We start from the raw sequence: 70,434 nt of genomic DNA, 5'->3' as shown, positions 1-70,434 counted from the left end.
AAAAAGATCGTTGCTTGCAGTTGGATTGAGTTGAAAGGGAAAACACATGGATTTCTTGTTGGTGATGCATCTCATCCTCGATCAGATGAAATTTATGTAGAATTGGAGAGATTGGAAGGTCTCATGAGCGATGCTGGATATGTGCCTGACACCATGCCAGTTTTCCACGATGTGGGAGATGATGAAAAGAGGAACATGGTGAGGGGCCATAGCGAGAGACTGGCCATTGCATTTGGGCTTATTAGTACGCCTCCTGGGACAAAGCTTCTTGTGACTAAGAATCTTCGAGTTTGTGAGGACTGTCATGCTGTCATCAAGCTGATTTCGCAGATTGTGCAGCGTGAAATCATCATAAGAGATGTTAACCGCTACCATCATTTTGCAAATGGTGAATGCTCTTGTAAAGATTACTGGTGACCCATGATGACTAAACTAGTTGAATTTGGCAGCATGTGGCCGTAGTGCCAGTCTTGTACTCTTCTAGTTGTATGACAGAAGATAGTCCTGTCCAAAACAGTTTACTGCAATGCTGTTCTACCATACAAACTAAGATTCTGACTAGGCGAGCTGGAAGCTAAAAAATGCAAAGGTGATGAATTTGATATGGAGCCTCTCATGCATGTAAAATCATTCAGAAAAATAAATTACCATGTTGAATGTGGGATATCTGGTTCTCCACTGGTCTTGGTTTACTTGAATCCCTGTCAGGAGTGGTGTAGACAAAAACCATCGAGTATGAGGTGCAAAACGGCTCTCCTCTCTCCATCCCCATCGTACTTCGTCCGTCAATCCTCAATGGTGTTGAATCCTCCTTTAGTTCATGATGGAGGGCCTCCTCTGTTGGGATTTGTCGCCGTGGTTCGCCCTTGCGAGCGAGGTGCGTCGACGTTTTGGTTCCACAGTTCACTTCATGCCCTCTTCTTTATCCAAGGCGTTCTTTCTGGTGGGCTTATCCCGTTCATCATTCTTTCTCTCGGTGGCATAGGTGGATCTAGCACTCAATGCTGTCTTGGTGGTGATTGTTTGGGGGTTTTCAAGTTCTTAAGCTTTGTGACAAGAGATTTCGGTTCTCTGTTGCCTCAGGTAAAGTGAGCCACTTTGTTTATGATCTTTGGGATATAATTTTTCCAGATTTTCTATGTCAGTTTCATCTCTTTCGTGGTGATCCACTGGTACCAATCTTTTCTCATTTTGATGCTCCTGAAGGTGGTTGGTTATCTCCTTCAAAGGTTTCAAAAGTGATGTATCTCCGAAGTCTCATGTCCAAGGTCCTATGGTTATTCGTACTAATATGGAGGTTTTACCTAAAAGTGCTATTCATGATCTCGGGTCTTCTGGTGAATTGGCGAAATGTGGTTTTCATGTTGATAAAACAAACATTCAGATTAGCTGCCTGCATCAAGGTCCAAGGCATAGGCTTCTCCAGCACCTGTGGTCTCATCTTCAACGGCACCCCAGAGTTCTTCACATTCTAGAGATTTTCATGCAACGACAAGCTCTCATTTGAATTTTTGAAGTCTTATCTTTTCTGTCTCAACGGTTGACCCGAGTTCTCAATTGCATGGGCTTTATATTCGGGGAACTAATTTTCTGGTGACCTTTCTTGCATGCATATTAAGTCTCGAGAGTTATTTGTGCATATATATGATTCTGAGACAGGCTAAATATCCGGATTTCGAAGTTCAACTGGTTCCTGCCAGGGCCGATGTACATTGAGTGGGGACCTGACAACCGGCTGGGGAGGAACATGGTGTGGTTGGAGATCCTCCTCCCTCTCATGTCACATTGGTCCTGGTGAATTCTCCAGTCCCCTATCATTTCAGAGCTACTAGTGTACTACTTCGGCTGGCAACAGACATATTACCTGGGCTCTCATATTTTGGATTGGGAGATCTATCCTTTTGTGGCTGGCCTGCTTGGTTTCCCTACTGCTGTTATCAGCAATTATCTTTCTTATATTATCCCACGTGTACTAGGAGAGCATTATTCTATGTTCAGTTTAGTCAGGCACGATGATCGATGAAGGGCCAAATATGAGTGTCGGTTTTTGAGAAGGAACCCTGGGTTTTGTTTCTAGTTTTTCCTCTTGATTAAGAAACTGAACATTATGGCATTAAGGCTGTATCTTGTTTCAGGAAATTGTTAATTTGGCATCGTCCTGGTGTTAAGAAGTCTAGGGCCCTTGTTAGATTTTTTATCAACAAAATTCTGCTGGTCCCACATAGTTTGGTTTTTAAAAGATTTGCTGACATTGGTGGCCCAGGAAGATCCTGGTCTGTCCCTGTGCATATCTTGAACGGTAGGAACCCCACTCCTGGTCTGGCTGGCAATGAAAATCCAATGCGTCCTATGGGGGCATCACCTCACTCTGATCAGCCCCCCCTTTCTGGGCGAGATTATGGTGAACACCTGCTTTTGCACACTAGCTAGCTGCTATTTAATAATATTGGTCATGAGTTGCTACATGGTGTTAATTGTAACGCGGAGTTATCATTTCTCCTTTGTTTTTCTCTTCAGTTTTCCTAGTGCTTTTGCAGCTATGCAGAGCCATTTCCTTTGAAATACAATCGAAATTAAATCAAGTGAGCACAAATTTGAGCAACAGTGCAATGAAAATTGTGTAGTACTCCCTCTGTCCCATAATATAAGATGTCACTACAACGTACTAACTCCTTGGTTGTAATAACATCTTATATTACGGGATGGAGGGATTAGTTCCCATTACCTCCTTTTCGTGTGTTCACAAACCATGGAGCTACCGCACCACATCTCTGGTGCTTAGAATGATGATATATATTACTGTAGTGATAAATGTTGATGTAAATTAGCAGGAAACTGATATGACTAGGTCTAGACTCTAATGTTTAATTACATCAATGCTTTAAGTCAGAACTCACAACCGATATGAGCTTTCACATAGTAATATTGTATATCGAACAGAAAGAAGTTGAACTGAATCATTGTAATAACCTGACTTTCATACATAAGAATACCATACATCGGTGTTCTATAGCGATCAATGTTGATACGAATTAGCAGGAACCGTCAAGAATCTCTTAGTGGTTCAATTAATGGTTTCTTTTAGTCAGGACCCACTGCCGATATTAGCTTTGATTTTCTGCAGTGTGTTTGTCAAATTTATTTTATTAGCATTTTTTTTATCTCTATGTTATAAGTTTCTGTAGTCTAGTACTAGGTACAATTGGTACAATTACTCCGACACTTTATTGAATTTTTTTATGTGAGATATTGTTGATGCGCATCTTAATGTTTTCATTATTGGGGAAGTTTGTGAAGAATTGTCCATCATGGAAGTCCGTAGTTTTATTAGCTTAACCTTTTAAATTCATGGTTAATAGAAAGACCAATATACAAAGAATGTGATGCTTTCACATAGTATTTCAAATAGAAAGAAGTAGAACATAATCATTTGTAATAACCTGACATTCATACAGAAGGAGGATCATACATCTGTGTTGCAAATAACAGTACAGCATATTCACATCACTCTTATTCATATCGCATATAAGAAGACCATAGTAACATGACTTGGGGATATCCAGGGCCCCTCCAAGCAGCACCTCTTACTTAATACCATGACTAAGAAACGCTGGTGCTCTTAAGACGTGGGATACATGGTTGTGCTCTTCTGGAGTCCCCAAGACATGTGCTTACGCTTGATAAAGTCAGAAGCCACCGTATCCACATCCTTATCCATGTCATCTTTCTTGATAACATTGGCATGGTTATCCTGAAACTTTTGGTTGGCTTGGCGAGGTATTGTTCCTGTTGCTGCTTCTTTCTTCATCGCACTAGCATCGTTGTCCTGAAATTTGGCATGGTTTTGGTGGGCTTGGAAATAGAACAGACGAGTGTGAGACATTGCTCTGTAGCTTCTTGCTTGAAGGTATGAGGAAATGATGAAAGGGTAAGAATTGTGTTGCAGCTCTGATGTTTTCTTCTCCTCTTTTATAGGCCAATAAAGATACTTATCTGAACGGCAAGTGGGCATCATATTCTCCACTTTTTACAATTTTGGGTTTTGGACTAATCTTTCGTGTTTTCTTTCTTGTCCGCTTTTTCAGTCAAATTTGTAAGGCGTTGAGTGACTACGTCGTTATCTTTTAAGTAATTTGGCTAGCTAGGGTTCTATCCTAACATGGACATAAGGTTAGTTCCTTCGTCACATTTTCTCTTCCTATTAGTAGCAAGCATTGAGTAGTATTTTCTCTTCCGTTGATAAAGATAAGCAATATGATCTAGTTTTTGTTACTGCGCTAATTTCACTGTAACTTGAGTTGATTTCATCCTAATCTACAGGAACTCTGATAGAGTGATAGTTGTGCTGCACCATTATGTAATATATTCAGTCCACGGTTCTACCATGTTCTTGTGCCTGCTTCAAATCCTTTTTTTCTAGATGTGCACATGACACCAGAATCATGTTCTAGTGTATAGATGCTGCAATTATTACATTTATAAACATGTACGATGTTTCCTTTTGGAAAAAAGCTACCATCATTGTTTTCATGTGATTCTCAATGTATATCTTTCAGTTTCTCGAAAAGAACTGGATGCCTTTCCTGTTGCTCAGTCAACTTTTCAAGAGCCTGAATAATATCCTGCAACCACAAAGGGGCCTAACCGCTGCTTCCTGTTTAGTGAAGTGGATTTTCTGCACAATCAAATGAAAAAGCATGTGAAAGCTTCTGCCTGGTGGAGTGGTGGTGTTCTGCGGGTCAAGCCGGGCGCTTATTTTTTGACGAAGTTCGGCACGATATAGATTGGTACCAGAAAGCAATCATATGTAGATATGCTCCTTGGAAGATGCTTCATTCATCCTATGGGCAGCATTATCTGCGGAACGTTTATCACATGGACATCTTGATACTTTTATATATCGTTTATACGACGGAAAACGTAGCAGCTTAGATTCTAGAAAGCGTGAGTGCTTGGTTGTCATAGTTGTATGATGCCTGGCTGAATCGCCAAACTTCACACATATCTTGTGCTGGTGGTATTATCATCTTACAGAATTCCAGGGCTAGATTATATAGCGCACAGCAGTTTGTTTTCTTTTTGGTTGTATGTATGTTTTCCTGACACGCATGATATGTTTTATGAGTTTTGTTACATGCAAGTTGCCAGATTTCTTTTTCTTGGGTGAAGGCATTATTCTGTGATGACTATGATCTGTATGGAGCAACTGTGATGTGTGTGCCCTATTATTGGATATACTGACATAAAATGTTCATCCTCTCGAGGCTGACTGGGAGCGCCTATTGTTCGCTTTAAGCGGAGCGTATCTCGCCTCCGCATACGGTTGTTCGAACGATCGGCTTAGATGGGCTCGGCCCGTTTAAGCGATTTGCTTTCGCGTGTACTGAACCGGTCGTGAGTTCCAGTGTATCTGCCCCTCGTGAGTTCAACTTTTCTTTTTATTCCGTTCAGTTTAGATTTTAAAATATGTACAAAGCTGAAAACTGAACAAATTAAAAACCGAAAAAATTTAAAAGCAAAAAAATTAAATCGAACAAAATTCAAATTTGAACAAATTTTTTATTTGAACAAATTTCATATTTGAACGAATTAGGATTTGAACAAAATTTCGAAATCTCAACAAAATTCAAAAACCAAACAATTTGAAATAAAAAAAATTAAAATCGAACAAAATTCAAATTTCAACAGATTTTAAATTTGAACAAATTCCAAATTTGAACAAATTCCAAATTTAAACAAATTCCAGATTAGAACAATTTTATAATATGAACATTTTTTAGATCAGAACAAAAAAATTGAACAAATTTTGAAATCAGCAAAACCAACAAAAACCAGCAAAAACCGACAAAAGAAACCAACAAATGCTGAAAAAAAAACCTGGAGAAACCCACAAAAACCGGACAGACTAGATGCTAATGGGCCAGCCCACCCTGTCCGCCGCTTCAGGCGGGAGCGAATCGCTCCCGCACTGAGCGGGGAATAGGAATTGCCAGGCTGGGGAGACTGGCCAGGAGAACTGGAGAGCGTAGATTGCAGACAAGATGGACCGAGCATCACAAAATGCTAAACGGCCCATGGTCATCATTCGCTCGGCCCAAAATGAACTATCTGATAGAGTACAGTGATGGGGGGCCCAAAATGGCCTCGGCGGCCGGCGCCTCCGTCCGCCGTCTCCCTGCCCTCACCGCCGCGCCCGTCTAGCCACCTCCATCGCCGTCCAGCCCTGGCAGACCTAGCATTCATTCGCCGCCCACCTCCACGGCGCGAGAGACAGGATCGAGCGAGAGCGCCATGACACCGCTAGGTGCGCAGCAGCTCGCCGCATCCTTCAGCTCACCGCACGGTGTACAGGTGCTCGTTTCCTGCTATTGTTCTACAGTACTTGGTTCTGTATCTGTAGTTTATCATAGAATTTCTACGTTCTGCACTTAGTTGCAGGCTTGCAGCAGCTTAACCAAACAACAGATAAAATTGGGGGTGGAGTTCAATTGCTGTCAGCTAACTGAACTATTACTCTTACTCCGTACTTGATTTTTATCTGTATGTTTGCTATTAATTCTTACTAGATGTTGGTAATTCCTTTCCGGTGCAGATCGAACGTTTGGAAACTCACAAAATCCACATCGAAATATGTTCTGTGATTTATCTAGGTGTCGATTGACTTGCAACGTCTCCGTGGATCATGACAACATGACCGTTCTATGCAAAATGTCCTACAAACTAAAGAGGCATTTAGTAAACTTTTTTTTTCCTTTTTGCAGCACACACCATTGGAAGCCCAAAAAACCACAAAATGCAATATTACAGAGCTCAGCCAGCTTGCATCTGGTTCTCAGTGCTCCCTTTGATGGGTTGAAATCACCTGGACCAGAATGTGTTGACTGACTTGTGAGGTCTCCTAAGTCATCATGACCAACAAGAAAAGTAGCATTGCATTTTAATGTGGAAGTTGCGATCTCACTTCCACACCGCGTCAAGTGTAATCATGAATATGCAGCAGCAAGGCAATCTGAGATTCAGAGGTGTCGAAGCAATCTCTCTCAGGCATCTACAGGTGATGAATCTACTTTTCCCCAAGAAACCTTAACAACCATCTGTACCATCATTAATTATGGTGCCTTATCAGCACTTTTGCTTATGATACCGCGCTAAGAAACTACTATTGGAGAAGGCCTTAGAAATTCATTATCTGTTAGTCTTTTACATTACATGATTCTGTATCTGTAGCTTCTCTCCAGCTGTCAGAATTATTATCTTTTACTTTGTGATGCCCTCCGCTGCGGCACGACGACGGTCATGGTCATCTCCTTTCACATTGCATCAAATGCACCGTGGTCAACACTCATGGTCTTCTCGAGTACACCATGGTCAAGGTCATCTCCTTGACATCGCACCAAATGCAGCACTGCCACATCCACAGGACCATGTCCTTTCACATGGAATCAAATACGCGTCATAGCCACTCAGGTCCCATTCCAGTTTTTTTCGGGTCAACTGTAAGTCTCTCTAGCCATAAATATATGCATTAGGGAGGCAGCCATGAAATTAAGTGTTACCTAGAATAGAAGGCATGCACTGCTGCCTGGCCTCAACTTCTATAGTGCAAGGTTGTAGTGTAGAACCGTCGATCGATCATGGGCATCTTGGTATTGGTTATCTCTGTGTTGGTACTCGGGTCACTAGGAAAGCTAACAGCTCTGTCATTCCTAGTTGTCACAAGCCAGCAGACTCCCAAGGGAAACTGGGCGCAACCATCACGTCTTGGTTTCACGCTTGATGGCTGCCCAACGAGCTGCGGCACTGTGATCTTCACCTATCCCTTTGGCATCGGGTCCAGATGCTCCCGCGGGCCTGACTTCAACCTCACCTGCAACGACGCCACTCAGCCCCCCAGGCTCTTCTTGCGCGACGGCATCACCGAGGTGACTGACTTTGGCGATCCTGTTTGGAACTCAAACTTTATATGGACCTCCTTCTCTCATACGATCCCCATGAAACCTGGTGTCAATGTCTACAACTTGTCTCTGAAACCGCCTGGGAGGTCCTTCCATCTTTATTCTGTTGATCTAAACATCACCGGCTGTGACCTGGAGGTGTACTCTGTTGAAGAGAACGCCATCCGGTCGATCTGCGCAACTGTGTGCCCAGATCCAGAAATCACAGAGATGGTAGCTATGCACAACTGTGATGGCTTTGGATGTTGTCGTGTACAAGTGGAAAACTATGCCAGCACTCATAAGTTCAAACTTGTCCACAACACAAAAAACACGAGCACAGGCTCCAACCAGACCTCTCAGTTGTGGGATAAAATCAGCATAACTACTGATGGCTTAAAGCTCTCATGGGATATAGGGAATCAATCTGCCTGTGTTGCCTGTATCAGTGACCATGCTGAGTGTGGCTACAACTACGCTGCAGATGACCCCTACATGACATCAAGAAGTGGCTACAACTGTTTCTGCAACGATGGATATACAGGCAACCCCTACATTCCACATGGCTGCTCCAACAATGACAAAGGTAACATTTTTTTTCCTAATTGAGTGGCGAAGCATTTTGGGCATTGGTAGTTTGGTACATGCTAACCTTTTACTGATCAATTTAGGGTATAATCCGATTCTGAGCAGGGCTGATTGCAACCGTTGGTGTGGTAACATTAGTGTGCAATTCCCATTTGGCTTCGAAGAGGGCTGCTTTGCCAGGGAAGAGTTTCACTTCAACTGCACAAATAGAACATCATCCGCTTTCTTGTTGCATGAGGATTTGGAGATAATCGGCATGGATGTTAATGAAGGGACCTTTAATGTCACCGTTGCGGACCAACGATTGGGGGATCCCATGTCTGATGGACCAGAACGAAGCGGTCTTTTTTCTGCATCGGGGTTATTTCTCTCTGTCAAATGGGTTGCTGCTCATCTAAGTTGCGCAGAGGCCCAACGGAATAGGTCGGGATATGCTTGTGTGAGTATCAACAGCAAGTGTGTGGAAGTAAGCGCTGATGAGAGGTTCTATGCTGGTTACCGTTGCAAATGCTCAGATGGCTTCCAAGGAAATCCATACATCCAAAGTGGTTGTCAAGGTACTCCCTACCTCTAGGATCACAAATGATACACCCCGTTCCACTGGAGAAAATTGTACTGCTAGCTATTTCTTATAACTCTCTAAAACAAAGTTTTGCCTATGCATTTAAAGGCATGTATTATTACAGTAACTGCATGTTACTATTAGCCAGTGATTACTTCTATGTTTATCAATGTTTTAAATAGCCGGCTATAGGCTATAGCCGCGGCCTCCCAAAACAGCTATAGCCCGGCTATAGCCGGCTATTGAAGGACTTTGGCACGTTTAGCCGGGCTATAGCAGTTAGACGCATCATGCGGGAAAGGCTATAGCCGGCTATTTTAAACAGAGATGTTTATCATTCATTTATGTTTCGCGTAATTGGCTGATGTGCTGTTTTACGTTAACTGGATGGTTTACTTTGGTCCATGTTAGTCCTATGACTCATGATATAAGAAGTTCTAAAAAATGTGCAATCCAAAAAAAACTCAGGTTTCATGATCAATGCACAGTAGATTTTTTTACCAACATGCACAATATCAGTTGCTCTTATAGGTAGTCGTGACATATATTTTCATAACATACAATTATTTCTATTCGAAACAAAATATTTATCAACTTGGACAATATCTAACTGATATTATAGATTGTCATGAAATATATTTTCATTGTGTATAATTATTTCTATTTGAACAATATATTTTTCTAAAATGTATATCAAAGTGTTAATATGAAGACCATGGCGGCGGCCTAAAAAATCCGAATCAGTGGAAGTTCATATTTTTCAACGCACCTTATCAAGACTTTGTTATTCTCAGATATTAATGAATGCCTTCAACCGAACAAATGTAAAGGGTTCTGCCATAATACCAAAGGAAGCTTCAGGTGTACTAGTTGTCCTAGCAAGACTAAGTATGATCCATTGAAAATGCAGTGTACTAAGCTAAATCAGCCTCTACTCTTAGGTAATACTAAATCGTTGTTACATTTATGATAGACACGATAGAACATAGAACTTAAAGATCTTAACGTCTGCAGGTATTATTATTGGGTTGTCCTCTGGTTTTGGTGTTCTACTTCTGAGCTTCAGTGCAGTACTTCTCACGCGTAGGTGGAAAAAGAATGTTCAGAAGCAACTACGGAAGAATTATTTCCGGAAGAACAAAGGTCTTCTCCTACAAAAGTTGGTGTCCTCTGATGAGACCGCAAATGACAAAACAACGATTTTCTCATTAGAAGAGCTTGAGAAGGCAACAAACAGCTTTGATCCTACACGTGTCATTGGCCGTGGGGGCCATGGCTTGGTTTACAAAGGCATGTTATCAGATCAACGTGTGGCTGCAATAAAAAAGTCTAAGGTCATAGAGGAGTGTGAGATCAGTCAATTCATCAATGAGGTCGCGGTCCTCACTCAGATAAATCACAGAAACATTGTGAAGCTCTTTGGATGTTGTCTCGAAACGGAGGTTCCATTGCTGGTGTATGATTATGTATCCAGTGGCTCACTTTCTGAAGTTCTCCATGCAGATCCAAATAATGGTGTTTCTTTGTCTTGGGGTGATTATTTAAGGATTGCCTTGGAAACAGCTGGTGCTCTGTCTTATCTCCACTCTTCAGCTTCAATATCTATCTTCCATCGGGATGTGAAGTCCTCAAATATACTCTTGGATGTGAACTACACAGCTAAAGTTTCAGATTTTGGCGCATCAAGATTGGTTCCTATTCATCAAACACACATTGTCACGAATGTGCAGGGTACATTTGGATACTTAGATCCAGAGTATTTCCACACTAGACAGCTAAACGAGAAGAGCGATGTGTACAGTTTTGGTGTGGTACTAGTGGAGTTGCTTCTTAGGCTGAAGCCCGTTTTTACAAGTGAATCAGGCACAATCCAGAACTTGTCAAATTATTTTCTCCAGGAGCTCAAGGAGGGGAGAATCACAAGTATTGTTGATTCTCAGGTCCTTGAGGAGGCAACTGAGGAAGAGATCAACGGTGTTTCCTCTCTTGCAGAGCTTTGTTTAAGACTGCATGGTGAAGAAAGACCCACCATGAAACAGGTGGAGATGGAATTGCAAAATCTGCTAACAAAACGGGTGAACTCATGTCAAGCTGATCCAAGTAATGAAGAGAAGATGCAACAAATTCCACTAACTCGAAGAAGAGCTAGAACTACTCGCCAATCTTCTGCAGCGGAATTGGGAGAGAGAGTTGACATGCGTTCAGGAGACAGCCAACGATGTTATAGCTTGGAGGGAGAGTTCATGTCATCTGCTAGCTTACCACGTTAGACGAGTCTGTTGAGATCACGTAATAGGTCAATTTATGGCTAGATAATTTAGGGCATAATGATTGTGTAACTTTCCAAGGTTGGAATTATGCCCGTTTATGTATGTAACCTGAATTTTATTACTTTGAGATGTGGAGTGAATCACTGGCATGTGTATGGTGTTAATGAGACTAGGGTCTTTGGATGAGAAGTTCCTACAGCTAAGTACAAAAATGCTAATTTATAATATTCATAGTCATACCTCCAGCATCGTGATTATTCATTCCTTATGTTCTTTAAATTGTCGTTGAACTACAACTGTTGTTTCTTGATCCTCCCATAATATGTTGCTCTTCTGTTTGATCAGTAATTTTTTTTAACTTTCTCCGCTTTCAGGTAAAGAACTTTATAGATATGTGGAACAAAGATGATGACTTCCGCAGTTGAAGCAGACAAGTTTAGCACTCTGAAAATCATTCAGAGAAAAATAAATTACCATGTTCATTGTGCGGCATCTGGTTCTCCACTGGTCTTGCTTTACTTTAATCCCTGTCAGGAGAGGTGTAGACAAACTCAACCTGGGGCTTCATGGCTTCATGCTTTGAGCAAAGATTTCATGCGGATCAGGTACAGTTCTAGTTCCTGTGTTGGCAAGATTTTATCGGGAGGGCTAAGTTTTGTGCCCTGATACCAATTGAAATTATGCTACTGGCATTGGCATTGCTTTCACTGAAACTACTGGTCTACACTACTATAGAAAAAATGGAAATAATGATGAAAATAACAATGAAAAGTTGATACAATTGCGCTCCTACAAAGTAAAGTAGCCGTTCACTTTAACTGTTTGTCTTATTTGATCTATTGTTTTCCATGTCTTCTCTCAATAGTGGAAAACTACCCGTCCTACTGGCTATAGAATCACACGAAATGTCCTTTATCAAGTCTGAAATTCCTTGGCCTTTTTTGTTCATGTTGTCATGGGCTGCGAATGGAAATCCTTTCACAATAGCACAATGAACGAGGCTAGTTACGTACAATGAGAATGGAACTTCAATTAGCATCCGTTTGTCCTGGCTTGTCAGCAGTGGTTTATCTCCATATGAAAAATCAAATCTAGCTTTGGTATGTGTTGCTCCTTCTGCATTCGTCCTTGAGGAGATCTTAGTCCTGCTGGTATTTCTGGGAATACGTAGATTTAGGTGTGATTTGCACATGTAAATGGCTTAACAATGCTTTTGCCAGATCAATGGTGTTATATAAAAGGGTGGAATCAGAAGTAGTCATTGAGTGCTATAATCTTATCTTTGATTTGTTTACCTTCTGTTGAATAGTAAGTTGGTTTTCTCATTTTTATTTCTTCTATGCATCTTGCCACATTTATTTGATCATGGAAGAGCTCAAAACTGAGAGTATGTTTCATCAAGGTATAGTTGCAGAACCTGTTTGCTGAACTTAAACGAATGGAACCGAAAATCTCCTAGGATTTAAGCTTTCATTCTTACTTGGTATCTGCAGAACAAGGGCTGGAACCACCATATATACAGCTCTTTTTTTTTCTCTTGACAACTTTATACATATAGTATTAGTGGATCAAGATGGACACTAATAAAATGCCGTGTAGATTGGGATTGGTAGTGGAATAGTACTAGCAGATATGACTTCCGCTAGCTAGTCAGCCGTCTCTTCTGACCATGCTGCTGTAGAGACAGGCTGGATTTGTGTGGCGTCACAATCAGCACACTGTGCAGCTTGCTCCACATTTCCACAATGCAACATGCATTTCTTCTTCCCGGTGCCTGTCCTAGTCTTCGTGTAATGGGAAGACTTCGTCTTGGCTCCATGCTACTACAGTTAACGTCAATATATTTTCTTTGAAAAACCCTTGAATTGATAATCTGTACTGCATTACAGTCTTGAAGCAAGATTCATCAGCTCTGACATGGATGTCATCCTCTACAGTTGCAGTCCCATGGCTTTGCCTCGCCGGCGCCTCCTCCTCCTCGCTGTCATCGTTGTCGCAATCGTCTTCCTCCCACAGGTGTTCTCCCAGCTTCCCAACATATGTGGGACAAAGGCCAATGGCAGGTATGCCTGCCCCGATTGCTCTACCTCTGCTGCAGCCACCTCAAATCGCAGCGCCGGCTTCGAAGCCAACCTCCTCGAGCTCCAGGCCTCTCTCCAAAACATGGCCCCTGCCGACGCCAGCTTCCTGAACGCCACATTCGCCACCACTGACGGCGACATGGCGGACACGGTTTATGGCCTTGCCATGTGCTTCGCCGATGCCGAGCAGTCCGACTGCTCCGCCTGCCTTGCTGGCGCGGCAGCTGAGCTGGCCGGGACCCGGTGTGCAGGCCACAAGGACATGGTCCTCTGGTACTCGCACTGCCTCGTGCGCTACAACGACACCGCCTTTGGCACTGCAGACACGTCGCCGGCGCAGCGGTTTGACGTGCCCAACCCCAACAACTTCTCCAACCCGGTGAGCCTGGGTGTGGCACGGCAGAGGTTGGCCTCTCGGATGCTCCCCGCGGCGGCGGCCTCGGGGGTTCGGTTTACCTTCGACAGCGAGGAGGTCACCGCAAACACGACGCTGTATGGGCTGGCGCAATGCTCGAGGGACCTCCTGGCCGAGGAGTGCAGCCGGTGCTTGGCGTCGCACACGGCCTGGTTGGCTGGATGCTGCGCCGATATGGATGGTGTCCGTCTCAATGGACCCAGCTGCTACCTGCGCTATGAATTCATGGGCTTCATCCCGAGCATGCCACCGTCCATGACGCCACTACTACCTCTAGCTCCAGCTTCTGTGCCAGGTACTCCCTCTGGAAGGAAGAACGCCAGGATATACATACTAGTTGGTACCCTGAGCGCATTAGCGCTGCTGTCCTTCTTTCTTGGAGCACTCCTGTGCTACAAGAAGAAACGGTATTTCTCACTTCCTCCCATGCCCTGGAAGAGGGACACGCCAAAGATTGAATCTTTCCTGCAGCGGCAACATCCGAGGAGATACAGCTACTCGCAAGTGAAACAGATGACGAAATCTTTCGCGCACAGGCTCGGCCAAGGCGGAAATGGCGTGGTCTACAAAGGCAGCCTCCCGGATGGCCATGAGATTGCTGTGAAGATGCTCAAGGACAACAAAGACGTCGATGGTGAGGATTTCATGACCGAGGTCGCCAGCATCAGCCAAACCTCCCATGTCAACGTCGTCACGCTGCTGGGATTCTGCTTGCAAGGGAGATCGAAAAGGGGCCTCATCTACGAGTTCATGCCTAACGGCTCCCTCGAAAGGTACAGTTTTGGGCAAGCCACTGAGCACTCGCTCGGCTGGGAGACCCTTTTTGACATTGCTGTTGGCATCGCGAGAGGCTTCGAGTATCTGCACCGAGGTTGCAACGCGCACATTGTGCATTTCGACATCAAGCCTCACAATATCCTCCTGGACCGGGACTTCCGGCCTAAGATCTCCGATTTTGGACTTGCCAAGTTGTGCTCCCAGAAAGAGAGCACTATCGCAGTGTCCATCGTTGGAGCCCGGGGAACGATCGGGTACATCGCGCCCGAGGTGTTTTCGAGGGGAGTAGGGGCAGTCACTAGCAAGTCCGATGTCTACAGCTATGGCATGATGGTCCTTGAGATGTCTGGGGCTAGGAGAAGCATGGACGCTGACGAGGTTCCTGGTTCAGAGACCAGCAACAGCAGCAAGTATTTCCCCCAGTGTTTGTATGAAGGTCTAGATCAGTTCTGCACAAGGGCCTGTGAGATCGATAGCGAGGCTACCGAGCTGGTGAGGAAGATGGTGGTGGTTGGGCTGTGGTGTGTGCAAATCTCCCCCTCGGGTCGGCCTTCCATGAGCAGAGTGGTCGAGATGCTGGAGAAGAGCACTGAAGAGCTTCAGCTACCACCACATGGACCTTGAACACGCAGACGCTTTGTGTATCATTGTGAAGGAATAATGCAGTTAATTGTACAACTCATTGATCGATGGATGCTTCGTTCAGGTTACTGAACTCTTTGAAACTAAAGTGAATGGTTTCATTCGGTGATGTATGCACTAGCATTTCTTGTTGTGCCCTTACTCTGAATTCACATCTCAAGTCTTGAAATTATTGTGTACAGGACAAGCCCAACGGCCATTTACATTTTTCTATCCGCAAATAACCACAACAAAAATATATGCGCTCAAATAATATTAAATTCGAGGGAAATAAGCTTTTGCATAGTTCAATTTTCCTTTAACCATTCTTTGACATTAAAGATGCAAGTCCACCTACTATTAGAACGATGTCTTTGATAATGAGTAGTTCCAAGTCTTTTGGCTCTCTCATTCCTCCTTATCTCTCTAGCAGGCTTTCTCAATTGCTTAGCCAGTCCTCGCCTGAGCTGTGCGTCTTCAGGTACTAGTTCATATACTCATTGTCATCATCATCTGGCAGTTGGACAGGTGGTGCATATTCAAAGTGTTCAATTGTCTGCTGCTCTGCAACTTTAGAGTTTACAAGTGCTAGCTGCAGTGCAGCTTCTCTTTCAGCAACATGCTGCTGCACTGCATCTTCAGAATCAACATTCGGCACTGCATCTTCAGAATCAACATTCGGCACTGCATCTTCAGAATCAACAACATGCTGCTGCATTGCTTCGTCAGGGTCAACAACACTCTTCCTCCTCACTTCAAGCTTACTAGGTGCTGCAAATGCAGGGACTTTTTTTAAAACGGGGACAAAAGCTTTGCCCCATTCGATTAATTAAGTATAGTGTTTTACAAAACCGTCAAGTTTTATTACACGAATTACTCTTCCAGCATCATTTCGCCCAAATGTTTCGCATCCGCTAGCATGCAAAGATGCGCCTCTTTCTTAATCTTATCGAACACTATATGTGTGGGAGCTTGCTTGTCGTGGAAGACCCTAGCATTGCGTTTGGAGTAGAGCCTCCCGACATCATGCTCCACCAATCTGAGATGCCAAAACCCACCCAAAGCCTTGTGTTGATGGCCGGAATACCCAACCAATCCTTGATGAGGTTCCAAAGACGAGTGGTGAAACCAAGGAATGAAGAGATGATCCACGGATTCCGCACGAGTGGTGAAACCGGTCCGCCATCTAAATCATATTTTGGTTTGCAATCCAAGCGAAGAACTTGACTTTCGAAGACGCCCATGGTTTCAAACCGATTTATTCATGGATGAGTGAATTGATCCCAAGAATTGCACCTCGTAAGTCATTTTGGTTTAATATTGGCCATTCGTTGTGAGTCTCCACGTGATGTCATCCTCAATATCTTGGCGTAGTTGAACATTGGCAATTAGGGACCAAAGCTCAACAAATTGGGAGAGGTGGTCTAAGGTAAAAAGGACGTGCAAGTAAATTTTCCCCACCCATGGGCCTTCGTACATCACTCGTGAGACCTTCCAATTGTTCCTTTTGGATGTGGCATAGATGAGCGGGGCTATGTTATTGGGCTTGCTTCCCTCAAGCTACGGGGCTTGCCAAAATGGGGTCTTCCTCCCATTGCCAAGGCTGATTACCTCTATGGCTGGAATAAGTTTTTGGAACTTATACTTGAACGAATCCAGCATGCTTTTCATTATCTGCCCCCAGATGGTTTTTTTAATGAAAATTCTCTTATTGGATTATCTCCTCACCATTTCATACTTCCCGGTTGATGTGGGCATTACCCTTCGGGTAACTAATATTGCGCTACCTCCTACAGGCCAACCAGGGGCCCATGAAGATCATCCACCAACCAAGGTGGGCCGCTATGTCGGTTCGCATGAAGGATTCTTGAAGGGCAAGGCAAGGAGACGAAGAATCAATGAAAGTTAGATATAGCACCCTTTATAATCTAGTCGTACCCGGACAGATCTCTCGAGACCCGGCTCCCAATATAAGGGCCAGGAGAGGGGCTGCCGAGGGACACACGATCAATCTAGCCTTAACCACCGTAAAGTCAAGACTTAGGTCATACACAAATCTAGCTTCCCGTCGAGTTCTTAGTCAAAGCCTTCAGCTACCCCGTTGTAACCTGATATTCTCAATAATCAAGACCAGACAAGCAGAAAGTAAGGGTTTTACCTCGTCGAGGGCCCCGAACCTGGGTAAATCTCTCTCCTCGTTTGTTTGGTATCCGATGTCTCCTGTTAGCTTGCAGGATTCCGTCAACCCTAAGCCCCTCAAGGTGGGCATTGCCGAGGAGTACCCTCGACAATTGGCGCCGTCTGTGGGAACCCTGCCGGCACAAGGCACGTCATCGGCAGTTCCGGTCACATCAGCAGCGTTTGTGTTGACTTCACCAACACCTTCAAGTCCAAGAAACTCTGTTCGCTGCGGATCCTTCGAATACGCAACGTATGTTGAGGCCTCGCATCCGATCTCTTCAGAATTACGCGGCGATATGGATACAACCTTCGGAGGAGTTCACTTCATCATCGACTCCAAGGATTTCTCCGACTTCCCAGTTCAAACACGTCAAGCCTAAGGACTTCGGCTCCGGAAATCATCGGTACACTAGCAACTTCAGTAGGATCATACAGAAACAGCGGCGAAATCAAAAGTCGCTTTGGTAGCAGAGAGGAGCAAAGAAAGAGGCGAAGGAATCTACGCCATGAGGAAGAAGAACGAGCCGCAAGACGCCCTCGACAGTGCGAAAAGGGCTGCTGCAATACGCAATCCAGCAAAAACCGTCTCCGAACGCCTTATCTATCGGCTACGGAACAGCTCGACGCACCATGTTATATGCACTCTTATATCGACCCAAAGGATGGCGTCGAGAAGGCCACTCATTTACTCAGAGATTGTCGGCAGTTCATCGACATCCAGCAGTTCTGTGACGAGTTAAGAGCCAAGTCAGAAGCAAGAGCTTGTTCGGCAGAAAAAAGAACGGTAACCTACAGCTACCCGAAACAGTATACACCGGGCGAAGATATCTACGTACGAACCGAAGTTTACCCTGCATCTCGAGGTCAAGTAAACATGATCCATAAGACCAGCTTTTCGAAGAGAGAAGCCAAAAAAATTTCACGAGAAATAAAGATCGCAGAGGTAGCTATGGCAGAGGTACCCGAGTATATCGATTGGTCCGACCAGAGCATCCTGTTTAGCAAAGCAGACCACCCGATAGCCGTTCCTAGGGCCGGCCACGCTGCCCTAGTTCTTGAAGCACAGATCGGAGGATATAATATGAGCAAAGTGTTCATGGATGGATGAAGTGGTTTAAATCTCTTGTTTGCAAGCACGATGAAAGCAATGGGATTATCTGCCGATATGCTAAAAGAATCTGATACTGCCTTCCATGGAATCATCCCAACCCGGCTGACATAGGCATCCCCAATGGGCCTGCCGAAGATGGTACCTGGGGTTTGCTTAAGGCCCACGACTCGATGAATAAGAAGATACGGAAGCCCAAGTTGTAATCAAGGAAAGCTAGAGTTGTATTAGGAATACTACTTGTAATCTTGCGGGACGGGTTGGAAACCCTCCCGGACTCTGTAAACTTGTATGTTACGAATCCCTTGGCTCCGCCTCCTATATAAGGGGGAGTCGAGGGACAAAGAAAGGGATCGATTCATTGTTCATGCAACCCTAGTTTTCATAATCGTCGAGTACTTTTCGGCTGAAACCTTCGAGATCTACTTGCCCTCTACTTCCAACTAAACCCTAGTCTACAATACGTAGGCATTGATAAGTTAATCCCTTGTCAATTGGCGCCGTCTGTGGGAATTAGAGGTGTCAAGGAGCTGATCTCGATGGCACGTTCAAGATCGTCAACTTCATCAACTTCGAGCAACACAATGGACAGAGGTAAACAGATCGAAACTGGTCTAGTCGATTTTGTACCTCACCAGCCCTCCCGTTTGGATGCATATGCGTATCTGGAGGAGCACATGGAGATGACGTTCGGAAGGTTCCACTTTCGCGTCGAGAAAGAAGGAGCGTATCGTCTCGAAATTCCGATCTCGTCGGGATTATCAGCGATCGATCCCGATTTTTCGAGCTCGACATCATCAATCGAGTCAGGCGACGAGGAGACTTCATCGCCACGCTTCATCAGCACCAGGGAAAGTGAAAAACTCGCCAAGATTTTCAGCGACATGTCCTTCGAGTCGTCTGCGGACTCCAATATAAGCAGCGATTCTGACAGTGTCGACAGTTTCGACTTCATCGACAAATCCACCACTATCGGAAAGGTATTCACCAGTCTATACGACGGTATCACCAATCTCGACAAAATTCAAAAAATAAAGCATCATCAGATCTATGCAATCGGAGAAACAAGCCGACCTCAAGAGGCGACGTCAGAAAACTTCGACGAGGCGGGAAATCCGTTTGTCGACCCTGCAGATCTCACGCGGGGTCTAGGAACAAAATATATCGGCACAAGGACGCGGGAGATGGTGCAATATCCGCAGGAAGTATGGGATCGAGTCGACAGAGCTATCAATGGTATAGAGCCGATGACTGTAGCAGCGACAGCTGAGGAGCTACAAGCATATCAATATAGGCTCGCGCGAACCAGGCGAGAACTCGAGAAACAGAAAATCTCCTTAGATAAGAGGCAAGAAGCAGCATCAGCATCAAGTAGGCGCAGAGCGGAGCTAAGTCGCCAATCAGGTACTTCAGGAAGCAGTCACAGAGAAGCTCGAAATAGGGCAAGATCTCGACTAAACAATATACCTGAAGCTGAGAGAGAGAATCTAGTTCAAAACCTCGACATGTCCTTTCTGTCGATAGACACGAGAGGGAACATTATCCCTAGGACGCCAGAAGCTGGCTATATGGCGATACAAGCCTACATCCTCGCATCCAAACCACCTGCCGGAGATCCAAGAGAAGCACTGTACAACATGTCTATGGCAGGAGTAGGAGTCATGGGAGCGGCGTTCGTAAACTCACCTCCCGAAGGATTAGCAAGACAAAATAGTCCACGACCTACTGCAGCAGTACCAGGTCCCGAGAGAACCAGCGGAGCAAGAGACACAGAAATTCAAGCAAGGGTAGACAGAGCACGACAAAATAGAAGGGAACATCGGTAGTCTCCAGACATAGCCGAAGAAGATATGTGTGGGTTACCATGCTTCACAAGGAGGGTCCGAAAAACTCGGGTGCCTTCAGGGTTTAAGTTACCCGATAATTTCAAAAAATTCGATGGCCTGCAAGATCCCGAGGATTGGCTAGTCGATTATCTTGAGACAGTGAAACTGATAGGCGGAACCAGGGCAACAGCTATGCAAAGCATTCAAGTGCACCTAAGTGGAGCTGCGCGATCTTGGATAAAAAAGCTTCCTTCGGGTTCCATTGACAGTTGGGATGACTTTGAGGATATATTCGGCAAGAACTTCCGCTCCACTTGCAAGAAACCCGCATCGCTAGAGGAGCTGAGGTCATGTCGACAAAAGCATGATGAGTCAATGAGAAAGTACATCCAAAGATGGAACATCATCAAAAACTCAGCAGAAAACATATCTGACGAAAGAGCAATAGATGCATTCGTGGCAGGAATTCGACGGGGAGATTTCATTGAGGATTTGGGGAGAACCAACCCAAAGACAGTATCCGCGCTAATTGAGATAGCAAACAGGTGGGCAGATGGAGAGGATGCTGTCCACAATAAGCGACATAGGTCGCCAGAGGAAGACCGCAATCGCAATTTTCAAAATAGACGACGTTTCTCTCGACAGTTCTCGAGTTATGATGCTCCTGGCCAAATCTCGGCCGGCTTTCGAGGAAATAGTGGAGGAAGCAACAGAGACGACTACCAAAGAAGTAATGATTAGCGTGGCGACAATAGAGATGATCCCCGAAATAACAGACAAAATAGTGGACCAAGGTTTCAGAGACCTTTTGTGTCTCCCGAGGATATGATGAACGGGCCATGTCAGATGCATTTTTATGTCGACAATAATGGGAAGAGACATTCAGGACACCTGCAGAAGGATTGCCGAAATTTTCAGGCAATGCTAAGGTTTGCAGGGCAAGCCAATGCGCAGGCGATAAATAGAAATCCTCAAGGGCCTAGGAGCGAGATCCACTTGCCACCTCCTCCCGCGATTACGGAAGAAAACCGACATCAACTCAGAATAGCAGCAGCACCACAACCACCTCCATACATTGATCCTAACTCCAACGGATCGGTCTCGATGATTCAGAAGGGTAGGCCATCCAACAGAGCTCAGAAAGTGATTTCGCGGCAAGTGTTCATGGCAGAAAAGATGCCTCCACCAACGATTGAGTACCTAAATTGGTCAGGACAGGACATTGGCTTCACAATTGCGGATCATCCGCAGCAAGTTCCTCGACCAGGGCAGTCAGCACTTATCTTACCAGCAGTTATCGCAGGATTCGATGTTTCTCGAGTATTCATAGATGGAGGCAGCAGTCTAAACCTTATGTACGCAGATACGCTAAGGAAGATCAACATATCCCTAGCAAACCTGAAACCAACTGATACACGTTTTCATGGTATTACACCAGAAAAGCCAAGTTATCCGTTGGGGAAGATCAATCTCGACGTTCAGTTTGGGACCCGAGAAAACTACAGGATAGAAAGACTGGAGTTCGAAGTCGTGGATTTCCCGTCGCAGTATCACGCCTTGTTGGGACGACCAGCATATGCCAGGTTTATGGCGGTACCACATGATGTGTGTGGTTGACACGTCCGTTGGGAACCCCAAGAGGAAGGTGTGATGCGCACAGCGGCAAGTTTCCCTCAGTAAGAAACCAAGGTTTAATCGAACCAGTAGGAGTCAAGAAGCACGTTGAAGGTTGATGGCGGCGGGATGTAGTGCGGCGCAACACCAGAGATTCCGGCGCCAACGTGGAACCTGCACAACACAACCAAAGTACTTTGCCCCAACGAAACAGTGAGGTTGTCAATCTCACCGGCTTGCTGTAACAAAGGATTAACCGTATTGTGTGGAAGATGATTGTTTGCAGAAAACAGTAGAACAAGTATTGCAGTAGATTGTATTTCAGTATAGAGAATTGGACCGGGGTCCACAGTTCACTAGAGGTGTCTCTCCCATAAGATAAACAGCATGTTGGGTGAACAAATTACAGTTGGGCAATTGACAAATAAAGAGGGCATGACCATGCACATACATATTATGATGAGTATAGTGAGATTTAATTGGGCATTACGACAAAGTACATAGACCGTCATCCAACTGCATCTATGCCTAAAAAGTCCACCTTCAGGTTATCATCCGAACCCCCTCCAGTATTAAGTTGCTAACAACAGACAATTGCATTAAGTATTGCGCGTAATGTAACTAGTAACTACATCCTTGAACATAGCACTAATGTTTTATCCCTAGTGGCAACAAAGACATCCACAACCTTAGAACTTTACATCCTTGTCCCAGAGATATCAATGGAGGCATGAACCCACTATCGAGCATAAATACTCCCTCTTGGAGTTACAAGCATCTACTTGGCCAGAGCATCTACTAGTAACGGAGAGCATGCAAGATCATAAACAACACATAGACATAACTTTGATAATCAACATAACAAGTATTCTCTATTCATCGGATCCCAACAAACGCAACATATAGAATTACAGATAGATGATCTTGATCATGTTAGGCAGCTCACAAGATCCGACAATGAAGCACAATGGGGAGAAGACAACCATCTAGCTACTGCTATGGACCCATAGTCCAGGGGTAGACTACTCACACATCACTCCGGAGGCGACCATGGCGGCGTAGAGTCCTCCGGGAGATGATTCCCCTCTCCGGCAGGGTGCCGGAGGCGATCTCCTGGATCCCCCGAGATGGGATCGGCGGCGGCGGCGTCTGCCGGAAGGTTTTCCGTATCGTGGCTCTCGGTACTGGGGGTTTCGCAACGGAGGCTTTAAGTAGGCGGAAGGGCAGGTCAAGAGGCGGCACGAGGGCCCCACACCACAGGGCCGCGCGGCCAAGGGGGGGCCGCGCCGCCCTAGGGTGTGGCCCCCTCGTGGCCCCTCTTCGTCTCCTCTTCGGACTTCTGGAAGCTTCGTGGCAAAATAGGACCCTGGGCGTTGATTTCGTCCAATTCCGAGAATATTTCGTTACTAGGATTTCTGAAACCAAAAACAGCAGTAAAACAAGAATCGGCACTTCGGCATCTTGTTAATAGGTTAGTTCCGAGAAAATGCACGAATATGACATAAAGTGTGCATAAAACATGTAGATAACATCAATAATGTGGCATGGAACATAAGAAATTATCGATACGTCGGAGACGTATCAGCATCCCCAAGCTTAGTTCTGCTCGTCCCGAGCAGGTAAAACGATAACACAGATAATTTCCGGAGTGACATGCCATCATAACCTTGATCATACTATTTGTAAAGCATATGTAGTGAATGCAGCGATCAAAACAATGTATATGACATGAGTAAACAAGTGAATCATATAGCAAAGACTTTTCATGAATAGCACTTCAAGACAAGCATCAATAAGTCTTGCATAAGAGTTAACTCATAAAGCAATAATTCAAAGTAAAGGTATTGAAGCAACACAAAGGAAGATTAAGTTTCAGCGGTTGCTTTCAACTTGTAACATGTATATCTCATGGATATTGTCAACATAGAGTAATATAATAAGTGCAATAAGCAAATATGTAGGAATCAATGCACAGTTCACACAAGTGTTTGCTTCTTGAGGTGGAGAGAAATAGGTGAACTGACTCAACATTGAAAGTAAAAGAATGGTCCTCCATAGAGGAAAAGCATCGATTGCTATATTTGTGCTAGAGCTTTGATTTTGAAAACATGAAACAATTTTGTCAACGGTAGTAATAAAGCATATGTATCATGTAAATTATATCTTACAAGTTGCAAGCCTCATGCATAGTGTACTAATAGTGCCCGCACCTTGTCCTAATTAGCTTGGACTACCGGATCATCACAATGCACATGTTTTAACCAAGTGTCACAAAGGGGTACCTCTATGCCGCCTGTACAAAGGTCTAAGGAGAAAGCTCGCATTGGATTTCTCGCTATTGATTATTCTCAACTTAGACATCCATACCGGGACAACATAGACAACAGATAATGGACTCCTCTTTTATGCATAAGCATGTAACAACAATTAAAAATTTTCTCATATGAGATTGAGGATATATGTCCAAAACTGAAACTTCCACCATGGATCATGGCTTTAGTTAGCGGCCAATGTTCTTCTCTAACAATATGCATGCTTAACCATAAGGTGGTAGATCGCTCTTACTTCAGACAAGACGAACATGCATAGCAACTCACATGAAATTCAACAAAGAGTAGTTGATGGCGTCCCCAGTGAACATGGTTATCGCACAACAAGCAACTTAATAAGAGATAAAGTGCATAATTACATATTCAATACCACAATAGTTTTTAAGCTATTTGTCCCATGAGCTATATATTGCAAAGGTGAATGATGGAATTTTAAAGGTAGCACTCAAGCAATTTACTTTGGAATGGCGGAAAATACCATGTAGTAGGTAGGTATGGTGGACACAAATGGCATAGTGGTTGGCTCAAGTATTTTGGATGCATGAGAAGTATTCCCTCTCGATACAAGGTTTAGGCTAGCAAGGCTTATTTGAAACAAACACAAGGATGAACCGGTGCAGCAAAACTCACATAAAAGACATATTGAAAACATTATAAGACTCTACACCATCTTCCTTGTTGTTCAAACTCAATACTAGAAATTATCTAGACCTTAGAGAAACCAAATATGCAAACCAAATTTTAGCATGCTCTATGTATTTCTTCATTAATGGGTGCAAAGCATATGATGCAAGAGCTTAAACATGAGCACAACAATTGCCAAGTATCACATTACCCAAGACATTAATAGCAATTACTACATGTATCATTTTCCAATTTGAACCATATAACAATTTAACGAAGGAGAAACTTCGCCATGAATACTATGAGTAGAAACTAAGGACATACTTGTCCATATGCTACAGCGGAGCGTGTCTCTCTCCCATAAAGTGAATGCTAGGATCCATTTTATTCAAACAAAACAAAAAACAAAAACAAACCGACGCTCCAAGAAAAGCACATAAGATGTGATGGAATAAAATATAGTTTCAGGGGAGGAACCTGATAATGTTGTCGATGAAGAAGGGGATGCCTTGGGCATCCCCAAGCTTAGACGCTTGAGTCTTCTTAGAATATGCAGGGGTGAACCACCGGGGCATCCCCAAGCTTAGAGCTTTCACTCTCCTTGATCATGTTGCATCATACTCCTCTCTTGATCCTTGAAAACTTCCTCCACACCAAACTTAGAACAACTCATTAGAGGGTTAGCGACAATAAAAATTAACATGTTCAGAGGTGACACAATCATTCTTAACACTTCTGTACATTGCATAAAGCTACTGGACATTAATGGATCAAAGAAATTCATCCAACATAGCAAAAGAGGCAATGCGAAATAAAAGGCAGAATCTGTCAAAACAGAATAGTTCGTATTGACGAATTTTATCGAGGCACCAGACTTGCTCAAATGAAAATGCTCAAATTGAATGAAAGTTGCATACATATCTGAGGATTACTCATGTAAATTGGCATAATTTTCTGAGTTACCTACAGGGAAAACAGCCCAGATTCGTGACAGCAAAGAAATCTGTTTCTGCGCAGTAATCCAAATCTAGTATGAACTTTTCTATCAACGACTTTACTTGGCACAACAAAATACTAAACTAAGATAAAGAGAGGTTGCTACAGTAGTAAACAACTTCCAAGACACAAAATAAAAACAAAGTGCTGTAGGTAAAAACATGGGTTGTCTCCCATAAGCGCTTTTCTTTAACGCCTTTCAGCTAGACGCAGAAAGTGTGTATCAAGTATTATCAAGAGATGGTGTGTCAACCTTACCTTGGGCTTTACCCTTACCTTTCTTATTGTTTTTCTTTCCCTTTGATTTAGGAAATATATGATTTCCTCCCGGTGTAGAGGTGAATTCCAGGGTGCCTTCTCCCACATCAATGACTGCTCCCAATAATTTTAGCAGGGATCTTCCGAGTGTGATTTTTCCTGTCCCTACGCATTCAATAACAAGATAATCAATGGATATTGTTCTTCCAAGAATGGTTGTATGCACACCTGCAGCTATTCCCTTAGGAATTATAATAGAGTTATTAATGAGAGTTATTTCTTCTCCTCCTTCATCGATTCCCCAAAGTTTCAAAGATTTATAAATGCTCTCGGGTATAAGGCAAAATTCAGACATAATATCACAATTGGCACGAAGAGTTCGATCACCGATAACAATTTTAACAGTAGGATCCCACAATGAAAGTTTAGAGTTCACTAGAACTTGTTCAAGACGATTACGAACATGGCAATAGTTATCATCCAAGCGAGATGTACTTATCTCGAGATTGTTTAATCTATTATAAATGCTAGTGAGGGCTGAATCAAAGTTATTAGCTGAATCATGTGATGCAACCAACTTCTTTATGGAATTAAAAGCTTGATCCCCATTGCAATGAAGGAAATCTCCTCCCACTAAAGTATCCAAAGCATATCTATAGCGAACCATAAGACCAAAATAAAAATTACTAAGGAGCAAACTTAGAGTCATTTGAGGTTCAGTTTTACGATAAGAAGTAAAAATTCTAGACCAAGCATCCTTAAAACTCTCCTCGTCCCCTTGTTTAAAAGTAAAGACTAATTCTTCAAAGAAGAAGTAACAGGTTCAGAGCTAGACATGGTAACAAAAGTAACTAATTTTTTTTGTATTTTTAATGTAGAGTGCAAGACAGTAAATAAAGCAAACTAGATAAAGTAAATGCAAGTAACTAATTTTTTTGTGTTTTTGATATAGCAAACAAGATAGTAAATAAAGTAAAACTAGCAACTAATTTTTTTTGTATTTTGATTTAGTGCAGCAAACAAAGTAGTAAATAAAACTAAGCAAGACAAAAACAAAGTAAAGAGATTGAGAAGTGGAGACTCCCCTTGCAGCGTGTCTTGATCTCCCCGGCAACGGCGCCAGAAATTTGCTCAAGCGTGCAGTTGACGTGGGAGATAGAAATCTTTGTGGTGTAACTTTTCTTCAGTTCCCCGGCAACGGCGCCAGAAATTTGCTTGATGCGTGTGGTTGACACGTCCGTTGGGAACCCCAAGAGGAAGGTGTGATGCGCACAGCGGCAAGTTTCCTCGCAAGAAACCAAGGTTTAATCGAACCAGTAGGAGTCAAGAAGCACGTTGAAGGTTGATGGCGGCGGGATGTAGTGCGGCGCAACACCAGAGATTCCGGCGCCAACGTGGAATCTGCACAACACAACCAAAGTACTTTGCCCCAACGAAACAGTGAGGTTGTCAATCTCACCGGCTTGCTGTAACAAAGGATTAACCGTATTGTGTGGAAGATGATTGTTTGCAGAAAACAGTAGAACAAGTATTGCAGTAGATTGTATTTCAGTATAGAGAATTGGACCGGGGTCCACAGTTCACTAAAGGTGTCTCTCCCATAAGATAAACAGCATGTTGGGTGAACAAATTACAGTTGGGCAATTGACAAATAAAGAGGGCATGACCATGCACATACATATTATGATGAGTATAGTGAGATTTAATTGGGCATTACGACAAAGTACATAGACCGTCATCCAACTGCATCTATGCCTAAAAAGTCCACCTTCAGGTTATCATCCGAACCCCCTCTAGTATTAAGTTGCTAACAACAGACAATTGCATTAAGTATTGCGCGTAATGTAACTAGTAACTACATCCTTGAACATAGCACTAATGTTTTATCCCTAGTGGCAACAGCACATCCACAACCTTAGAACTTTCACACTTGTCCCCAGAGATATCAATGGAGGCATGAACCCACTATCGAGCATAAATACTCCCTCTTGGAGTTACAAGCATCTACTTGGCCAGAGCATCTACTAGTAACGGAGAGCATGCAAGATCATAAACAACACATAGACATAACTTTGATAATCAACATAACAAGTATTCTCTATTCATCGGATCCCAACAAACGCAACATATAGAATTACAGATAGATGATCTTGATCATGTTAGGTAGCTCACAAGATCCGACAATGAAGCACAATGGGGAGAAGACAACCATCTAGCTACTGCTATGGAACCATAGTCCAGGGGTAGACTACTCACACATCACTCCGGAGGCGACCATGGCGGCGTAGAGTCCTCCGGGAGATGATTCCCCTCTCCGGCAGGGTGCCGGAGGCGATCTCCTGGATCCCCCGAGATGGGATCGGCGGCGGCGGCGTCTCTGGAAGGTTTTCCGTATCGTGGCTCTCGGTACAGGGGGTTTCGCAACAGAGGCTTTAAGTAGGCGGAAGGGCAGGTCAAGAGGCGGCACGAGGGCCGCACACCACAGGGCCGCGCGGCCAAGGGGGGGCCGCGCCGCCCTAGGGTGTGGCCCCCTCGTGGCCCCTCTTCGTCTCCTCTTCGGACTTCTGGAAGCTTTGTGGCAAAATAGGACCCTGGGCGTTGATTTCGTCCAATTCCGAGAATATTTCGTTACTAGGATTTCTGAAACCAAAAATAGCAGAAAACAGCAACTGGCACTTCGGCATCTTGTTAATAGGTTAGTTCCAGAAAATGCACGAATATGACATAAAGTGTGCATAAAACATGTAGATAACATCAATAATGTGGCATGGAACATAAGAAATTATCGATACGTCGGAGACGTATCACCACACTACACGTATCTGTTATGGAGGTTACCAGGACCTAAGGGACCAATCACAGTCAAAGGAAGTTTCGCGTTAGCTGATAAGTGCGACAGAGATTTTCATCGACTATCAGAAACTTTCGGGATGCAAGCTGAGTACATGGCGTCAAGACTTATGACTGATTATGATGTGCTGCCAGATGTCGGGAGACCTAATAAAGAATCAACCTTTAACACTACGAAAGATTCCAAGGAGGTGCAGATCCACCCGACAGATCCGAAGAAAACGACGTCCATCGCAACAAACATGGACCTCGCATAGGAAAGCGCGCTCGTCGAGTTCCTCCGTGAGCACTGGAAAATCTTCGCATGGTGTCCAGCTGACATGCCAGGAGTACCCAGGGAACTTGCCGAGCACCACTTAAACTTGGATCCAATTGCGAGACCAATCAAACAACCTTTGCGGCGTTTTTCGGAACCAAACCGCAAAGGTATGCTGTCAGAGATAGATCGACTTAGAGAAGCTGGTTTTATCAAAGAACTACATACAGAGGCCACGTGGGTAGCTAACCCAGCGCTGGTGCCGAAGAAAAACACGAAAGTCCTTCGCATGTGCGTCGACTTCACGTGTCTTAATAAACACTGTCCAAAGGATCACTTTCCCCTCCCGAGAATCGATCAAATTATCGACTCCACGGCAGGATGCGAACGTCTTTCCTTCCTGGATGCATATTCTGGTTATAACCAGATTAGATTAAAAGAAAAAGATGAAGTAAAAACATCGTTCATAACACCTTACGGCGTGTTTTGTTACAGAACAATGCCTTTTGGTTTGAAAAACGCGGGAGCAACATATCAGCGGATGATGCAGAAATGCCTGGCAACACAGATTGGAAGAAATGTACAAGTATACATTGATGATGTCGTCATAACGTCAAAAAAGGGGACAACGTTGATCGAGGATCTAAAGGAAACTTTCGACAACCTTGACAAGTTCTGCCTCAAATTGAACCCGACGAAATGTTCTTTCGGCGTCCCTGCAGGAGAACTTCTCGGGTTCCTAGTTTCAGCAAGAGGGATTGAAGCTAATCCAAAAAAAATTCAAGCTATCGTAACAATGAGGAAGCCAACAAAGTTGAAAGAAATACATCAGTTAACTGGGCGAGTCGCAGCTTTAAGCTGGTTCGTCGCCAGGCTGGGAGAAAAGGCGTTACCGTTCTACACCTTGATTAAACAAGGAGAGAAATTCCAATGGAACGAAGAGGCAGATAAAGCTTTCGAGGATCTCAAGCGCACAATTTCGACACCACCAATCTTGGTGGCGCCTAAAGAGAAGGAACCTCTCCTGTTATAAATCGCAGCCACACCTCAGGTGGTCAGCATGGCACTTGTTGTCGAAAGAGAAGAAGAAGGAAAACTCCATGGAGTACAGAGGCCGGTATACTTCATCAGCGAAGTTTTATCGCCTTCAAAACAGTGGTACCCGCAGTACCAGAAGCTAGCATATGGAGTATTCACAACAGCAAGAAAATTGCGCCACTATTTTTCGGCACACCGATCATAGTGGTCAATGAGGCGCCTCTATCCAACATACTAAACAACCCAGAAGCTACGGGTCGTGTCTCCCTTTGGGGAATAGAACTTTCCCCTCGGGACATCACGTATGAAAAAAGAAAGGCAATAAAGTCGCAAATTTTACCAGATTTCATTGCAGAGTGGATGGAGCTACAAAATACAGGACCCCCAGATTTATCGAGAACCTGGACTATGAACTTTGACGGGTCCAAGAGGCTAGAAGGAGCTGGAGCAGGCGTGATACTAATATCACCTGAAGGCGACAAATTAAAGTATGTCTTACGGATGACGTTTCCAAACGCGTCTAACAATGAGGCAGAATATGAAGCCCTCGTACATGGGATGAAGATGGCGAAGCCTTGCGGTGCTACTCGATTAAAAATATTTGGCGACTCTCAATTGGTGGCTCAGCAAGTCATGAACCAATGTGATGCAGTCAACGATAGTATGGTAGCATACAAAGAGGTATACAACGAGCTCGAGAAATTGTTCGATGGATGCGAGGTAAATCACATCAGCAGGCTAAGCAACGATGAAGCCGATGTTCTCGCAAATATCAGGTCGCAGTGTCTCGCAATTCCACCAGGCGTATTCTGGGAAGAGATAGCAGAAAGATCTACCAAGCCGAAGAAAGCAAAAAAGAAGGAGAAAGATGAAAAGCCCTCGGGGGCTGCAAAGGAAATATCAGAAGAAGAAGAGGAACGAGATCTCGTAATGATGATACAAATTCCATGGATGCAGGTGTACATATCATACATCCTAAGAAAAGAAATACTCAACGATCCAGTAGAAGCAAGGCGAGTTATCCGGCGATCCAAAGCTTTTACTGTGGTAAAAGGGGAGCTATATAAACGAAGTATTTCGGGGGTGTTACAAATGTGCGTTACACCCGAAGAAGGAAGGATGATCTTGAAGGATGTGCACAAAGGAATTTGTGGTCATCACGCAAGCAGTCGAGCTATTGCGGCCAAGGTTTTTCGAGCTGGGTTTTACTGGTAGACAGCAATCGAGGATGCAAAGGAGATAGTACGAACTTGCGATGCGTGCTAGAGATTTGCCGCGAAGCCTCACTCTCCGGCAGCAGAATTAATGCCAATACCATTGTCCTGGCCTTTTGGTCAGTGGGGCCTCGACATGGTGGAAAAACTACATAAGGCCTCGCCAGGAGGATACGAGTATATGCTCGTCGCTGTCGATAAATTCAGAAAGTGGATAGAAGCAAAACCGATAAATTCGCCGGACAGAGCGTCTATCGTTAAATTCGTGAAAAGCATCGTCTTCAGGTTTGGAGTACCTCATAGCATCGTCACGGACAATGGTAGCAACTTCACATCCAAGGAATTCAAGGCATATTGTGCAGAGGTAGGCATCAAACTACACTTTGCATCAGTTGCACACCCGCAAACCAATGGTCAAGTCGAAAAAGCCAATGGCATTATTTGCAATGGGATCAAGAAGCGTTTGCTAGCACCAGTGGAAAAAGCTCGACATACTTGGCCTGAAGAGTTACCAAGTGTGTTATGGAGTATTCGAACAACACCAAATACAGCGACATAGGAAACACCGTTTTTCCTGGTCCATGGAGCGGAAGCAGTGTTGCCAATAGAAATAGAGCATGATTCTCCAAGAGTTACAAAGTACAACGAAGAGGCCTCAAGAGAAGCACTGGAAGACGATGTCGACGCATTAGACGAAGCTCGAGACGAGGTGTTATCACGAGTTACTATGTACCAGCAAGACCTGAAAAACTATCATAGTCGACGTTTGCGCCCGAGATCTTTTCAGGTTGGCGACCTAGTTCTTCGGCTCACGCAAAAAAGTCATGAGAAACTCGAGTCGTCGTGGCTTGGCCCTTACATCGTCACAGAAGTACTTGAAGGAGGAGCATACAGAATAAAGGACAAGAAGACAGGGGTTGCCGAGCAAAACCCCTGGAACGTGGCGCAACTCAGGCGTTTCTACGCCTAGAGTCGAAATATAGATCCTCCGCTGTAAAAATACAATGTACTGAAACGCCCGCGAGTTTTCAGACGCACTCTTTTCCTTTTCAGGGCACTGAGTGGGGCTGGAAAGGTTTTTAATGAGGCGGACTCGCGGTGCTGCAATATAGTAAAGATATTGATGATTTACATCCTCTTTTTCGACACACTCGGGGGCTCATGCCTAATGATTACAGTATAGCTCTTCATGGTAATTTTGTCTTGGTGCAAAGCACCTCACAAAGCAATTCAAAATAGTGATCAACAAAAAGCTCGGGGGCCCATAACCCGTGGCAACAAAGTATGTATACTCTCGCAAAATAGCAAAACCGTCTTGAACTCCAGCTAAAGGCTCGGGGGCTCGTACAAGATAGATTATACCTTACAATATAGATAACTTCGTCATCAAGAAGAATTCGACACAAAAAATATACATAGCTTACTGCAATATAGTACAGCTCATTTGATGCCTAATATACTATCTATGGATAGACCCTTGTTATTTGCAGGAGTTGTCGTATGCTCAGCATAGCTCCCTTTGACAAAAAACTCAGAGTCCATCCGAAGAAGTTCATCCATCATTTTTTCGGCTACAGGAGTTACAATATCATTGATTTCGTCGATGTTCCTCTTTCGCTTCGACTGCTTGGCCAGACACTTGGCGACAATATTAGTCAGGTCTAATTTTCGGTGGCAGATCTGTATCATAATCATGGCAAATCTTGCTCCGGCAGACAGTTGAGCTCGCACAAAGTTATGGATATGAGGGGCATCTCGAAATTTTTCCATCATACCAAGAAGAGTGTCCGGTACTTCGTTCCGAGGAAATAATGTACTATAAAGCAAGGACAAGGTTCTGGTACAGAACTCGAGAAACTCACGAACCTGACAGGCGCGGTCTTGAAACCTGACAATCTGTCGGGTGCGTTCTGGAGTGGCCCAGAACAAGGAACCATGGTCAAGCGAAAGGTTAACCAGAAGATTTGTCCTTTCGTCTACTCGTTGATCTTCAGCAGCAGCATTTAGAAAGGAACCTATGTGGTGACAGCGCAAGAATTTCAAAAGAGGAAACAGCGAAAAGCAGACGAAGCTTCGGTTTGCGAAAGCATACCTGACATGTCCAAGCTGGCTTCATTCATTCAAGCATTAAATTCTCTCGGGTGGTAGCTTCTGCAGCTTCGGAAATGGCGGTTTCCTTGGCAGCTATAGCTTCTTGAGCCTGCTGTAGTGCAACCTTCTCTCTTTCAGACGAGTTTCGAGCTTGCTCCATCATCACAAGTGTTTGCTTCTTCGCGTACTGAAGCTGCTGACGAAGTTCCTTCAAGTCCTGCGCTGAATCTTTACTCGAGGAATCTCCACCAAACTCGCTTTCAACAGGCATTTTCTTCGAGTGGGAGGCAGCAGGAAAAACATCGGATGGGCGAGGAGTTGGAGTGTAGTTATCAGACATTAACTGAAAATAAAAATTTCGACATCAATCATTGAGCAAAATAGATTTCCATTGATTCTTACAATATTTACAAGGCATTACAATGGAAGATACCCTAACAAACTAGTGGGGTAAGTGTCGCCAAAGCTACTTTAGCGACAGCTTCAGAAGGAAAAAAGAAGAAGGAAAAGTAAGAAAGACAGGGCGGTCTACTTGACCTCCGGCTTCGATGAACTAGGAGCAGAAGCTGGCTTGCAACCAAGAAGGGCAAGGATTGGTTTTGAGGGAGGCTTGGCAGCTTTAATCAAAGTTTGCCACTTCTTTGTCTCCATCTCCTTGATATCGTCAACCTTTGCCCAGTCGACGTTTTGTTGGCTGTCGGCAACTAGAGCAATAGTGCCTTCGACGCCAATCTTCAGGCCTTCTTGTCGAAGTTTGAGCCCGAGATCTTCCGTCAGGTTGAAGCATTTGGCGAGAGCAGTAAAAGTGTCGGGCTCTTCTTTCTTCGGGAAGAAATAGGGAAAAAGCTTCGATAGACCTGCTTCGGCGTCAGCAAGACCTTCACGTGCTTCATCTCCATGGATTTCCAGGAGCGAAAGCGTGTTGATAGCGTGTATACACACGTCCGTTGGGAACCCCAAGAGGAAGGTGTGATGCGTATAGAAGCAAGTTTTCCCTCAGTAAGAAACCAAGGTTATCGAACCAGTAGGAGCCAAGAAGCACGTTGAAGGTTGATGGCTGCGGAGTGTAGTGCGGCACAACACCAGGGATTCCGGCGCCAACGTGGAACCTGCACAACACAACCAAATTACTTTGCCCCAACGTAACAGTGAGGTTGTCAATCTCACCGGCTTGCTGTAACAAAGGATTAGATGTATAGTGTGGAAGATGATTGTTTGCAGAAAACAGTAAAATGAGTATTGCAGTAGATTGTATTCGATGTAAAAGAATGGACCGGGGTCCACAGTTCACTAGAGGTGTCTCTCCCATAAGAAATAGCATATTGGGTAAACAAATTACAGTTGGGCAATTGACAAATAAAGAGAGCATAACAATGCACATACATGTTATGATGAGTAGTGTGAGATTTAATTGGGCATTACGACAAAGTACATAGACCGCTATCCAGCATGCATCTATGCCTAAAAAGTCTACCTTCAGGTTATCATCCGAACCCCCTCCAGTATTAAGTTGCAAACAACAGACAATTGCATTAAGTATGGTGCGTAATGTAATCAACAAATACATCCTTAGATATATAATTGATGTTTTATCCCTAGTGGCAACATCACATCCACAACCTTAGAGGTTGTTGTCACTCCCCCGGATTTAATGGAGGCATGAACCCACTATCGAGCATAAATACTCCCTCTTGGAGTTACAAGCAATGACTTGGCCAGAGCCTCTACTAGCAACGGAGAGCATGCAAGATCATAAACAACACATAGATAGATTGATAATCAACATAGCATAGTATTCCTTATTCATCGGATCCCAACAAACGCACATGTAGCTTTACAGATAGATGATCTTGATCATGATAGGCAGCTCACAAGATCAGACAATGATAGCACAATGAGGAGAAGACGACCATCTAGCTACTGCTATGGACCCATAGTGCAGGGGTGAACTACTCACACATCAATCCGGAGGCGACCATGGCGGTGAAGAGTCCTCCGGGAGATGATTCCCCTCTCCGGCAGGGTGCCGGAGGCGATCTCCTGAATCCCCCGAGATGGGATTGGCGGCGGCGGCGTCTCTGGAAGGTTTTCCGTATCGTGGCTCTCGGTACTGGGGCTATTATCGACGAAGGCTTAAGTAGGCGGAAGGGTAGGTCAGGGGGCCTCACGGGGGCCCCACACAACAGGGCGGCGCGGCCCCCCCTTGGCCGCGCGGCCCTGGTGTGGCGGCGCCTCGTGGCCCCACTTTGTCTTCTCTTCGGTCTTCTGGAAGCTTCGTGGAAAAATAGGACCCTGGGCGTTGATTTCGTCCAATTCCGAGAATATTTCCTTACTAGGATTTCTGAAACCGAAAACAGCAGAAAACAGCAACTGGCTCTTCGGCATCTCGTTAATAGGTTAGTGCCGGAAAATGCATAATAATGACATATAATGTGTATAAAACATGTGAGTATCATCATAAAAGTAGCATGGAATATAAAAAATTATAGATACGTTTGAGACGTATCAAGCATCCCCAAGCTTAGTTCCTACTCATCCCGAGTAGGTAAACGATAACAAAGATAATTTCTTAAGTGACATGCTATCATAATTTTGATCAATACTATTGTAAGCACATGTAATGAATGCAGCGATTCGAAGCAATGGTTAATGTAATGAGTAAACAACTGAATCATATGGCAAAGACTTTTCATGAATAGTACTTTCAAGACAAGCATCAATAAGTCTTGCATAAGAGTTAACTCATAAAGCAATAGATTCATAGTAAAAGCATTGAAGCAACACAAAGGAAGATTAAGTTTCAGCGGTTGCTTTCAACTTATAACATGTATATCTCATGGATAATTGTCAACATAAAGTAATATAATAAGTGCAATATGCAAGTATGTAGGAATCAATGCACAGTTAACACAAGTGTTTGCTTTTTAAGACAGAAGGAAATGGGTAAACTGACTCAACAATAAAAGTAGAAGAAAGGCCCTTCGCAGAGGGAAGCATGGATTGCTATATTTGTGCTAGAGTTTTTATTTTGAAAACAAGAAACAATTTTGTCAACGGTAGTAATAAAGCATATGTATCATGTAAATTATATCCTACAAGTTGCAAGCCTCATGCATAGTATACCAATAGTGCCCGCACCTTGTCCTAATTAGCTCGGATTACCTGGATTATCATCGCAATACATATGTTTTAACCAAGTGTCACAATGGGGTACCTCTATGCCGCCTGTACAAAGGTCTAAAGAGAAAGTTCGCATTGGATTTCTCGCTTTTGATTATTCTCAACTTAGACATCCATATCGGGACAACATAGACAACAGATAATGGACTCCTCTTTAATGCATAAGCATTTAGCAACAAATAAAATTCTCATATGAGGTTGAGGATATTTGTCCAAAACTGAAACTTCCACCATGAATCATGGCTTTAGTTAGCGGCCCAATGTTCTTCTCTAACAATATGCATACTCAAACCATTCAACTCATGGTAAATCGCCCTTACTTCAGACAAGACGAACATGCATAGCAACTCACATGATATTCAACAAAGTGATAGCTGATGGCGTCCCCAGGAACATGGTTATCGCACAACAAGCAACTTATAAGAGATAAGATGCATAAGTACATATTCAATACCACAATAGTTTTTAGGCTATTTGTCCCATGAGCTATATATTGCAAAGATAAAGAATGGAAATTTTAAAGGTAGCACTCAAGCAATTTACTTTGGAATGGCGGAGAAATACCATGTAGTAGGTAGGTATGGTGGACACAAGTGGCATAGTGTTTGGCTCAAGGATTTTGGATGCATGAGAAGTATTCCCTCTCGATACAAGGTTTAGGCTAGCAAGGTTGTTTAAAGCAAACACAAGTATGAACCGGTACAGCAAAACTCACATAAAAGACATATTGTAAGCATTATAAGACTCTATACCGTCTTCCTTGTTGTTCGACCTTTACTAGAAAATATCTAGACCTTAGAGAGACCAATTATGCAAACCAAATTTTAGCATGCTCTATGTATTTCTTCATTAATAGGTGCAAGGTATATGATGCAAGAGCTTAAACATGAGCACAACAATTTCCAAGTATCACATTATTCAAGATATTATACCAATTACCACATGTAGCATTTCCCGTTTCCAACCATATAACAAATTAACGAAGCAGTTCAACCTTCGCCATGAATATTATGAGTAAAGCCTAAGGACATATGTGTCCATATGCAACAGCGGAGCGTGTCTCTCTCCCACACAATGAATGCTAGGATCCAATTTATTCAATCAAAACAAAAACAAAAACAAACAGACGCTCCAAGTAAAGCATATAAGATGTGATGGAATAAAAATATAGTTTCACTAGAGGAACCTGATAATGTTGTCGATGAAGAAGGGGATGCCTTGGGCATCCCCAAGCTTAGACGCTTGAGTCTTCTTGAAATATGCAGGGACGAACCACCGGGGCATCCCCAAGCTTAGAGCTTTCACTCTCCTTGATCATATTGTATCATCCTCCTCTCTTGATCCTTGAAAACTTCCTCCACACCAAACTCGAAACAAACTCATTAGAGGGTTAGTGCATAACCAAAAATTTCACATGTTCAGAGGTGACACAATCATTCTTAACACTTCTGGACATTTCACAAAGCTACTGAAAGTTAATGGAACAAAGAAATCCATCTAACATAGCAAAACAGGCAATGCGAAATAAAAGGCAGAATCTGTCAAAACAGAACAGTCCGTAAAGACGTATTTTTCTGGGGCAACAGACTTGCTCAAATGAGAAAACTCAAAACTAATGAAAGTTGCGTACATATATGAGGATCACACACGTAAATTGCCATAATTTTCTGAGTTACCTACCGAGACTACTGTTCAAATTCGTGACAGCAAGAAATCTGTTTCTGCGCAGTAATCCAAATCTAGTATCAACTTTATCATTAAAGACTTTACTTGGCACAACAATGCAATAAAACTAAGATAAGGAGAGGTTGCTACAGTAGTAACAACTTCCAAGACTCAAATATAAAACAAAAGTACTGTAGTAAAATGATGGGTTGTCTCCCATAAGCGCTTTTCTTTAACGCCTTTCAGCTAGGCGCAGAAAGTGTGTATCAAGTGTTATCAAGAGATGAAGCATCAATAATGGGGTTTGGAGTTTTCTCCACTATGCATTGTACCTTATCTATGTAAGTTTCAGAGGCTCCCTTTTCATTAGTCCTAGGCTTGCTATTCTCATCAAACAAATTTTCGGGAACAAGCCAAGCATAGTTATTTTCTAGTGCCTCATGCATTCCTAGGTGCTTGCAAGTTATTGGTGCTTTAATCTCCCCACCATCATTAACATTATTAGTGTACCTTATTCTATCCATGTCCATCTTTTCAGGTGTTCTTTTAAAATCGGTGAACATACCAAGCCTCTTATGCTTAATGAAAACTTTTCTAGCTTCTTTAGCTATATCCTCAAATTCTCTAACAAGGACTTTTAAAACAAAATCTCTCTTTTCTCCCCTCACCATATCAGAAAGTGTAAGAAACATGCGTTGTATCATGGGATTGAGACTAACAAATATAGTTTCCATCATGCGTACCAAACAGACAGAGGCATTTTCATAGGTAGGGACAGTTTTTGCCAGGGGTATATCTTCAAGATCTTCATGCATACTAACATGGGTGAAAAATTCTTCTATATTATCTCTTCCAATTATAGACCCTTGTCCCACCGGTATATCTTTAAGAGTAAACTTAGGAGGAAGCATGATGAAATAAGTAAAGTAAATGCAAGTAACTAATTTTTTTGTGTTTTTTTAATATAGCAGACAAGATAGTAAATAAAGTAAAACTAGCAACTAATTTTTTTTGTGTTTTGTTTTAGTGCAACAAACAAAGTAGTAAATAAAAGTAAAGCAAGACAAAAACAAAGTAAAGAGATTGGAGGTGGAGACTCCCCTTGCAGCGTGTCTTGATCTCCCCGGCAACGGCGCCAGAAAAAGTTGCTTGATAGCGTGTATACACACGTCCGTTGGGAACCCCAAGAGGAAGGTGTGATGCGTATAGAAGCAAGTTTTCCCTCAGTAAGAAACCAAGGTTATCGAACCAGTAGGAGCCAAGAAGCACGTTGAAGGTTGATGGCGGCGGAGTGTAGTGCGGCGCAACACCAGGGAATCCGGCGCCAACGTGGAACCTGCACAACACAACCAAATTACTTTGCCCCAACGTAACAGTGAGGTTTTCAATCTCACCGGCTTGCTGTAACAAAGGATTAGATGTATAGTGTGGAAGATGATTGTTTGCAGAAAACAGTAAAACGAGTATTGCAGTAGATTGTATTCGATGTAAAAGAATGGACCGGGGTCCACAGTTCACTAGAGGTGTCTCTCCCATAAGAAATAGCATATTCGGTAAACAAATTACAGTTGGGCATTGACAAATAAAGAGAGCATAACAATGCACATACATGTTATGATGAGTAGTGTGAGATTTAATTGGGCATTACGACAAAGTACATATATAGACCGCTATCCAGCATGCATCTATGCCTAAAAAGTCCACCTTCAGGTTATCATCCGAACCCCCTCCAGTATTAAGTTGCAAACAACAGACAATTGCATTAAGTATGGTGCGTAATGTAATCAACAAATACATCCTTAGATATAGAATTGATGTTTTATCCCTAGTGGCAACAGCACATCCACAACCTTAGAGGTTGGTGTCACTCCCCCAGATTTAATGGAGGCATGAACCCACTATCGAGCATAAATACTCCCTCTTGGAGTTACAAGCAATGACTTGGCCAGAGCCTCTACTAGCAACGGAGAGCATGCAAGATCATAAACAACACATAGATAGATTGATAATCAACATAGCATAGTATTCCTTATTCATCGGATCCCAACAAACGCACATGTAGCTTTACAGATAGATGATCTTGATCATGATAGGCAGCTCACAAGATCATACAATGATAGCACAATGAGGAGAAGATGACCATCTAGCTACTGCTATGGACCCATAGTCCAGGGGTGAACTACTCACACATCAATCCGGAGGCGACCATGGCGGTGAAGAGTCCTCCGGGAGATGATTCCCCTCTCCGGCAGGGTGCCGGAGGCGATCTCCTGAATCCCCCGAGATGGGATTGGCGGAGGCGGCGTCTCTGGAAGGTTTTCCGTATCGTGGCTCTCGGTACTGGGGCTATTGTCGACGAAGGCTTAAGTAGGCGGAATGGTAGGGTCAGGGGGCCTCACGGGGGCCCCACATGATAGGGCGGCGCGGCCCCCCCTTGGCCGCGCGGCCCTGGTGTGGCGGCGCCTCGTGGCCCCACTTTGTCTTCTCTTCGGTCTTCTGGAAGCTTCGTGGAAAAATAGGACCCTGGGCGTTGATTTCGTCCAATTCCGAGAATATTTCCTTACTAGGATTTCTGAAACCAAAAACAATAAAAACAAAGAATCGGCTCTTCGGCATCTCGTTAATAGGTTAGTGCCGGAAAATGCATAATAATGACATATAATGTGTATAAAACATGTGAGTATCATCATAAAAGTAGCATGGAACATAAGAAATTATAGATACGTTTGAGACGTATCACGCGTCGAGAAGCTCGTCGCCTTCAGGACTTTCCAGTTCATACTCTTGGTGTGTCCTCCCTGAAAACAAGCAAAAGGAAACCTCGTCGATGAATATGCTAGAGAAAGTGAAGCAACCCGAAGAAGTGCATAAGGATTTGAGTACTTACTAACAAAACGTCGACTCTGCGATTGCAAGCGACGAAGGATGTCTGTTTCTCGAACAGCTTGCTCGGTCACCTTATCGCTCAAAGCATTTTCTGCTTCATGAAGTCTTTTTCGCAGATCTTCAATGATAGCAGCATCAGATTCAGCCTTCTTGAGAGCCTTTTCTTGTTGCTCCAGCTTACGAGCAAGAGAATCAGCACACTTGTTGGCCTCCACAATGTTTTCTGACAACATAGTCGACAGCAATGAAAATCACGACAAGAAAAAAGGGAAAAATCATTTACTTGAAGATGAAGCAAAAATTACCTTCGACCTTTTTAGCATAGTCACGGTACCCGACGAACTGGGTACCGAGGCGGATGAATTCCTTCATCAAAGGCTGACAAAAAAGGAAAAAAAGGGGAGACGATTGTATCAATAAAAGAGAAAAAAGAGTCGACAGCATTAAAATACTCGGAATAGAAGGAAAAAAGGAAGCAACTCACATCATCGAGAGAAGGAGTCGCGGAGCTACCAGGTAGAAAGGTAGGCTCCTTGATCAGTTCAACCCTTGCCCTCTTGGGCGAAGGGGCACGGGGGCTTGCAGGAGGAGTAGGACGCTCGATGTTTTGCTGAGGAGGCGACGTTTCGTCCCCATCAGGTTGAGCTTCAGAAACAACTAAAGTACGCGACGTACTCGTTCGAGCAGTCGCGTCAATAGGTTGCTCTTCATTCTCATCGTCACTACAATATAAAGACGACAATATAAGAATCTACAGATAAAAACATCGAGAGGAAAACAAACAAAGCAATAGGGAACTTACGAGCTGACAAGGGCATCCTCGTAAAGATTGAAAGTCGCCTTCTTTTCGGAAGGACCAACTTCTTCGGCAGGAGGTGCGGTGGCCTTGGAGCTGCCAGAATCGACACCTTCATCCCTTTTCCTTTTGTTCCTTGGAGAAACACCGGGAGGAAGGGAGCGTGTCGAGGAAGTAGCCTCGGACTCGGCTTCTTTTTCAGAGGAAACCGCGGATTTTTGAGAAACAGCAACTTCACTCTCAGGGCGAGAAGTACCCTGGTTGTCATCATCGACAACGGTACGTTCTTCAACTTCTCCACCTTCAGGAAGAGAAGGAAGAGAAGCCAGAACGGGATGGTTCTGCGAAAAAATAAAGAGTGTCGACAAAAAAGTTGTGCAAAAGAAGCTAGCAAGATAGTAGTCGATGAATACTAACAAAAAACTCGACAAGATAATATAGCTACTAAGAGGAAAAATTACCTCGGGAAGGGGATTGGCGCCACTATATGGCGTAATGCGGCAAGAAGATGGAATGGCATCCTTCTTGCTGAGCGATGAGATTCTTCGGATAAGCTTCTCAAAATCCTTCAGAGGAAGGTCTTTTGAGAGCCTGTCGACGTCTTTTTCACCAGCATACATCCAGAGGGGATTTTTGCGAGCCTGGAGAGGCTGCACTCTAATCCTAAGGAAATACGCGGTAATCTCAATACCCGACAGCTCCTTGCCGCGGGTGTTTTGTAGCTCGTGGAGGCGAGTCATCAGCGCTTCTGTCGCCAACTTCTCAGCTTTGGTAGCTTCAGCATCCCAGGAACGGCGGCGAAGGATTTTGGCTTCTCCGTCAAAAGGGGCGATGTTGTCCTCCACTGGATTGGAGCTTTCTTCATGTACATACAGCCACCTCTTCCGCCAACCTTGGACGGAGTCGGGGAATTTGACGTCGAAATATTCGACGTCAGAACGAACACAGATAACAACGTCGCCAATATTGTAGGCGACGTTGTGGGAGCCATTATGGCGGAGACAGAAGATACGCTTCCACATAGCCCAATTAGATTGGACCCCGAGGAAGCACTCACACAATGTGATAAAATCGACACGTGGAGGATGGAATTGGGCGTCAACTGATGCAGTTGAAGCCCATAGACAAACAGGAGGCCCCGAAGAAACTCATGGATTGGGGGAGAAAGACCTCGCATGAGGTGGTCAACGAAACTGACCCGATACTCGATTGGAGGCGTTGGGTAGCTCTCCTCCTTGGGAAAGCGGAGCGAGTTTTCCTTCTTGCTGAACCCCAGCTTCTTCAGCAAGTTGATGTCTTGGGCAGAGATCTTGGATCTTTCCCCACTCAGCACTCCCCAGATCTGCTGTCGTCATCTTCGATTCCGGAGTGCTATGCCTAGTCAAACGGATGTGAGGAGGCATCAATGAGTGTGGCGGTGAAAGGTGTGCGTATGGTTGAGCGCTTGAAGAAAGGGGAGTAACAGAGGATTTTGCAGAGGAGAAGCAGAGGTGCGGCGCGAGCGAAAGGGCTGAAGGAGGAAGATGATGCCTTTATATAGAGGTACGGTGAATCGACGCGCCGTTGGATTGGAGAGATTACGGGACAGATGGTGTACACGTAGACAAGGGGTAAAAAGTAATTTCATATAGACGAGAAAGAACCTGAGCTACAGTACGTGCGCCAGGAAAAGCGGAGGATGTGTGTCCCCCACTTGCACGACATGTCAACTTGATGAGCAATTTGGGCCCGCATGGCAGTGAGAGAGCAGTTCTCATGTTTTCCTGATACAGCGGTCGTGGCTATCGTCATCAATGATGTCACTTAAGCAACGGAAAAATTCGTTAAGGAGATTCATAAATATTGGCTACAGCAGAACATAGTTGATTATTTCGGGAGCCTTTCGTCAAATATAAGTTTTTGCCCAAATGCTCGGGGGCTACTTTATAAAAAAAAGAGGGAAAGCTCCAGTATGACAAGATAGAAAATGGCGAGAGCCTATGATCAAACGCAAGCGTTTGTTCATAGCCTCGGGAGCTACTCCCATCGGGAGCGCTGGTCGCGCACCCGATATGTATAAAATCTCGAGAGAGGTTGACAATATAGAGGCATAAGATGTTGAGCCTACAACCAAGCACAAGTCCTTGGCTGTAGCCTCGGGGGCTACTCCCATCGGGAGCGCTGTTCGCGCACCCGGGAGATTTGAAAACTTCAAGAGAGAAGAAAAATATAGCAACATAAGGCGTGGAGCCTACACACAAGCACAAGTCCTTGGCTGTAGCCTCGGGGGCTACTCCCATCGGGAACGCTGTTCGCGTGCCCGATGAAATTATAAAGAAAAGAAAGAAAGAAAGAAGAAGAAAAAGTGAGCATATTTCGAGTTATAAAAATAACTCTACATATACTCCCATCGGGAGAGTAATATAAGTCATCCGTTGACTCAATAAAATGTGCTATTCCAACAGCCGAAAAAGCACTCGACAATATATTCTCAGAGCGCCAAAGTTGCGATCAAATCTCTGAATGCCGCAAAACTTTGCGAAGGTAAGACCCCAGATCCGTTCTGTGTGGCGTGGCGCCGTCTCTGACGTCGGTTTGCTACCTTTTTCCGTATCAACAGATACGAAGAAAAATACTAACGAACGCGTTAGGTACCCGATAAATATGACTGGGACTCGACAGAATGGTAAGACCTTAAGCGGCACCTGTCGAAGTTTACACCAGTATCCCGAGATCATGTCCAGGGACGTGATCTTGAAGTAGGTTTTTGCGGATTGCCACTAGAGCAGTTAACTAGTACCTGATCCGTCAGATGAACTAGCCCCAACTACTATTATCCCTGTACAATATATAAATTCATATGCAAAGATATGTGATAAAGTTCAGAGTTATCGAATAAATATAAAGGTGGAGATTTTCCCTGACTCTGCGATTCAAGCAAAATCTCGGGGGCTACTGACGTAGGCATCCCCAATGGGCCTGCCGAAGATGGTACCCGGGGTTTGCTTAAGGCCCACGACTCTATGAATAAGAAGATACGGAAGCCCAAGTTGTAATCAAGGAAAGCTAGAGTTGTATTAGGAATACTACTTGTAATCTTGCGGGACGGGTTGGAAACCCTCCCGGACTCTGTAAACTTGTATGTTACGAATCCCTTGGCTCCGCCTCCTATATAAGGGGGAGTCGAGGGACAAAGAAAGGGATCGAGTCATTGTTCACGCAACCCTAGTTTTCATAATCGTCGAGTACTTTTCGGCTGAAACCTTCGAGATCTACTTGCCCTCTACTTCCAACTAAACCCTAGTCTACAATACGTAGGCATTGATAAGTTAATCCCTTGTCACCGGCCCGCTTACCCCCTTGGTAAAATTTCACTAGATGTCGTCTTCGGTACACCGAGCAATTTCAGAAAGGAGAAGCTTGAGTTCGAGGTAGTTGATTGGGAATAGCAGTACCACGCTATCCTTGGCAGGCCAGCATTTGCAAAGTTCATGGTGATTCCTCATTATGCATATTTGAAGCTAAAGATGACAGGAAACAATGGGACAACGTTAACCGTTCATGGAAGTTTTTCTTGTTCTGATAACTGCGACAGGGAATTTCAGAAGATCGCTTCCAAGTTTGGAATCAAGGAGGAGCTCAATGCAATCGATGCAGTCACTGATCATACATAGCCGCCTGCTGATAACCGAAACACTAGACCCGATGAGTTCGACGTCACGAAGGAAGCAAAGAAGCATCAAGTGCACCCCTCTGACCCGAAGAAAACGGTCAACATATCAGCAGATCTTATAACCGCATAGGAAAACACGCTCATCGAGTTCCTCCGTGAGCGCTGGAAAAAATTTGCATGGGAACCATCCGACATGCTAGGTATTCCCAGGGAACTCGCTGAGCACGCCTTTAATGTTGACCCCAAAGACAAACCGGTGCAGCAAACATTGCGTTGTTTTTCAGAACCAAAAAGAAAAGTCATCGGCGAAGAAGTCAATCAGATCCGAAAAGCTGGTTTTATTCGAGGGCTCAAGGAAGCCGAGTGTGTAGCCAAACCAGTCATGGTGCCAAACAAGGATACAACGAATCTTCGCATGTGTATCGACTACACAAGTCTCAACAAACATTGGCCGAAGGACCACTTTCCGTTGCCTCACATTGATTAAATAGTCGATTCTACGGCAGGCTACGATCGCCTCTCTTTCCTCGACGCGTATTTATGATACAATCAGATCAAGCTCAAGAAGGAAGATCAGGAATTAACTGAATTCATAACCCCACATGGTGCCTACTGCTACAACGTCATGACCTTTGGATTAAAGAATGCAGGTGCAACCTATCAGCGGTGCATGCAAGCTTTCCTCGGAGAGCAGATTGGTCGAAATATCGAGGTTTACATCGATGACATCGTCGTCAAACCAGAAACACGACCACACTCATTGACAATTTAAGGGAAACTTTCAACAATCTCGATAGATACAAAATCAAGCTGAATCCGAAGAAGTGTTCTTTCGGGGTGCTAGGAGGTCAAGTACTTGGGTACTTTATTTCAGCAAGAGGAATAGAAGCAAACCCCTTAAAGATTAAAGTATTTCTTGATATGGAGCCACCCAAAAGTCTGCAGCAAGTGCAGCAGTTGGCGGGACGATTGGCTGCTCTTAGTAGGTTCATTGCAAAACTAGGAGAGAAGGCCTTACCATTCTACCAACTGATGAAAAAATCTGAAAAATTCGAGTGGACGGCAGAAGCGCAAGATGCATTCAACAAACTGAAAAAGGTCCTATCGACCTCTTCAGTTCTTGTAACACCAAGGGATAAGGAGCCGATGCTACTGTATATAGCTTCAACTATTCAAGTCGTCAGCTCCGTCCTTGTTGTCGAACGAGAAGAAGACGGAAAAGTACATGACGTGCAATGCCCCATTTATTACCTCAGTGAGGTGCTCACACCTGCGAAGCAGCGATATCCTTAGCATCAGAAGATGAGCAGTATGGAGGCGTAAAAAGTGAAAACAGTAAAAAGACCCCTATTTATAACATGGAATGATTGGAGATCATGGCCGTTACTCTGGTGATCGTGGGAAGATGGGCGAGGATCCAGTAGTACACGTGTCCGGAAGGAGAGATAAAATCGGTGGCCCATTACTCCCACTATGCGCGGGAATCGAGGAGGCACCTTGGTCAATGCACAAGCACTAGTCAATTCTTAACTGACCGCGCAGAAGTAGGGTGGACCTGTTAGGTCATGTCATGTCAATCAAACCACCGCAGTGGTTACGTCATCAATGATGTCATCAAAAGTATCGACTCCTCATGAAGCATCCGAAGAAATCTACAACGTTCGAGTAGAACAACTTGAGTCTACGCGCGATTGCAGGAATCCGTGCCTAGACTCAGGGGCTACTCCTATCAGGAGCGCTTGTCGCGCACCCGATATAAATTATGAACCCGAAGGAATCAGAAGATCCAGGATCATGCCCAGGGACTTGATTCTGAGTAGAGTAGCGTTGTTTTGTCATCCGGCAGTTAACCGGCATCGATTAAAAGCTGGACACGTTACTCAACATCCTTTGCGTACTATCAGCAAGCATGGCCTGACTCAAAGATATTGAAGACCCGATATACATAAGTTATCGGGTGACCGTGACAGTCCACATAAAATATCAACGGACGTAAAAACATTCGAGTAGTACAACTTGAGTCTACGCGCGGTTGCAAGCATCCGTGCCTAGACTCGGGGGCTACTCCCATTGGGAGCGCTTGTCGCGCACCCGATAAAAATAAGGCTTTCAAGATCAATGGACATTCAATAGAAGACAACTTTAGTCCCTGCCCGAAGCTACGCTTTGGCCAGTCACTCGGGGGCTACTGATGTGGGCATTACCCTTCGGGTAACTACTATTGCGCTACCTCCTATATCCCAACCAGGGGCCCATGAAGATCATCCACCAACCAAGGTGGACCGGTATGTCGGTTCGCATGAAGGATTCTTGAAGGGCAAGGCAAGGAGACGAAGAAACAAGGATTTGTAATCTAGTCGTACCCGGACAGACCTCTCGAGACCTAGCTCCCAATATAAGGGCCAGGAGAGGGGATGCCAAGGGACACACGATCAATCTAGCCATAACCACCGTAAAGTCGAGAGTTAGGTCATACACAAATCTAGCTTCCCGTCGAGTTCTTAGTGAAAGCCTTCGGCTACCCCATTGTAACCCGATATTCTCAATAATCGAGATCATACAAGCATGATGAAGGGTTTTACCTCGTCGAGCGCCCCGAACCTGGGTAAATCTCTCTTCTCGTTTGTTTGGTATCCGATGTCTCGTGTTACCTTGCAGGATCCCGTCAACCCTAAGCCCCTCAAGGTGGGCATTGCCGAGGAGTACCCTCGACACCGGTCTTTGTCTGATGTAGTTGCAATATCTTTAGTATCTTTCATTCTTTCTCAACTTTCACTTTTTACCCTCTAGTTATGCATTTGTGACCCCAATTACTCCGCGAGTGAAAATTCATGTAGATTACCCATTTTAAAAGCGTTGAACCCTTTTTTTTTTGATGTGTGTCCATTGTGTAAGGCCTTAGGTGATGATTGGGATTAAAAATATAAGACAATGGTGAGGAATGAAACATATGGAATTAATAAGGTTGGGCATAATCATCCACGAGGCCATCCGATATTTACACAATTTGTTGATCCACATTGATGTATCATGCCTATCCTATCTAACAACAAGCAAAATGCTAAATTGAGGCTAAGCCGTGTTATAGTCTCCTAATTGTGATATTTTTGTAGAAATTTCCCTGAATTGGGTAATATGTGTCATAAATGCACAACTACAAGGTAAAATGTGGAAATCAGTCATAAAAATATAATAAAACCACCATCAATGCAGCAATCTACTTTCTTTATCAAATCATCATTACTCAGAAATATCACACCACCAGTGAATGTTTTCCCTGGAAAAAGCAACTCCAAATTATGCGTCAATATATTTACCCTTTCCACAGGATACAAATCCCTATCAAATTCTCGCACTTTCTTGAAACAAAGATCAAACATCTTTGCCTCTGTATCATCAACATACTGAACTGAACCATTTGTCCTAGCAAATTGACAAAACTAGTGATAGCCCGATGGCAAAAAAAAAAAAAAATCAAGAGAGGTGAACCTTACCAAATGAAAATAAAAGACATTTTATTCAGTTCATTGCTACGGAATAGCTGAACCTTGCTCGAATGATTGACAACATGCATACAAGCCCACATCACAAGAAAAAAATTGGACGTTCAATTTCACCTCAAAACCTTCCTTTTGTCTAACAAATTCAACCAACGGAGATGAGAGGGGAGGCAAATAACAGCGATCCTCGCCATCATTCGTCATGGCTCTCCGATGGAAGAAGCGACAATGATGACGGGTGCCGATGCGTATGGCAACGACTCTCCGCCAAAACCCTTTCTTCCGACGATGGCGATGTTAAACAAAGAGGAGCACCAATCAAGCAGTCAAGACAAATGAGCGAACATAGATTGGCATCACGGTGACAACAACGGTGACTGCGGAGATGTCAATGACGAGAAGAACATAGTGGTGGACTGGTGGTGCGTCAAAGGAGGAACATTCTGGTGGTGGTGGGCTGTGTGAGACGAAGGGTTTGGGTTGAGAGCGACCAATACAACAATATGCACTTATGTTTCCAATCCAACAAAAATATAGTTTCCCAAAATCACCCACAAACCGCCAAGTCTGCTATGAAATCCGGGTTAGAAGGAGATTTTCCTGTTTTAAAAAATGCACGGGTTAAAAATCGTAACAAGAATGAGTTTAAAGGATATGGAGCCAAACAACTAGATTTGAGGGTGAAAACTATAGTTTATCGAAATCAAAGTGTGTTCACCTTAAAAGTTCAAGAATTCTTCTTTATTCTCTCTGATGTAGAATCGAGAGATTGTTTTTCACTAAAACATGAGTAGAGAGTTTTACCAATGTGAACCAAATAGCTAGGTACCAAACATCTTTTAACATGGATGTGCAAGAATGATCTGTTGTCGCTGATCCTTTGTATTCAATAATAAGACAATCTAAGAGCTCATTTGATTCATAGGAATATGAAGAGTGTAGGAATAGGAAAAGATGTAAGATTGGAATGTCATGTCAAGTTAAGTCCTATATAAATATGGTATGTCTTTGATTGTAGCAAATGAATTTTTTCATGAGGTATAAGCTAATGTTTTTTCTATAGAATTTGCACTACAAGATTTCTATAGGAATAGTTCCTATAAGATATGTTCCTATCAATTAAATGGTTTGCATAGGATTTTTTTTATAAAATTTAAATCCTACATACCTTTGTCAAACCTATGAATCAAAGAAATGTGGGTTGCTAAATAAAAAGAACTTGCTATCGTTGGGAATTGTGCTAGTAGTAGTACGGAAATATACTCATTTCGCAGGACCTATACGCAAAACCTACCGCCGCCCCTCTTCCACCTCGCCTCCCACCGCAAGAAACGAACCGGAAAAAAAAGAAGGGAAAAACACGAAGAACAGGGGACGAACAGCAGGTTTACCATCGCGATTTCCCAGAAGCCCGCGGAGAAATCCTGCCGTGTTCCAAGATGCCGCGCATTCCCCTGATCAGATTCCCCAAGAGGCATCTCAAAGTCCCATCCCCGGCAGGTGCTCTCCTCCCCCCGCGATTCCTTGATCCCCCCTTTGATTCGTGTAGGGTCGAGGCTTGCTGGTCTAGGTCTACTTTGCCAGAGATCTAATTCCTTGTCTAATTGATTTTATGGTTGATTTTCCTTGGCGCAGCGGCTCAACCTGCTGCGGATCAGCACGCGACCCTCATGTCCCGACTGGGTAAGCCGCAGGATTCTCGAATCCGCTACTAAACTGTGCTTTTGTCCTCTCTTATTGAATTCGGTTCTTTATCAGTGGTAATTTGTTTTCCGGCACATGCTTAGATATGCCTTTTTAAAGTAGTTGATTGATCCCTGCAATATATTTTTCCTTGGGATGTTATTGTGCTGCATAAATTAGGAACATGAATGTGATTCTGTGGCTGATGGTTTCACGGAGCTTTTCAGAGTGTTCATTAAGTAGATGGAGTTGGGGTATTAGGATAAGTTTGCAAAGAACTTAAAGGTCTTCTGGGTTATCATGCAACAGCAGTGTGTTTTCTTGATACTTCTGTGCTTTATAGTTGTTTGTTCTACGGATGGTGCGATATCATTCAGATTTAGGGTTGCAGCTGGCTTACTAACCTGTGCAGATATTCTCAAGTAGTTCACATTGACATGCAATATGTATGGATGTGCTGAATGTGTTACAGAATAATCAACCCTCTTCTGGGGATTAGAAGAGATGATGTCTTCTCTGACATTCGCCACCCTTGTCTGTGCCATGTTATATAGCCTGTTACCACCAGTCCTTGTTACCACCAGTTATTTGATAGTTCTTAATTCTTATTCTTCTAATACATTTATCTATGTGTTGCAATAAGCTGATTTTTACATGTATTGATTGTTCGCTGGCCTAATACTAGCTGTACCTGTGTTGCAATGTGTTGCTTTTTTGCATGCTAGCTTTGGTTCTTTAGTGAACTGGTATGCAGGTGTTTTGTTTTGCTAAATAAAACAAACGAACCTGTCGGAAAATGGTTCACTGTTGGGAAAATTGTAGATTTGTTCCTGAGTTCGTTTACCTTTGTCAGTTTTCCCAGGTTGAGCAGTCTCCTTATGTTTGCCTGAATTTTTTTTCTCAATTGTATATTTACCCAATTACCTTACATGGGGGCGCTCCATCCTACAATTAAATGTATTTAATTAACTGTGATCAAATCTAATGACACAGCCAAATATTGGATACCTGGTAACTAGCCAAATCAGTTCTGCAGCTCTATCCTTTTCCTGCCATCTCGTCCTTGAGCAGGCCCCCACAAAAATAGTAGGCCAAATCCTCAATACTTTTGAGGCAGGCTGACCCAAGATTGCACATCTCGACGTGGTGCCTTAGTTCCACTGCCCTCTGGTAGTATCCCACCATGCCATCACGTACCTCCTTTCGGAGCAATAAGCCTGGCATCTACCAACACCCAGAGGACCCAGCCTTGCCACCTGCTGGAAGCCTGGAATAGCCACAGAGTGCCCTGCCTAACCACCTCGTGCATCTCACTGTCGTAGACGGTGCTCCTGCGTGTGCAGCACATAACTTCATGGAGCAGGTGACTTCTCTCAACTCGTGTCCGGCGGCAACAGTGTTGCTGGCGCTCAATGGATGAACTCCATTAGGAAACCAGAGAAGTTAGCGCTGCAATTGCAGAAGCATTCTTCAGCTTGTGGGGCGGTGGGCAAGTTTCGCCTCTATGCTGCAAGTCGTCGTTGCTGCCGCAAAGACCTGACACTCTTTGGTGCGGTGCCACGTCTGGATTTGGTGGTGCGAGAACATACAGCCAGCCGAGCAAGTGAGCGGAAAGAAGGTGTCTGGTCAGGTTGTAAAATTAGTTAGTTTAAAACTGTCAATCGAAGATAGAAGGTGGGGACAGCTGTTGTTTCTAGGAAAGCCACTTGGGGAAAATTTACATCAGGCCACTCAACTTGGGGAAATCAGCAAAGGTTGGACAACTTTGGGAAAATTGCAATTCCCCATTATATTTACTTAGGACATCAGCAGTTCAGCACTACTGCCCTCTAGACGCTATTTTGAACACTAATTTTATTCTGAACTGTGGTACATCTATATTTAATATTACAGAGTGCCTTTTTTTCCTGAATGTATTATAAAGTACTTCTCATAGTACATGGAAAGGTGTGTAACTAACAATCTACAATTTCATTTCCAGGAGCTAAAGTAGAGGCACCATCTTCTGGGGTGAAAAAGAATTATCGCTTTACATCAGATGTTCCTTCAGCACCTTCTCATAATGCTGTTGGAGGGCCAGCTTCACAACTTCCCAAACGCACACCACTCTCCGAGGAAGAGATTGAGGCTATCATGGTATGTTTGATGTTTACAGATGCTGAAATTCAATGTGTTGTATGGTTAGCAGTATGAAGAAAGGAATTTTGTCCAATGCTTGTGTTTAGTGTGGGCCCATGTTAAATTATAGATGAAATTTGCAATGATGCTGTTGTTGCTCACATAAATGTGTTTTCTTGGTTCAAGCCTCAGGATAATGGTGAAGGGCTAGTTAATCACCATTGCATAATCAATCATCATGGTTGTTCCTAATCTGTTGTCTGTCTTTGGGGGAGTGGATTGTACTTATTTGCACTTGCTACTTGGTAGATGGAAGTCACATATTGCACCTGCTACTTAGTAAACACAAGTGACAGGGCTAAGGTAGCCAGTTCCTCAAAAATAGTCTTTGTATGGACCCCATCATAAATCCATGTCATTTGGAATTTCTTTCACTTATATAAACTGTTGATATGAACTCATATACATGAACCAGAAAAAGGGACTTGGTCAGAGGATATAGCTATTTGCCATGCAATCTTTTACTCCTTCTGTCCTTGTGACTTCTAGGATTACCCCCAAATGAGATTTCTATCCTTTTGCCAACCTACCTACCTACCTACCTATGTACATTCTGCTACTCTTATCCATCAATGTTAACTCAAATATCAATTTATACTGAAATTTTGTTAGTTCCAAATGCTACTTGAATTCCCTATGGTATTCTGCACCATGAACAAATTCAGTGTGTGTGTTGACAACTATTTTGTTTTTGTCTTGCATCATTATGAAGCATGTTAATCTCTCTAACATGAAAATACGTATTTATTTTTTGAGCAGCAAGGTGGTGTCTTCTGAAATCGCTTCTCATCGACGGTACCTTCCCCTAGCCGGAGCATCAATAAGACACCCTACACCATGCTTCATTCTCAACCTTCACCTTGGAAGTGTTGTTATTAGAGCCATGTTGATATGGAACTCTTCCTTTTTGGTCCCCAGAACTCACCAGCTGCCACGCTTGCTTTCTGAATGCTGTCCACATGTGACTAACCAAAATGGTCAACACTGAACATGTGATGCATGTGTGCCTTGAGAAATTGTGTGGATCCTGGAATGCTTTGATGAACCTCCATTTTTTAACCTCGTTTTTGTTGTGAGTTTCTCCCATATATTAGCATGTATTTTTCTTTTCTCATGCATTGTTTTGAGTTCTTGATGCCGTTGGTGACAATTTGATGAAGGCGTTTTCGTTTTTTTTTGCTTGATTAGTTGATTGTTATAATACGTGTTATGATGTCAACGGCAAGCTTCCAAGACAGTATTGTGCTTGTCGTTTCCCCTGTTTCAGTCGTTGGAGCTTTCGTTGTCTTGCTGCCGTGCAAGTATCATATGAGTGCTGCTTCATCGGAACTGTCCAAAATTTGCAACCTTCCTATGAAGTTTTTTCTTGTACAACGTGCTGGGAGTTTCATAAAATCCAGCACAATTGCATATGGGAAACGCTGTGTATCATCCGGGGGAAACGAACTCTCGCATCCTCCGCTTCGCGAGCGCGACACGCGTCCCTCCAGCTGGAAGCCATCGAGAGAGCAACGTGGGCGGGGCCCACCTTATCACTTTGTAGTTTGTACGCACTTTCTCCTCCGCTCGTCTCTCTTTTCCTTTCCCCACTCCTGCCATACCTTATCCATGTCTTCTTCCCCGACCAACTCCATGTAACTATGAGAGGAAATCAGCTGCTGGTCTACCTCCACAGTTCCATGGGGAGAGCGGTCGCCGCCGCCGGAAAAACGAACGTCGCCGCCTTCACCCCCGCCACTACGTGCTCCACACATCCTTCTCCCTCTGAGGTTGCTGCTGCAAACCTCGACTTCGCCAGATCTCCACTCACGTGGGCGCCCTACATGGATACAACCGTCGCCGGCGTTGCAAGAGAAGGGGGTGAGGCGTTGTCGGTCGCCCCACTGCTCCCTGTATCGCCGGCGGCCGCCATCCCCATCTCGTCGCCCCAGCTCGCATGCGAGAGTGCGAGACTCGGCGATGGGAATGATGCTGCAAGCCCTCACCGCCGCCGGTACATTTGGTGTCCGGATTGTGCTACGTTGGGCATCCGGCACTGCTGCCATGGGCGGCCGGTACTGCTGCTCACCGCCGCCGCTATATTTTTGGCGTCCAGCTTCTGCTACCTTGAGTGTCCAGCACTGCTGCCATGGGCGGCCGGTAGTGCTGCTCACCGAGGCCGCTAAATTTGGTGTCCGACATCTGCTACCTTGGGCGTTCGGCACTGCTGCCATGGGTGGCCGGCACTGCTTCCTTGGGTAGTTGTCGCTGCTGCCAATGTTGGGCGGCGTTCCTACGGAAGATGACCACATATGCTGCAAGCCGGCCGCCATGGCCGCCCTGCTGCTGCAAGTCGTTGGCGCCTGCTACCGGGAGTTCTGGGGTGTTGCTACATTGGGTGTCCAGCTTTGCTACCTTGAGCATCCAGGGCTGCTGCCATGGGTGACCGGCGCTGCTGCCTTGGGAGGTTGCTGCTGCTGCAAACCTTTAGGCGGCGGCGGCGATGCTGCCTTGGGATGTTGCGGCTGCTGCAAACCTTAGGCGGCGGCGGCGATGCTGCGGCGGTGCTGCATGTCGGATGACGGTGGTGGATCCGGCGGCGGTGGTTGGCGAAACAGCGAGTCGGCGATGCTGCGAGAGTGCGAGGGTCACGGGAAGTGCTGCGAAGGTCCCCCTGCTGAGCGCCGGAGGTGGAGCTACCTCGCCGGCGGCGGAGCATCCTTCCTGGTGGTCCGTGTAGAGAGTATGGTGGAGGTCCGCGCAGGCACCCATGTCTGCCTGCCTGAAGAGGCGAGGGGATTTTTTTTCGGTTCTGATGCGACTCGGTCATCTGGACGTGGGGTATCGTTGTTTCTTAATTGGCCCAGTGGACACGTGTCGAGCTCCGGAGGCGGGGGATCAGGCTTCCGATCCCCCGGGGGACGCTCAGCACTACCCATTGCATATCGTGGAAGTACCTTTGGAGACAATGCGTGTATGATGACACTGGACACATGAGACCGCTTTTAATTAATTGACTTAGATTTAGTACTCCCTCTCTCAATAAAAGGATATCAAAAATTTATCTATTTAATGTATCTAATATTAGTGTCTAAATACACGGAAACTCAAAACTGATCCCGGGGGCATATGCGCCCTGGCATATACAAAACATGTTTTAAAAAGTTCAAAAATTTAGGAAAAAAGTTGCATGTCTAGGGACTTGTTCTATCTGCGCACGTAAAAATCTCACGTAAAACCAATATATTTTGTCTTTTGTATAAAAAAGATAAAAGTGTCTCAAAACTGGATTATTTTAGCACTAAAATTTATCTTTTTTTACATAGGGCACAAAACATGTCATTTTTTGTTGCTAAAATAACTTTATGAGCATGTAACATGTCAAGATATACACAAGATATTTATTTATTTATTTAACATTTTTAAATATGCTCAAAATGCATTTTAATGTAGAAACATCCTATCTGCTTAGACTAGCCACGGTGGAAGTATTATAAATAGTATCATGCATTTTATATTGATAAAAATCTGATGTGGCAACGAGGGGAGAGATGAGAGTGATATCATAGGTAGATATCGTATCATGACATGTAAAACTAAAAAAATTAGTGGAAAATACATCAAGTACACAAATTGACATTGATATCCTATTGTAACTAGTCTTAGATAGATCAAACTTTAAACAAAACTAAAACATCTAAAATATAGTAGGTAGCACAGTTTTATATTTAAAAAAGGAGTATTTATTAACATGGTGATAACTCAGCCAAGTTCAGTTGAAAGCCCCTGTTTCAGGGCCATTGGCCATTGCTGAAGAAGATGCTCTTGCAATAGTTAAGCTGCAAACGGTTCAGACTAGGACAGACTGAGAGTTGTTAAGATAAAACAAAGGGAGGAGGAGCGAGCATAACAGCAGTAGGGGAGGCCGGCGGCAACACCCAGCCGTTGCCGTTGCCGTTCCCTCGCGAAATCCAATGGCCATGGCCCAGTCCTCCTACTTCGCTAGCCGCCCACCCCTCCTCCCCTCCGCAGCGACCTCTCCCTCCTCCTCCTCCTGGTCGCCTCCCAGGCACGGGCCGCCGCGCTGCCGCCGGGCACTCACGGCCGCATCTTCCCTCCACCTCGGGCCGGAGGACTTCGCCGAGCTCGTGCACAACAAGGTTCGCGCGCGGTGACTAGTTTCAGCAGTTGTTTTTTTTTTCTTTCTTCTTTCTCTCGATTGGTTCCTAAGCGGGGACTCGATTCGTTTCTTGAAGGTTCTGATTGCGGCGACGGCGGCGAGCCTGATCGGGCAGCTGGCAAAGCCATTCACTTCCGGCGGGGATGTGGGCAAAATCGACATCATCAAGGTCGCCGCCCGGTCAGGGGGGATGCCCTCGACCCACTCCGCGGTCAGATTATCACCCCCTATCTTATTTCCTTTAGTTTATCGCCTTGCTGCCTTACTGGAACTGTTTATAGAGCGCCTCTTGACTGTGCTTGGGATAAGCCTGTGCTCCCATGTTGTCATGTCTAGGATTAGAGCCAAAGGAATTTTCCCACTTCTATTGCAAGAATGAAACTTGAACAGCAAAACTGTAAAGTTGGGCGGCAGGGATTCTAGGAATTTTAATACGGGTTGAGCTAGTGTGGACTGTGGATTTTTCGTAACTACGTGCGTCCACACCCCATGTAAATACTATGCATCTCCAAGTAAACATAAGTATGAAAAACAAAATCATCAAGGCCACCGCCCGGTCAGGGGGGATGCCCTCGACCCACTCCGCGGTCAGACTATCTTTTTTTCTTTTTCGAGAAAACGCAAAAAGCCTCTGCGTTTCATTTCATTGAAAAGATAGAAGGTTTACGGTTACATGCCCCGCTAAGAGGCGATACAACACAGTTGGGGAAAAGAAAAAACAGGGTGAGCTAGTGTACATCCCATGGCTGGGGTAAGATCATGCGCAGCCCTTGTGCTCCTGCCCTTGCCCGTAGTGCAGCTTCCTCCTTGATGTTGTTGACGACGGTGCTGATGGAGGGTTGGGCTCCATTGAACACACAGTCGTTGCGATGTTTCCAAAGCATCCAGGGAACGAGCAGGGTGATAGATGCCAGGCCCTTATGGCTGGGGGTTTGGGGAGCTTCGCCGTGCTCTGTGCCACCATGTATGGAGCGAGTCGTCGCGTTCAGGTGGGTTGCAGGTGGCGCGCAGCCAGGCAAGGACCTCAAACCAAACCTGCTGGGAGAAGCAGCAGCCTGTCAGGAGGTGTTTATAGAGCGGTCAGACTATCATCCCCGAGCTTTATTTTCTTTAGTTTATCGCATTGCTATCTTACTAGAACTGTTTATAGAGCACCTCTTGACTTTGATTAGGATAAGCCTGTGCTGTCATGTGTGCTGTGCGCCTCTTGACTTTACATTAAGATGTATACTAGTAGGATTATTACACGATGAATCTACTTTAATAACAAAACGGCAAATCTATTTACCATAATTGTATATTGCTACCGTGTATACTTTTTCTAATCTCTTGGAAAACTAAAATTAGAGCCGAAGGATTCGCCCCTTCTATTGCAAGAATCAAACTTGGACAAAATAATCGCAAAGTTGGACAACACGGATTCTAGGAATGGTAATACGGATGGAGCTAGTATGGACCGTGGATTTTTCATAACTACTTTCATCTGCACCCCATGTAAAGAATATGAATCTCGAAGTAAAAAATCAAAAAATTCTCTGATGTACTACATGTTATAACAACGCTGGCCAAAAAATTGTGCAGTGACCACACAACTCAAAATGAAGTTCTATTGCTAGAAACAAAAAACACACCAGAAAAAGAGCATAAAATTAATGACACATCCTCCGAAATCACAGGGAAAACATATGTGAACCAGGGGATTTTACAATGAGGGTAAGGAATATCTATGGGTCGTAAAAGGAAACAACCAGGTCAAAAAAAAAAAAAAAGGAAACAAATCCAGAAATTATACGAGTCCTGTACAGACTACTCTCCGTCTCTCCCTATGTACAGAGGCTCACTACCCTACGCTCCCACGCTTCATTTTTCCATTTGCACCATCATAACTAGGATCACAAATCAACAGTTAGGCTGGTGTTTCATTGGTTAAGAAAGATTCTTATAATTAGCAGAAGAAAAGTTAACACCAGGAAACATGTGCTGTTGAGGAATGAAAGCAAGGTCCTACCCTGACATGTGCAATTCTTTATTCTATTGTACAATCATATATGTTTGGTATGTAAAGCTATTAAGTCTTGTCAAAGTTGACTGCAAAATTTCAAATGGTTCTAACTATAAATCTTCATGTTACAGGCAGTTGTGGCAGTGACTACCTCCCTTGCGCTAGAAAGGTTAGCTTCTTTAGAATTCTTTAGCTCAGGGTTTACAAGTTTCAGCTTGTTTTTATCCATAGATTGTGTGTTTTTATTCTTGATTCGGGGTTTAGAATGCAGGGGATTTGCAGACTCCATATTCGGGATGTCGGTGGTGTTTGCGTCGATTGTAATGTATGATGCCCAGGTATGGTTATTTTGTCTTTTATTTCTATGCTAAATTATCAATCTGGTCATTTGTCAATGTCAGTCAGCGCTTATTGATCATCCAAGTGTACTGGTGATTTCAATGAGTTTTAATATGCATGACTCGTCATTTCCTCTTTACCGGCCTAGATGTCCCCATTGGCCATTGACAAAATTGAGAGGTGAAAGGTGCTAGAAGTTTGACAATCATAATTCACACATCTCTTAAGAGAAAACACATCCATGAAGAAACGATATTGGTCTGATACGTTTAGTTTCTACTTCTGCCCTCTTGAATCTGGTGGAAATTCATGTGGAGTGCCTTTTATTTCCTCACAATTGCTGTAGTATATTTGCAATCCCAACAGTTCAAAAAAATGTTGAGTTTTAAACGTTTTTTGAGTGCTAGGCAGATTGTCAACATACTATAGTATGAATGTATGGTACCCTTGATGCCAGATGATATATTCTTGACAAAAAAAATGTCAGTTGCGCTGATGTATGAAGCACTATCATGCACCTTTACACGAAGTGTGATTTTCAGGGATATCTGCTCGAGCTTTCTTTTTTCCTTGCTTCTGATTCTTTGTTGAATATTATTAAAGATGGTTCTAGCTCGCTGTAAGTAACTGTACATATTAGCCTTTTTGAGCACATTGTTGGAGCCAATAAATTTAGCATTTTCTATCCATTACCAGTGCATTTGAACATGGACAATTTCTTCTTAGCTTGGACTCGCAAAAAAAAGATCTTCTTAGCTTGGTGTGCGATGCAGCTGTAAAAAGTTTAACCAGTTTAGTAGTGCCCATGTTTTTTATGCGAGGTAGTGGGTACCCTGCACGCTGTTAAGTTGCCAGGACATGTTCTCATCTATTTATCCTTTCACTTCTGTATTGATTATGCCACATCATGTCTGAGCTTTGTTTATGCTCAGGGGGGTCTTACACAAGGCTTGACAGGGGTTGTTTCAGATTTCTAATCTGTTGTGCTCTTTCATAAAGTACTATAACCATCGGAGCTAATGGTGACGCCATGTTTGATTGTTTTCAATAGGGAGTTAGAAGAGAGGTGGGTAAGCATGCAAGGCTTTTGAACAAGTTATGGACCCTAAGGGATCAGACGACTCAAGACCAGGAGGACGGTGGTGACCTGGTGAATTCCACCTCTGAACCCCACATTGCGAACCGCGAGATGGCTTCTGTTCCCCAGGATGCATCTACATCACAACGTTCAAACACTATGTCCTTCTCGAGGCGCAGCGCTGCGACCAAACTGCTGAGATCAAACGCGCTCCGAAGCTCAGAATCAGAGCTAACTGAATTGACAGAGGAGTATAGCCGGCTGAGCGAATCCGTCGGCCACACGGAGGCACAGGTCGCAGTTGGTGCCTTGTTAGGTTTTGTCGTAAGCTTAGCTGTCTACGCGACACTGTAACCACTGCTGCCATATATTTTTTTGCATTCTTAACTACACGGCTGGTTGATATTTACACAAAAAAAAGGAACCAAAGCGATTGATTGCCACCTCTATGAAGCATGTTTCATATTCGCGAATGCTTTGTTTGACCCTGCACGGACTTGACATTGAGCGTGAACAGTTTGTGACTTTGCTACATTGAACTTTGCAATATTGCAGCTGCTGCCCCTGTTTCACGCGCCATTTCTTCTCTCAGAGTACAGAGGAAAAGCTTGGTTGGTAGTACTACTAGACGCTAGACGTGTATGTGTTTATGTTCATGTACTACATGAACAGGAACTTTGATGCGCGGGGAGAGACGATTAGTTAAATTTGATAGCCAGGAGGAAGAAGCGTGACGCATCAGGCGTTGATTTCTTACTGTAACCCTGTTCCACAAAATAGATAAACTCATCGGTCTTGGTAAACAAAGACACCGTGCGGCCAAGAGCTTTGTCTACGTTTACGGCTCATATCGTACAGCACCGCAACCACATACTGATGCAGTTGATCTACAGAAGCAACTAGGTAGGCGATTACCTCCTAAAAAAAGTAGGTGATTACTTGAAGACGAGATGGCCTTTTATTTCAGACTATTCAAAACGTAAACCAACCTTTTCTAGTAGTAACACAAAAAAAAAGTTTCAAAGTGACCCAATTGTCCAGTTGTGGAGGATAAATTTCCAAATCTTGTACAGGCATGGATGCCAAGTGAATAATTTTTTTCTGATAAGATAAATCCACATATTTACTTATTAATAGATTGGGAGGACCTTATCGCAAAGAAGTATCAATAAATCTTTGTAACTACAAAACAGCTGGTGAGATTTAAGGCAATTCGAGATAAAATAAAAATCATATTTTACTATAATTATCTAAAAGCAAAAATAGTCTTATAAAAATAAAAGTGGAAAGACATGCAAAAAATAAAATGTTCCAAATTTTTACTTGTGCTGTTGCCAGAATTAAAATTGGTTTAGTGAAGTTGCCAGGATTCAAACCCCACAATGGGCTCAAAAGCCTGAACGTATGAAAGATCGATGTAAACAACACACCACACTTGAAACTAAACAAACCTATTCACTTGCGTAAGCGAAGCTAGCTAGCTTGATATCCAGCTGCAGCCTGCAGCGAATTCTCTAGGTTGTTACGGTGGTACCAGAAAGTGTTTCACCCTAAAAATATGTAAGTATTTATCATGCACAAAGTTGTCTCACTGCAAATTTTATAGGTTTTCTTGGTTTTTGTTTTTTATTTTTTCGTTTCTTCTATGTTTAAATTGGCTTTATCCTATGTTTTTTTGCTTGCTTGAAGAAAATGTTATGTCAGACATAAATTTAGGTTCATCTACCAAAATCTGATATGCATTGTTACTAAAAAACCAACCCATCTCCCTTAATCCCATCCAAATACACAAAACATCCTCATGGTTTATATCCCACTCCCACCCACCCCCACCCCCAAATTCATACAAATTGCTCCTCTCAATTGTTTTTTAACTACATTCCTAAAATCAACTAGGATGGATATGTACCTCAAATTTATTTGTCATATCATGGGCGGTGGGATATTTAGTCTGTGTTTTGTTTGCAACTTCAAGATCAAATTCAAATATGCATTTGGATTTCTTTCTATCAAGAATAATTTTATTCTATGAACCTCACAAACAATCCATAAGATCAAAATATACACCGCTTCAGTGCAACATAAATCTAATCATGAAATTTTCTCCGGAATCCCCAGATCAAAAAATTTAAGCAACTCCAATCCTTAGTTTGATCCCATTCGAAACAACTAAACAAGTAATCGACAGGGAATGACATCCACAAAACATCACATCTCTTGGCACTCATCTCCATCAAATAACCTAAGAAGCAACTCAGCAAGCCGGAGCTAAGTCAAATTGGAACTTCAAAGTACATTCTCAAACAAAAAGACATTGCATGCTAGATTAGAAAAAAAATGCATATGTGACTTCGAGTTTGCCATTTGTTGAACGTATTAACCTGCCACCATTTGGAGAAAATTAACCATGTTTCCCTACTTGTTCGAAGTCATCACTCATAGCTAATACTACAACATTAGCTCCAAAACTAGCAGATTCAACAAATAATGGCAAACTCGAAGCGACATATACACAAATTTCCATATACATTGAGATGCATATCCATACCAAGTAGATCGATGATCAAATTAACCAGGTCTTAAGAAAAAAAAGTAGGAGCTGATCAGACCAACAGTTTAACATGGCAGCTAGCTAGCTAATGAAACAAAGCTCCATTTAGCTACTTTGAGAACCTGAGGAGGTCGGCGGCCTCGCAGCCGAGGTACTGCAGTGGAATCCTCTGCATGGGGGAGGTACTGCTGCCACCTAGCTGCTCCATGAGCAGCTGTTGCTGATAAGGCGCCATTGATGCTGCTGCTGCGGCGGTGACCTTGCCTTGGAAGAGCTGGTCCAGGTTCTGGTGCGAGGCGAGGAGCTTGTCCAGGATGGACCAATCCGTGGGGGCCGCCAAGTGGGGATCGCCGCTTCCGCCGCCGTGGTGGTGCTGGAGCATCCCATTGCCACCGCCGGACGTGAGCTTCATCAGGTTCTGAGAGCACTCGACCTCGAGCGAGCTCATGGCCACGGCAGGCATGAAGGAGGGGAGCGGCGGCTGCTCGTGCTCAGCGCTCATGAGCTGCGGGAGCTGCATGGAGGCGTCGAAGGATGGGAAACCATAGTGCTGCTGTTGGCTGCTGTGCTGCTGCATAAGGTGGGAGTTGTTCATGATATGCTTCTGGTCCATCGACGGTTGCATTTCACCCGTGTTGGAATCTGAAACTGGGAAGGGGTGGAGGAGCTCGTCTTCATCGAATGCCGCCATCTCTGCCGGGTTCATACCTCTCGTGTAGCTCTTCTTCGTGAAAACCCTACACACCACCCAGCCATCTTCCTGCGTTTCACACAAGATACTGGTAAATAAAAGCCACTACTAGCAAGCATGCATGCATGAAATCTAATGTATTTGCTAGACTTGCTTGAATTTGTGTGAGAGTAATGCTTTGCCTACCTGAATCTCAACGTTGTCTTCATCAAGGCGGTACTCGTGCATGATCCAGTCGGTCTTCTTGCCGTGGGGAGCCCTGCCGACGTAGAACACGAGCGTCTTCCTCATGCCGATCCTCCTGGCGCTGCTGCCGAGGAAGATGGCCTTGTCCCGGCCAGTCGCCTTCCAGAACCCTGCCGTCGTGGCCCGGTTTGTCCTCGTACCCGTCGGGTACTTCTTGTCCTTGTGGCTGAAGAAATACCACTCGTTCTGAGGCCCCGTCCCTATCCTGCACCGATCTGCCATGAATGGCATGTATAGTTTGTCACTTGCTCCGTCGACCAAGCTATGTAGCCAGCACCATATCAAAGGTTTAAGTTGATCACAAATTCACATACCTTTGAGGTCCCATGGCTCAAGCTTGTTGAGATCGATCTCCCTGATGACATCAAGGTCTATGGCCTCATAAGCAACCTTCTTCCTCAGGTAGTAGTAGAGGAGCTCCTCATCAGTGGGATGGAACCGGAAGCCCGGTGGCACCGACAGTGCGCCGCCGCTAGGATGCATGCTCCCTCGGCAGCCCTAAGATCTGAGAAGAAGCAGACACCATGTGTGCACCCAATTAGCAAACCAAATTCGAAACTACCTAGCCTTCGCTCAAATTAACTGCATCCTTATATACCCTTCTCTTCATGCATATAGCTAAGAGAACAAAAGGAAGAGCACAAACCTTGGAAATCTCCTTTCTACCTTTTTTGCTCTCCCCGCTGGTTCTCAAAGTAACAAAGTGTCAAGACAAGCAAGAAAAACAAGAGCAAGGTGATGGTCTAAGGGAAGGGAGAGGATATGTATGGGTTATATGGAAAGAGGCAGCTGGGAGGCAGGGTTTGCAAGTCCAAGATGCTCACCAAAGACAAACCCTAGGTCTATAAAATGTTGTACCATGGCCTGTGCAGGGATGAATGGGTTTGAGCTGGCTATTGGTGCTACTAGCTAGCTAAATACTTTAGTCAGAGCATTGACCACCGTATCGATAGGGCCACAGTAATAGTGTCCATGCACATGTAGTAATATGCTGCATGCATGTCTTTGGGGTGGTCTTGGAAGGACTAAATGAAAAGAAGGGTGTTTTGTCCCTGGATTAGGGGACCTGCCCCAAAACTGGCCTCAGAAGGAGCATTTAGGTGTCTACATCTGAAACAGTAGTGTATCATTATTGTGTGATTTTGCAAATGTGCCCCTGGCAGATATAATAATCAAGCTTGGGAGATGTGTGGGATAGAGCAAGGGGTTAGTTTGTGAACAAACACATGCAGTAGTACTACTACAGTAAACTAACTGTGCTCCAATTTGACTTTGCACGTGGGAGTCAGGGGAACAAGAGAATTGAACCTCTAATCCCATTGCTACAAATCCCAATCTCTCCATTCTTCTTCCATTCCCTGCAAACTACCTTACTTTATTTCACCACCCTTTAAAGTAAGGTATAATCGTGTGCTCTTGTCTTGGCCATAGGAATGGCATAGGTTACTTTACTCGTCCCAATTAGGCATCTCGCCCTAGGTAATTTTGAAAATAATTACTAATTAAGTGACTTTGCGTGGCATCTCGTCTTGAAATTACTTAACCAGCTATATATGTCTAACTAGCCCATTGTCAACTGTCTATCCAGCCAAATGAACGGTTGTTCTCTGGATGCACAGTTAATTAGGTGCAATATGGTCAGTTCATCGCAAAAAGCTTTATTAGTCGATTGTTGTTTTGTTGATACACAATTCTTTGTTCGATTATACTTGTCAAATATTGGAACCTGGACTAACGGTTGTAAAAAAAAAGTTAGAAATAATTTTTCATTCATCAATCTACAATTATGATATTTTCATGTATTTTCTCAACAAAGATTTTTTCGATAAATATAAAATAATAATAAGATAGAATAATCATAAGAAAATATCATCTGAAATATACAGTGTGACCAAGCTATTTTTTTTCTCAAGCAGTATAAGATAATGTGCTTTACCAGAGTGTGTATAAATCATGAAATGCATATATGCTACCCCATCCGGTTTCTTTTAATTGACTCAAATTTATTACAAGTTGTACTAATCCAAGTCAACTAAAAGAGACTAAAGGGAGTACATCCTAAAAATAACATGGGGTAAATAGACCACGTATGGAGCTGGCGTATTTGAAGTGCTACATAGTGCAGCACATTGCTCCAGATGACATTGGGAAACAAGCGACGTAGAGACACGGTCACTGCACAGCTAGCTGCGGGAGAAATGAATCAGGACACGCAAATTTCCACGTACGCGCTTGCACACGAGGTTCGAGATTAGTGTTTGCGTTCACGCAATATATACGTACCTACTTCAAGTTTTTTTTTATTTGTGTCTGGTTGGGAAAACCGGTGGGCACTGTTAGGAGCGGTTACTAATACCAGTGAAAATACAATTCGAAAGTAATCAAATGAATCGATAGATTTACCGCATTTTGAGCAAAATCTGCTGAATTCATCCAAACTATGCCAAGAACTTGTAATTTATCGAACGTCCGCTTAATATCAAGTGCCCTTTAACTACATGGGAAAGAGCATATTGATCATGTATATATTGACATTATATATCAACTTCTGACAAAAAAAGGTCATCCAATAATGTTTTAAGATACCTTTATATATATCAACCATAAGGAGTTTGATACACACAAAAAATGACTATATTCATATGTGGACTGTGTTTATGTTACAAAATGATCCAGATTTAAACGTCACTGGATTTTACGTTAGTTAGAAAATTTACAGATTCCTTTTTGTTGCTCTATGTGGTGATACGTCAACCGGTCGAGCTTTTGCATTTACATAGAGTCAAGTAATTAAATTGAAATTAAATCTAAAATATTTAGTTCCTATATATATTAAATGAAGGAACAGTGAAATTTCAAAATAAATAAATATAACTGAATTTTTTTCTTCGAAATGGGTGTTTTACCCCAGCGTTTGCATCAAAATGATGCATATGGCTGCTTTATTCCTTATTCATAACCAGTAAGTATTATCCTTATTAAAACTCACAAATCAACTTAAGTCGATACAAAGATCAAACATCTGAAAATGCAAAGGAGTAGATGCCAAAAATACATCAAAAAGTGATTCTACGGTCAAGCCGCTAGCCACACTGGCTGTAGAAATCCTATGCGACCGTCTCCAGTCGCTTGCACCTAGACTCCATGGCATCCCGTTGTTTCTCGGACTGGAGATAAGACCACATACGGATCCAATAGATAGCCATAGGGATGACCTGCAAGAAAGGTTGAGGTTTTGGTTTGTTAAAGACCACTTCATTACGCACATTCCAGATTGCCCAAATAATAGCGCAAACATCCACACGAATCTGTCGAACATCATTCTTAGCAATGCCGCTCAACCAATTACCCAAAACATTAGTGATATTAGCTGGCGGGGATAAACTGAAAGTCATATATATGATACGCCATACAATCTCAGCTAAAGGGCATTCAAAAAATAAATGTTTAATAGATTCATCTTTATCACAGAAAACACATTTCTTGTAACCTTGCCAATTCCTTTTTGCAAGATTATCTTTGGTTAGAATAGCTTTGCGGTGAAGAAACCACATGAAGATCTTGATCTTCAACGGTACTTTTATTTTCCAAATATATTTTCTCAAGTACTTGGTCTTATCATCTAGTAAGTCAAGGTAAAAAGACTTTACAGTAAAGGCACCCGAATTGGTAAGGCTCCAAACAAAAGAGTCATTTTCATTTGTCAACTGAATGTACATAAGGAGTTCAACTATATCTAACCAAACTGCCCACTTGTTGGGCGTTAGAGTTCTCCAAAACGTAACATGAAGAGGCCTATTTGCTAAAACATCAGCGACCGAAACTTGTTTTCTTTGAACAATACTGAAAAGGGACGGGTATTGCTGCGACAAAGGGACATCCCCCAACCACTTATCTCCCCAAAAACTTGTATTTTTACCATTTCCAATATTAAAATAACCCCGCTTGAAAAAATCATCTTTCATTTTCATCGATTCTTTCCAAAAAGGAGAATCATGCGGCCTCACGGTCACTTGCGATAAATTTTTAGCCTGAAGATATTTGTTACGAAGTAAATCTTGCCATACCCCGTCGCCATTTAAAAGTTCAAATAGCCAATTACTAATTAAGCATTTATTTTTTTTATCTCTAAGACTTCAATGCCGAGCCCCTGGTCCTTTGGGCGACAAATAATATTCCACCTAGATAACCCGTACTTTCTCTTATAACCATCGCTCTGCCAAAAGAAACGCGATCTATAGTAGTCTAACCTCTTCCGTACTCCCACTGGAATCTCAAAAAATGAAAGCATGAACATGGGCAAGCTTGTTAAAACCGAGTTAATTAGAATTATACGATCTTCATAAGATAAAAGCTTTCCAATCCAACTACTCAATTTCCTCTCAAATCAGTCCTCTATAGGCTTCCATTCACCATTCCTCAACTTGCGATAATGAATAGGTATACCAAGGTATTTAAAAGGAAAAGTACCGATCTCACAACCAAAAAGAAATCTGTATTGATCCCCGGCCTCTTTTTACCAAAACAGAAGATCTCGCTCTTGTGAAAGTTAATCTTAAGCCCCGAAAGTTGTTCAAACATACAAAGAATAAGTTTCACATTTAAAGCTTTTTCTAAATCGTGTTGCATAAAAATAATAGTGTCATCCGCATACTATAAAAGAGACACACCAACCTCAACTAGATGAGGAATAAGACCCTCAACTTGACCGTCCTCTTTGGCTCTATTAATAATAATTGCTAGCATATCAGCGACAATGTTAAAAAAAATAGGAGATAAAGGGTCCCCTTGTCTTAAACCTTTTTTGTTTGGAAGTAATGACCAACATCACTATTTACTCTAACACCTACACTTCCACGGCTTACAAAATTTTGGACCCATTGACACCACTTGGAGTCAAAACCCTTCATGCGCAGAGCTTGTTACAAGAAATCCCAATTAACCTTATCATATGCCTTTTCGGAGTCAATCTTAAGAAGAATACCATCCATCTTATTACTATGAATCTCATGAATGGTTTCATGAAGAATCACTACTCCCTCTAAAATATGCCTCCCTAGCATAAAAGCCGTTTGCGTCGGTTTAACCACCTTGTGTGCTACCTCCGACACTCGATTTCTGCCTGCCTTAGTAAATATATTGAAGCTTACATTTAGAAGACAAATAGGTCGGTATTGTTAGATTTGTATTGCATTTTCTTTTTTAGGTAATATAATAATGGTTCCAAAGTCAAGATGGAATAAAGGTAATTCACCATTTTGAAAATCTTCAAACATTCTCATTAAATCAACCTTAATCACATTCCAAAACATTTGGTAAAATTCAGCCGGGAAACCATCTCGTCCCAATGCTTTATTTTTTTCCATCTGCATAATTGCATCATACACCTCTTACTCGGTGAAGTCAGCGGCAAGAATATTGTTTTCCTCAGTAGAAAGTTGGGGGACATCAGCCTTGTCTGATTCCCTCATGGAAAAATGATTTGGGATTGGAGGCCCAAATAAACTTTTGTAATATTCAGTAATGTAAACCTTTAGATTATCTTGCCCGGCCAACAATAGTTCCATCATCTTGTTCTAGCTGATTTTTTTTCTTCCTTCTATGCTTACCGTTGGCTATAAGATGAAAGTATTTCGTATTATCACCTCCCTCTTGGATATGTTTAACCTTAGATCTCTGAGCCCATTTGGAATCCTCATCGCGTCTTAATTTACCTAACCTATCATTTGCATTCTTGAGTTCACCACGTTCAGAATCACTAGAGGCAGCTTTTTTTATCAAGTATATCAATTAGATAAAGCAAGTGGTCCCTCTCTTTTTTATAAAGACTACTTAAATTTTTTGCCCATCCTCTAAGGAAACTCCTAAGATGACAAATTTTCTTTTGCCATGTCTCCATAGGACTATTCCCGTAAGTTATGCAATTCCATTCCCTTTTTATAATGTCTGCAAAACCCTCAATGCGCAACCAAGATAGTTCAACAAAATATAACTGAAATTAAAAGGTGCAAGTTAAGTTAATGTACATGTTTTCTGTGCGATAATACATATAACTGATTTTCATAACAGCCATGTTATACTTGATTATTGATCCAACCTAGAGCAACAAAACATGTACCCAACTCAGTTGGAATTTTATGCGGAACCAGTTTATTAAATCGCCGCTGTTTGGACTTTGCGGATGCACCATTGAC

General features: G+C 43.6%; 6 protein-coding genes across 10 annotated transcripts in view; 5 read left to right on the top strand and 1 right to left on the bottom strand.

Moving 5' to 3' along the window:
- Nucleotides 1-5,047, top strand: part of LOC127314019 (pentatricopeptide repeat-containing protein At1g08070, chloroplastic) — a 6,592-nt gene extending 1,545 nt beyond the window's left edge. Inside the window, exons 1-3 of one of the 3 annotated variants that reach the window (XM_051344488.2) lie at nucleotides 1-877; nucleotides 986-1,083; nucleotides 1,207-5,047. The exon at nucleotides 1-877 is cut by the window's left edge and continues 1,545 nt beyond it. In XM_051344488.2, coding sequence (XP_051200448.1) covers nucleotides 1-417 — 417 coding nt within the window. In that variant the 3' untranslated portion in view covers nucleotides 418-877; nucleotides 986-1,083; nucleotides 1,207-5,047. Of the gene's footprint in view, nucleotides 1,084-1,206 lie in introns of all 3 variants that reach the window. The other 2 variants (XM_071823202.1, XM_051344487.2) reach the window with 2 other exon arrangements.
- A 2,013-nt stretch (nucleotides 5,048-7,060) lies between these two features.
- On the top strand, nucleotides 7,061-11,521 carry LOC127314017 (wall-associated receptor kinase 5). Of its 2 annotated transcripts, XM_051344483.1 has the most exons (4): nucleotides 7,061-8,520; nucleotides 8,606-9,079; nucleotides 9,879-10,025; nucleotides 10,099-11,521. In XM_051344483.1, exons 1-4 carry the CDS (start codon nucleotides 7,635-7,637, stop codon nucleotides 11,352-11,354), a joined length of 2,763 nt encoding a protein of 920 aa, XP_051200443.1. In that variant the 5' UTR covers nucleotides 7,061-7,634; the 3' UTR covers nucleotides 11,355-11,521. The 2 variants fall into 2 exon arrangements, with proteins under 2 accessions (XP_051200443.1, XP_051200444.1); XM_051344484.1 differs by lacking the exon at nucleotides 9,879-10,025.
- A 241-nt stretch (nucleotides 11,522-11,762) lies between these two features.
- On the top strand, nucleotides 11,763-15,392 carry LOC127314018 (protein SUPPRESSOR OF NPR1-1 CONSTITUTIVE 4). Its single transcript, XM_051344485.2, has 2 exons — nucleotides 11,763-11,959; nucleotides 13,292-15,392. Exons 1-2 carry the CDS (start codon nucleotides 11,763-11,765, stop codon nucleotides 15,249-15,251), a joined length of 2,157 nt encoding a protein of 718 aa, XP_051200445.2. The 3' UTR covers nucleotides 15,252-15,392.
- A 35,217-nt stretch (nucleotides 15,393-50,609) lies between these two features.
- Nucleotides 50,610-54,233, top strand: LOC127314016 (uncharacterized). Its single transcript, XM_051344482.1, has 4 exons — nucleotides 50,610-50,813; nucleotides 50,949-50,996; nucleotides 52,978-53,132; nucleotides 53,934-54,233. The coding sequence occupies exons 1-4, from the start codon at nucleotides 50,753-50,755 to the stop codon at nucleotides 53,949-53,951; spliced, it is 282 nt and encodes a 93-aa protein (XP_051200442.1). The 5' UTR covers nucleotides 50,610-50,752; the 3' UTR covers nucleotides 53,952-54,233.
- Nucleotides 54,234-56,729: 2,496 nt separating this feature from the next.
- On the top strand, nucleotides 56,730-61,201 carry LOC127314015 (uncharacterized). Of its 2 annotated transcripts, XM_051344480.2 has the most exons (5): nucleotides 56,730-57,313; nucleotides 57,410-57,544; nucleotides 59,467-59,504; nucleotides 59,607-59,673; nucleotides 60,726-61,201. In XM_051344480.2, exons 1-5 carry the CDS (start codon nucleotides 57,128-57,130, stop codon nucleotides 61,104-61,106), a joined length of 807 nt encoding a protein of 268 aa, XP_051200440.1. In that variant the 5' UTR covers nucleotides 56,730-57,127; the 3' UTR covers nucleotides 61,107-61,201. The 2 variants fall into 2 exon arrangements, with proteins under 2 accessions (XP_051200440.1, XP_051200441.1); XM_051344481.2 differs by lacking the exons at nucleotides 56,730-57,313; nucleotides 57,410-57,544 and adding an exon at nucleotides 57,935-58,412.
- Nucleotides 61,202-63,122: 1,921 nt separating this feature from the next.
- Nucleotides 63,123-64,746, bottom strand: LOC127312154 (NAC domain-containing protein 76). The gene is made up of 3 exons (XM_051342614.2): nucleotides 64,555-64,746; nucleotides 64,181-64,455; nucleotides 63,123-64,063 (listed from the first exon to the last, which is right to left on the bottom strand). Exons 1-3 carry the CDS (start codon nucleotides 64,721-64,723, stop codon nucleotides 63,413-63,415), a joined length of 1,095 nt encoding a protein of 364 aa, XP_051198574.1. The 5' UTR covers nucleotides 64,724-64,746; the 3' UTR covers nucleotides 63,123-63,412.
- Between the last annotated feature and the right edge of the window lie 5,688 nt (nucleotides 64,747-70,434).

The sequence above is a fragment of the Lolium perenne genome, chromosome 7 (genome assembly GCF_019359855.2).
Source record: "Lolium perenne isolate Kyuss_39 chromosome 7, Kyuss_2.0, whole genome shotgun sequence".
Classification (NCBI taxonomy): Eukaryota; Viridiplantae; Streptophyta; class Magnoliopsida; order Poales; family Poaceae; genus Lolium; species Lolium perenne.
This window is presented reverse-complemented; position numbering and strand designations above follow the sequence as displayed.

Coding starts and splice junctions, on each gene's coding strand:
- LOC127314017 (XM_051344483.1), top strand. CDS start 7,635: ATGGGCATCTTGGTATTGGTTATCTCTGTGTTGGTACTCGGGTCACTA. Junction 8,521..8,605: donor CTGCTCCAACAATGACAAAG/GTAACATTTTTT, acceptor TGATCAATTTAG/GGTATAATCCGATTCTGAGC. Junction 10,026..10,098: donor AAATCAGCCTCTACTCTTAG/GTAATACTAAAT, acceptor TAACGTCTGCAG/GTATTATTATTGGGTTGTCC.
- LOC127314016 (XM_051344482.1), top strand. CDS start 50,753: ATGCCGCGCATTCCCCTGATCAGATTCCCCAAGAGGCATCTCAAAGTC. Junction 50,814..50,948: donor CAAAGTCCCATCCCCGGCAG/GTGCTCTCCTCC, acceptor TCCTTGGCGCAG/CGGCTCAACCTGCTGCGGAT. Junction 50,997..52,977: donor GACCCTCATGTCCCGACTGG/GTAAGCCGCAGG, acceptor TTTCATTTCCAG/GAGCTAAAGTAGAGGCACCA.
- LOC127312154 (XM_051342614.2), bottom strand. CDS start 64,723: ATGCATCCTAGCGGCGGCGCACTGTCGGTGCCACCGGGCTTCCGGTTC. Junction 64,456..64,554: donor TGAGCCATGGGACCTCAAAG/GTATGTGAATTT, acceptor CATTCATGGCAG/ATCGGTGCAGGATAGGGACG. Junction 64,064..64,180: donor AAGACAACGTTGAGATTCAG/GTAGGCAAAGCA, acceptor TGTGAAACGCAG/GAAGATGGCTGGGTGGTGTG.
- LOC127314015 (XM_051344480.2), top strand. CDS start 57,128: ATGGCCATGGCCCAGTCCTCCTACTTCGCTAGCCGCCCACCCCTCCTC. Junction 59,505..59,606: donor ACCTCCCTTGCGCTAGAAAG/GTTAGCTTCTTT, acceptor TTTAGAATGCAG/GGGATTTGCAGACTCCATAT. Junction 59,674..60,725: donor TTGTAATGTATGATGCCCAG/GTATGGTTATTT, acceptor TGTTTTCAATAG/GGAGTTAGAAGAGAGGTGGG.
- LOC127314018 (XM_051344485.2), top strand. CDS start 11,763: ATGACTTCCGCAGTTGAAGCAGACAAGTTTAGCACTCTGAAAATCATT. Junction 11,960..13,291: donor AAAGATTTCATGCGGATCAG/GTACAGTTCTAG, acceptor CATCCTCTACAG/TTGCAGTCCCATGGCTTTGC.